The sequence below is a fragment of the Cyprinodon tularosa genome, unplaced genomic scaffold, assembly GCF_016077235.1.
Source record: "Cyprinodon tularosa strain WSP-4 unplaced genomic scaffold, ASM1607723v1 ctg120, whole genome shotgun sequence".
Taxonomy (NCBI): domain Eukaryota; kingdom Metazoa; phylum Chordata; class Actinopteri; order Cyprinodontiformes; family Cyprinodontidae; genus Cyprinodon; species Cyprinodon tularosa.
The window spans coordinates 2899705-2960652 of NW_024038004.1; the positions used below are offsets into that span (position 1 = coordinate 2899705).

Sequence of the window (60948 nt, forward strand, 5' to 3'; positions counted from 1 at the left end):
TCAAATTAGTCTTGGTGGACAATCAGCTTGAAAAAAGTGAATAAGAAATCTTTTTCTAGGCATATAATGTAAAACAAAACAAACTGTCTTAAGGGATGATTTTCATTAAGCTATGATGAGCAGGAAATGTTTGAAAGGCGATCAGAGCCTGGAGGATGAAACAGATCATCTAGGCCAGTCTGGAATAATGTGAGCTGGACTCTGCTAATAAATGTATGCTAAATATATTTTAAACTTACTTTTAATAAGTAATAATTAGAGCTGACCCACATAAATACATTATATGAAGTAAAATTTCAAAAAGGCTATTGAATTAATTCATAGTCTTACAAGTGTTAATTGATTTTCTTAAAATATTTTGTTAGAATAGTCACAAATGTTTTTGTACAGTATTTTACATACATTTAATGTGATAGACTAAAAATAAAAACAAGGTATAATAGTAAAATGGAAGAAAATGGGTTCAAACACTTAGTTTTTCAAAATAAAAGCTGAAGTCTCAAACACATTCGTACTCACACCCTTTTTTCCCCAGATAGTACTGAACAACGGCTAGTTCAACTGACCATCTTTATGATTTCCCTAAGTCCAGCTGTTCTGTAAATGAAACAGAAAACTCTGAGATTTAACGTCTGAAAAGAGCTCTGTTGAAGAAGTAACCTGAACTGTCAAGGAAAGCATCAATCAGGGAAGCAGCCAAGTGATCCTTGGTGACTCTGGAGGAGCTGCACATATTCTCAGCACAAAATGGAGAACCTGTCTACATTGTGACTTCAATTTATGCAGTATCTGGCTTCAGGGTGACAAAAGCCACCATTAAGTTATAAAAAAAAGTCTAGTTTTCAGCAATGCGTCATCCTGAGAACAATGCATGCATGCTGAAGGTCCTATGGTCAGGTAGGACTAAATTACACTTCTGCCCTTAATGCAAAAAGCCAAATGAGGCAGAAAATAAATACTAAACATCCCCTTGAACACACCGCTGCCCTGGTTGAATATGGTGGTGGCAGCATCATGCTGTGATGCTATTCTTTTTAGTTTCCAAATATGCTAACCCGATAGAGACATACACCAACACAGAAGTGACTAATGAGCACCGAATAAAACACAGCAAAAAATATTAAAAGTTTTAATTAGTAAACCACAACCTCTTTTTTTAAGCCTATCATATAAACCCCAATAGAACCTGCTGTGAAAAAAATGTGAAAAGGTTCAAAGCTCTGTGCGACTGGCATTCCCATTACCTTAAAGTCCATAGTCCTGTCCTTATACGTGACATGCAGCAGCAGGTCACACAGCATCTCTTGTTGTCTAAACTCATCGATGACCAAAAACGACCTAGAAGGGTGGTTCTCGACAGTGTAGTCAAGGTAGCCGGACCCGTGCATGGAGGGAACAACGATGGCGGAGAAATCGGAGTCACGTTTGGGACGTTTCTTCCTGATAGAGCAATGCATGCTGGAGAAGGTGAAGAAAGTTCTCCAGATTATGTTTCAGTGATGTCTGCCGAGGGTAGAGTCATATAGTCGTTATCAGTTCAAGTACTTTCAGTCTTTCTTCTTATATCACTGAGGCCAGATGTGCAACATTAGCACGGCTCCTTATGCGCTCCATTTTGGAAAGGAAAAATATAAAAAAATCTATTCAGTCAGTTTGCATTTCCTGAGAAGTAAAGGATGTAAACAGACTGACGGTCCTTCCTGTCAGCAGTCGAAGGCATAACCAAAAACAGTCCGAGGGTCTCAGAGGAAACTGGAGCTCATGTGTTCAGGCAAACCATGTAGAACCCCACAATGTGTCCTTATCCACACCTTTCCTCTCCGTCATGACTGACACCATGTGTGTCACAGTTCAGGCAGATGAATGAGTCAAACTATTTTTATCCAATTCTTCTCGGTCAAGACTTTACAGGTTTCAGGGAAACATCAGGATTAGGAAGAGCTTTGAAGACCGCAATCAGAAGAGGCTTGGCAGAGAGTCCTTTAAACTGCTCTGTTATAATGTTCAGTCTGTAAAAAGAAGAGAAATAAGAACAGTCAATGAAACTGAAATACTAGTATGAGTAGATAGCTAGAAAATTTTAATCTCTTGCAGAGGTCCTTTTTGTATGGTTAAGTCTTCAAGTTTCACTTCCTTTCAGTTAAAAATGCTGCTGTGTGCTCTGGCCTTTGCCCCATAAAAAGGTCCTTACGTCTTCAATTTCTGCACTTTTAGGGAACACGTTTCTGTCCTATAGATAATTTACAGTAAAACTGACCGTATCTATTTTTAAAACATTGACTCTGCTTGAACTTAATTAGCTTTTATAGTAACTCAAATATTACCTTAAAACATGACATTAGAATTTCATAAATAAAGTAAAGACATTTTCATAAAAAATCTGCTTCATATGCAATAAAAAATATTTTCTGTTTCGACCAAAACCATGATCTAAAATGACCTACTGTATGACGCTAAAATCTCCCTTTTACTTTCCACTTTGGTTCATAGGTTTAGACCAAACCTGGAGCATGTTTTTGCTGCTCTATTTAGCAAGAGGTAACACTTTTTATTTATTTTTTTTGTGCTTATTATTAGGCTTACAGAGAATAAAAATAAAGCTTGTGGTTTTCAGAAAATCAGAATAGGACCAAGGTTCAGTAAAAGTGACATCTTCACACAGAAGATTACTGAGCGCTCTCATTACCTAGTGGAAATTAGTTTAGCATGCGTTACTGCATGAATGTAGCATGACATGGAGGCTGTATGTCTGCAGACATGTAATGGAAGCTCGGGACTTTTCTTCTCACAACAAGTTGATCTGCTGGAAAATCCAATCAAAATCTTCATAAACTCATTAATCATCATCTAAGAGGAGCTCCTAAATATCCTGAAAATGTTTGCACTGACTTCAGACTTAAGAAAACACAAAATAAATTTATCATGATTCAACAAAGAAATGTATTTGTGTTTTTTTTTGTTTTTTACCAAGCAACAGCCTTATATTTATTCTGCTCAAGTATGATAACACAAATCAGTGGCTAACACTGCAACTTGCGCGTCTTCTCTGCAACAGGCTTTTTTCTTCCACCAAATTTTCCATTACATCTCTCTAAACAGCCAACTTTGACTGTCTGAGGCGCAAATCATCAAATTAAAGCATTTCTGCAAAAGAAAATGCTTCTTTTTATTCTTTCATTGGCTGTAAATGTAAAAAAAATACTTGAAGCAAACACCACCGCATTAGTAACTCATTGTTATGCATGCAGAAGTGAGAATACATAATTGTTATTGGGAGCATTTTACAGCAGTAATTACCAGCATGACAGATTATTTCAGCATTAAAAATAATTGTTTCTTTGCTATTTCAACGAAAGCAGTTCGTTCATGGTGTGCAGTTTATTTTCATTTCTTATTGATGCTTATCATACCTCTAGAATTTGAAACTGGCCAACAGCTACAGTACAGGTGACATGTCTTGTTTTGACTGGCTTGCATTATGTCATTTACAAGAGCAAATATTTTAAAGTCATTTACTAACATCATAAAAACACTGACTGAAAAACAAGGCGGTCATTTCAGATAACCATGGCAATGTTATCTAATCTAATCCAATCTTAATCAGTACGATAATGTGCCGTTTCTTCTCATGACAAAACTGATAATGTATCCAGTACATAAAGGCTTTAACTTCTGCATCAGTAACATGCAAACAAAGGCGGAGTCACAGGTCTGAAGTCCTGAACCTTCTCCACACAGCAGCCAATTGATTGCAAGCAAAGAAAGACCCGAATGCATATAGCATCGTTTGACGTTTATTCCCAGAATATTAAAAAAAGGTTTGGCAGGAAACCTGTCTGTAGGTAAAGGAAGCCAAACTAGTCCCTACGGGCAGAACAAACAGGTGTCCTCATTGAGCTCATCTCTAAGGCGACTCAACCAGTTCAACTTGTATATTGAATAAGTCAGTATAAATATAGAAGCACAGGAGTAGGACATTTATCTTATTCTGATAGTTAAAAGTAATATTAGTTGCTAAACTAATATTATTAAATCTCTATTTATTGAAAAAAAATGAAATATAGATACATACAACAGTTATAACAATAAATAATAACACTGTGAGGGACCAGTTGAATCAGAAATATTCTGTATTTGAATGCAGCCATTCACTGCTAGGTCACCCTATATTACATCACTGACTCTACATACAGAACCTCTCATGATCTTCACTACGTCTCATTTATAGGGTAAAACACCCCTATAAATGCCAACAGTCGTTACGACTCGCGCTCTTATCATTGATTTCTCCTCACTGCCCCGAGGTTCTTCACAGATCTGGGCAAAAACTTAATCCATTGCTGCCCCTTGATCAAGGAATAACATTGGAAGTTCTCTGAAGCTTCAGGATCATGTTCCACTGAGTGCCTTTAAATCTATTCTAATAGGGGCTTGATTGGAGAGTGTGAGTATTATTCTATAAGTTATTTTATCTGCGCATATATGATTTTATATGTAATGTTTCTGGTGCCTCTGGCTCAGGTCTCTCATGAAAAAGAGATTTTATGTAAAGGAACTTCCTGGTAAAATAAAGGTTGAATAAAAATACAAGTAAATAGATGAAATAATAACTGGCATAAAGCCAATAAACAGATAAAGAAAGTCAGCATTTATGAATGCATATGAATTCATGCATTACTCAAACTGCACGTTATATATAACAATGACTTAGGTACTGAACAATTGCTTAAAAAAAGCAGTTTTGTTTTCTTAAAAACAAAACCATAAACAGTTGACAGATCCAAAATACTAAAAAAGTTGCTGCATGATCCTGAAGTCAGTATAAAAGGATTCTGCACAAATAGGAATAGCAGGTTGAGGTCACATGAGATGGAGCTCATTTGTTGCCAGATGCTATTAGCTACTACCAGTAACTAATAGATACTGTGATAAATGGCTTCCATTTTTTCAGATTTACTGTAAGCCATTCCCAAAAAAAACAAATAAATAAAACAAAAAGCAAATGAGGATGAAGACGGGTCAAGCTTCTGAGTGCTGGTGCCAATAAATGGGCAAAGGGGCTGAGAAGGTAGGCAGAGGTTGCCCCTTTTCGTCTGAACTGGGATATATTTTTGGTTTGGTTAGCATTAGCATTAGCATTACCAGATCTGGCAACTGGCTGGCAAATAGTAACAAGAGTAGGTGAGCACAAGTTCCCCGCTAAGGAGGACCAAAACCAAAATATCGCTATTAAGAAGCTTTTAAAATTTAGACCCATCAGACAGGGCAGCATCAACCTACTGCTATGAGATTGACTCAGGAGCTGTTTGTGTTACCAAGCAGGCAAACAGTGATACCTAATAAAGAAACTATTGAGTGGTTGTTATAATTCTTGAAAAATAGAAAGTGTAAATAAATATAATACAATTATTGAGTGACTTAGTTATAGTCAGACAAACAAAAGAAGCACAAATAAATCAGACAGGGGTATAACTCAATTGTTCAAGAGCTAGAAAAATAAAAAAGATTCTGTTTTTTATGAATGATTTAAAAGTGATTCCCAGATTTTTCAACCTGTAAATGCATCAACCCAGATAGCAGACTCTGATACACATCAGATAAAAGTTAGGAAGATTGGCTGTCTTATGGAATAATTTCTTTCATTTCTAATTAAAACTGATCTCTTAATCAAAGCCCCTATGGTAGATTTTTGTGTGTTTTTTTTACAGTCAGTTACAAAAATAACGAAATAAAAATCAAACCTGAAAAATAGAAAATAGCAAAGTTGCTTCATTTGCAGTTGTAGTTGAAAATGAAAAAAAAAAAATCCTTGGAAAAAGCATCCTACTATTGAGAAATCCATGCATACCTTTGAATTTTTTGCACAACAACAGATTTCATCCCCACGTCGTGAATGTTTCACTGAAAGAAGCCAAAGGTGGTTCAGATAGAAGGAGAGCAGTTGTGCAATATCAATTCTGCATAACCTTTGACTTTCACCTGTACAGTATGTGGGTCATATGAACAGAGATAGAGGAAGGGGCACTATATGATGCATGCATATAGTGAAGCTGTGTAAATAGCTTTCCATAACATTTTCCAGTGCCTGGATGACTTTTTTTCTCCTTTAGTTGCAAAATATGCAACAGTGACAACATTTTGACACCAAACTGTCATCATTGTGACCAACTCCCTGATTTCAGCACCACATGCATCCAACAGTTCACAGTAAGCTGTTTAAATTAATCAATCAAGAAATTTCTTTTATTTTCAACTACAATTTTAATGCTGTTAGAGAAAAAAATATTGTAATGACTGCAGGAGTGCTTTAAAGCTTAAAGGTTGGACAAAGTAGATAAAATCAGATTTTCGCAAACAAATGAAACAGTTACTGTAACGCTTTGATTTTAATCCTAACTTATTTTGCCTCCCAAACGTGAAAACAGCAGAATTCAAAGTATGAAGTTGGCTGCACAAGCTCAGAGAAGGGGGAGTTAACTATTGACAGAATGGGTGTTCTGGCAGGTTGTGCTCAGCACACAGCAGAACAACAATCAGCTGACGCTGACCTGCGCAGTCAGCTTTAGGCTGAAGCGGCTGCACAAAGTAAAACATGAAAAGGAGCAGAACTCTGTATAAGGCAGCTTCTAAAGCTATATTCCTCAAAGTATGCATTTAGATACTGCTGAGCTGCAGTGACTAGACATTTTTCAAGCATTTTACAAAAGCCAAATTATCTTGCATATCTTCTTTTCAAAAAAGGCAGTGTGTAGCTAATGTTATTTATGCCTTGGGGGCTTTTCCGTCCTGCTCTTATCTGAGATTCAATTTATCATTTAGATTTCCTTTTCCACCAACCCACTCCATGGGGTTCCATAGCTCAGAGTGACATAATTTCATTACTTTTTGTTCTTAGATGATTAGCTACTTATAACTGATAAACTAGCTCAGTGTGTGACAACACCAGCTGCAAAGATTTAGTGAGTTTAAAATGTTATTTTTTGCTGAAACATTATAAATCATCTGGATGACTGAGCTAAAAGCTAGTTTTTTAAAGCAACATATCTCATATATGTTTTTATTATAAAACATATATAAAATCATAAAACATTTGATTGTTTGGACTTGGTAGGAAAAACAAAATCACAGATAAGATTTCTGGGCAGATCGCCCGGCCCTAGAAAGCATGCAAAGACAAATCATCTCACCTACCATCACAAAATCAAATGCTTTTGCTTATTGCTATTAGGCTTGTTAAGACTTCTCAGTCTGATCAGGTTAGATTTCATTTATCGTTTCCTCCCCAACTTTTGGCCTAAAAGCACCTTGTGTCAACTGTCAAGTAAGGCGGGGGATCTGTGATGATGCGGGCCTGCTTATGTTTCGAGAGGCTTTGTAGGAGAGCATGACATAAAAGATTTGGGGGAAACGTTATATAGTAAACTAAAAAGAGATTATCATTGGGTCTCACAGCTGAAAAAGCTTTAAAACTCTTTAACTGCCTCTAAAGGTCAGTCAGCATTTCATTCGCTAGTCTAGCTCTTGACTCCAGAACTTAATGATCTAAATACAGAGGTCTTCAACAGTGGGTCCGTGACCACTAAGGTGTCTGTGGAAGTACTGCATGGGGGTCACAAAAGGTTTAGTTCATTAGACTATTTCTTTTTTTTTTATATTCCCCTCTGCAATTTTTTCCTAACTGAAATGTCTTTAAATACACATTAACATGAATTCAACACACTGTAGTAAACAGATAAATTGAGGCAGAAGATGTCTTTCAGTCATCAATGCAGATCTGTGTTTCTGAGTAAAAATAAGTCAAATACCTGACAAAAGAGTGGAAATGAGAAGATATATATATATATAAAATGTGTCATTGTTGTTCCAATAAGTTTAATAGCTACGAACAGAAACATAGACTATATTTTTTAGTTCTTGAAAAATTCTGAGAAAGAATATTAAGATTTGAAGCATAAAATATCTAATCTTAAACTGTTTTTTTTTTTTTATCTTTTTGGAAATATGAATTAACACTATAACATTGTTTAAAATTCTAAAAACATGACTTATATTTTCAGATAATCTTAAACATAAATTAACCAGAGAAAAGAGGTCAAACAGCTATAGGACAGCTGTAACCTAAACCTTTTTTTATTGATTTTCCCTTCTGCATTTTTTTTCCCACTAATTGAAATGTCTTTAAATCCACTTTAAAATGAATTCAACACACTGTAGTAAACAGATAAATGAAGGCAAAAGATGTTTCATTCACAACACCTGTCCTTTACTTTAATAATCAAAGGGGAGAATTACTTTCGCTACATTACTCTATCTGTAATAGAGTGATTATAGGACCAGTAGATATCACATATAATTTTAACAATACATTTAATGAGGGGGGTCCCTGCTCCGTCTAGCCATCAGTTTGGGGGCCCTAAAAACACATTTGTTTAAGATTGCCTTTGACTGTTCTAGTCAAACAGTTCAACTGAAACATAATTAGTTTAACTTTTTTATTTTCTTTAGTCCAACTGTTTTTAATGTTCTTCTTTGTTTCTGCATTTTTTATTATAATTGTTTCCTACTTGCTTTGATTCTGTTTTATCTTCCTTTATTTTAATCATGTAAAGCACTTTGCATCGTCTTTGTACTGAATTGTGCTATACAAATAAATTTGCCCTGCCTTGCCTTGCCTTGCCTTGGCCTGGAAAACGATGAAGAACCCTGCTCTAATAAATTAAACTTAAACCACGTAAAATTGTTTAAAGCTACAGTGTGTAATAATTACAGGCATATAAATTCAGAAATTTAATATATTATACATAACTATGTTATTTATCATCACCTATGAGCTCAGCCTTTTAACCATAACATTTGCGTTGCCTTAGAATTCGTTATTTATAATTACATAAGAGCGGGTCTCGCAGCCATGGAGGCTGACATCTTTGCGCTACGGCAGCGCAGAGGCAACAAACTAGCGATTGCGAGATCTCCCATGACGCTCGAAAATAACTACGGCAAGTTGAGAGAGATGAACTGAGACGGTACTGAACAGTAGATGGCAGTATTATGCCTGAGAAGCGTTTAGTCTGCCTGAAACCAAAGAAGAAGAAGAAGCAGGTATACTGCGCCTCGGTAACAAGAAAGGTAAACAAGGCGGCAGGCGTGAGTGACTTTGCAAACTGTTTGGCACTGTGTGGCCAAACATCAGACGAATGGAGGATCATGTCTACTCTGTATCACAACGAAAAGCGGCGGACACCGAACCCCCGTCATCTAAGAAGCGGAAACACGACGAGAATAAACGCAAGAGTGACAAGAAACGACAAAAAACACGGATCAACATTGGCACGGCATTTACACGATGGAAGTCACTGATGGAGGAAAAAGGTTTTCAAAGTGACGCTCAAGTTGCCAGTTTTCTCTTGGACAGGTAATTAATCCTATACACACAATTGTCTAATATCACTGCAGTTTTTGGAGTACAGGATGCTCAGACCTGTCTAAAACAATAACATGCTGCGTGATGATGCTGTTACTCTCCAGTATACTTATTCAGCAACGTCCCTGACGTTTCACAGGTAATGATTCAGTAATTTTCTGTAAAATAATTTTCTGGATATATACCTCGGTTACTTCTCTCCGGCTCCTTTGGAGATCTTCAAGCCTTTCCTCCTCTGCTCTCACCCCGCTGGCTCCCCTCTCTCGCCTGGCCCCAGCTGCACGCTCACCCCGGCCTCTCTGCCCTCTTCCTTTCCCTCTTCCTTGCCTTGTAACCCCCGTGCCACAAACAAGACTTGGACTCTGTAAACGGGGAATATATATTCTTCCAGCGAACACAATCTCGCTGTTAAACTAATGACTACAATTACTTCGTCTGTTTATATCACCATGCAAAGCAGCTCACCAAAACGTCACAACGACGTAGAAAAAATAACGGGTATATTTATTATCTTAAGTCTACATGAAATCTATACCCTACACAGACTAATGAAATACTATCTGTAAAATTATCTATGTAAACAAACCTCATCACTTGAGAAGGTAGGTGATGCGGACGTCGTGGAAGACATTTTGTCCCGTAACGCTCGCCGTACTGTTGGGGGGGAGAAGCGGTGGGGGGGAGACGTTCATGTTGCTGCAGTCTGACCGCTAGATGTCGCTGAAAATTACACACTGTAGCTTTAATATACTCTTTAACTTAATAAAGGGATTTGCAAAGTATCAGACATCCCAAGTCTCCCGGAAGTTCCGGGAGTCTCCCTGATATAGATAGTTCTTCACGGATGCCCGCGAGTCTGATAAATTATCCCGGATTTTAGAATATGCAAGGTGGTGTTTTTAAATGCGACAGGCAATAATTCATGCATCTTGTGTGGATTAGAACTACTTTGATTGCACAGTAACAAACAAGAGAGGTGTGGGGAGGAGGTTGCTGGTGAAACCTGTGAAGCGCATCTGTCCAAAGCAATGTTCAACCAGCATTCCAGGCAACTGGTTGTCAGAGAGCTGATTGGTTCAGTCCGATAAGTTTCTCTGGGTTACTCTCTGGCAGTCACCTAGTTACCACTCAAAGCTGTGCATCCTTGGAAACGGCAGAGGTTGAATCCGCGAGTAAAAAACCGAAAATATAGGGCTTATTTTACACCAGAATATACTAAAGCATATCCACGTCTAGTGAAGGTGAGGAACAGTGGCGGATTTAGACCAAATGTACCAGGGGGCCAGTATGTTTTCATGGGGGAAACAGGAAATCATGAAATAAATAATCAGGGCAAGGGATTTATTATTATAAATATATTATGAGAGCTGCATGAAGTGAATTTTATTTTCAATTAGGTTCAATAAAAATTATATCACTTATTAGGTCAATATACATTTATAATTTAGGAATTGTAAATATTTTTTACTTAATTTAAGTTAAAACTACTGTGTTCTATAAAATTTTAATTAAAACTCAAGACTGTTAAATTCTTCTGTAAAAATGAGAGCATTTTTTTTATTTGTTGTGGGGGAAAAAAATAACATTTAGCAGATGAAAACTGGGATCCTATCTCAATCCCACTGAAGCTATCACCTTATTGTTTTTGAATAATTAGTAAAACAGAATTTGTAAAGAAAAAGAATGAAATAGATTCTAAGGACCTTTTAATAAACCATGTCTGTTCCAGCGCAGATCATCATTAGAATTTCTTTTAAGTATTATGTCTTCAGTTCACTTAAACATCTCCCTGAAATGAGTTTTTGGAACTTGGGATGTCTGAAGTATGAGCAGCAAGGATAGCAGTAATTAAACCAATAGTCAGTGATTAAAAATGTATTTTAACAGGGGATTATATTGCTAAATAGCTCATAATAACATGCTACTGCAACACAAGATGCATTTATTTCAAGGGGTTTCACAAATCGTGACATAGGATGCCAATGTAGATACACTTTAAACTGATCAGTCAACAGATAAAAGGTTAGGCTACATAAGTCTGGATAACGGAGCACTTATTTTAGTAAAGGCTGCTTTGCATTTTTAGGTTAAGGATTAGGCTACATTAATTAAAATATTTTTTTTTTCTATTATGTCATAGTAAAGATTTGTTTCTGTCAACAGACAGGACTGAGTAAAAGTTTCAATTCCTCTTTGGGACTTTGCCCGTTCAGGAAACAAGTTTACAATATATAAATAACTAAAACTAAAGTTAAAAACATTTCAAATATCTTTCAGGATTATTTAGGTTAATTGCAGTGACTGGTTATTTGAATCGCCAGTGCTTTTCTAATAACTAAGCTGTGATTGCTCGTTTTCCGGAGGGCGCGTCAAACGCAGCGAGGAAAAACTCACCAGCTGTCAAAGTGAGCGCTTCACAACAAAACAAGGCGGCTTGGAGCCAAACGGAAGCGGGCTTCGAGTGGCTGCCCAGCGTCTTTCTCTTCCCCTCGCTGTCGGTGTCCGTTGGAGGAAACTGTCCGCTCCGTGCTTCGTCAAAAAGCAGAAATGTGCGGAGTTCAAAGTGCGTCGTTCTGTATGCGGAGACGTCCTGCGGGATGCGTTAAAGGGCGGAGGGGAATTTCTGCGCCTACGTGACTCTGCAACTTTCTGTATTAAAAGCAGCAGCAGATAGCGCGCACCGCCCGGCCAGCATTCCTTAAAATGAAACTGAACCGCACACACTGAACACTTGCAGAGGAAAAACAACAATAACAACAAAATAAAACCTCGTGTCAATAATGCATGCAGTCAGTCTTCATGTTTTGTGAGGAAGGAAATGTAAATTTAAAATCTGACTGAAAGCTTTGGATATGTAGGAGTAGATTTTGATTTCAGAAGCAGGAGGACACAAGTATTTATTTAAATATAACTCTTATATATAAGTTCAGTGTTTTCTTGTATCCTCCACTTTCTCTTGCATCACTCTCCTGACAAAATACAAGGATGCCTGACATGAACAATTGGAGAACATGGGGTCAGGGGCGGAGCTAGATGGTGGGCCAGGGGTGGCCATGGCCACCCTTCTAAAAAATTTTTGGCTACACTTCTGCTTGGGGTACAACTTCACAGGAACGCGAGTACAGACTCTTGTTCTCACCTGTTCTTGAGAAGAACACAGGAAAGTATGCACTTTAGGAGAACGGGAGCATGCAGCATAAATCTGGGTCAATTGGAACAGAAACATGCTCCTGACGTAACCACATGCCCGGCTCATCTAGAGCTGCATTTCACCTCCTGTTATCAATAGTCTCTAGATAATGATAAATTACGACTTTTTTCATTTAGTGGGGGAATAATAATTAACATACGGCAATCTCACCTTAAATTGTTTTTTTTTTTTGTACGTGAATAAAGGGATACACGCCCTTTGAGGTAGTTTAAAGTCTATTTTTCATACAAAAGCAAAGGGATAATAGCAAATCTGATGTCTTGCGTCTTGACTATGGGTATGCTCATCTGACAGGGTATGCTCATCTGACAGAAGAATGTTGTGATAAACCTCTTTTGTTTGGTGCATAACGAACAATTGTCCTTTCAATGAGTTATACCAAGGCAGCTTCTCTAAAGATGCTTTGGTCCACTTGGATTCCTTGGATTAATACTTTCACCTTGTTTGCTAGTTGGACAGCCATGTTTTTAATTGTTTGTATTTGTGTCATCCCCTTTCTATGTTCAGACAGATTGATCAGGTGTTTAGAGCTAGAGATATCGTTTTACATCACTTAATCTCCTAAAAACTTTCCTTCTGGTATGTTTGTTAGTATCTGTAATTTAACCCTATGGGTTAAGCTTTTTGGATATTTTAGAACATCTTCCCCCTGACCAGCCACCCTGGGCTGGTCGGTGGAACAGTGGGTCGCACTGCTGCCTTGCAGCAAGAAGGTTCTGGGATCAAATCCCAGCACAGGGTCTCTGTGTTGCCCTGCAGCTTGAGATCCAGCTCCAGCACCCCTCGCGACCCTGCTTGGGATAAGTGTAATAAAAAAATGGAAGGATGGAGAGAACATCTTCCCACTACTACACACTCATGCCCCATTTTGTGTTGTTCTATCTCATAAAATCCAAATGAAACAGATTAATTTTTTTTTTGTGTGTTAATAATTCAAAGACGTTTATAGTGCCATAAATACTTTGATTGTTGGAGATCAAACTGCAGTTTGACTCACATGTCTCTTTAAACCCAAGCGATGGGAACAGTTCTGCAAACAATATAAGGGAACCCTTGTGCAGCAATTTCTCTTCCTCGGGATGAATTCAGTCTCTATGCCAACCAATCCTTTACGGTCTTCAAGTGTATCCATCTTCTCATAAACAGCCTCCCTGTAACTGCTAAAAAAGGCACCCCCACACTATCATGCAGCTGTCACCATGTTTCAAAGTGTCATTTTATGCCCTGTGTTAGTTAATGAGGTTTTCAACTCAGGTATGTTTACGTTTTTAGAAATTCAATAAAGTTTTTACTTTTATTTCACTTTGAAACCAAGCAAAGAGAAATGTAGAAAAAAGCTTAAACTTTATTTTAAACAACATATATGTAGATATGGTCCTCATTTGTCTTAATATTTAAACAGTAATACCTTTACTACTTTAATGTTTTCATGCTTGAGCAGCATAATGGCAGACGTGTGTCATTTGATCTTAGGCCCCCTTTTTATATGCTTTGGGTCAAGTTTTAAAATATTGGAAGGTGGGGCCCATCTTGAAGTGGAGAGAATTGAGCACAGATGACTTTAGCAGACAGAAAAAAAAAGATGCGTCACAAACAACAAAGATTAAAGAGACACAGTCAGGGAACTAAGATAAGTTTCTCTCCACAGCATGACATTTCTTTGTCCATGGTAATAATCTTCTGCAGCAACCTACAGCAGATAATAGGCAACAGTGCACAGAAATTAGGGCAGCAGGCTGTTATACATCTTTTAAAAAGTCTTGATAATAAAGCTTGAACAGATAAAACCGTTTAAAATCCCATAGAGGTTGCTAAGGTTTTTCATTCTGTTCTGTCAGCCAAACATTTTTCTTCACAGCTGATTTATGGACAAGCCATTTCAGTTTTATTTTTTGGACCTTCTGGAGCAGTTTTTAATCCTGCTTTGATCAGTTTGTGTAAACCATGTTTTTCACGAGTCGATATTAGATTGCGATTATTTCAGTGCTTCTTATTCTTATAAACCTTACGATTTGTCGCCCCTCTCCTCTGAAAAAAGACAACCTGTGGTGAAATATTTACATTGGACATGATTTGAGTCCCACCCCCAGACCAGTCATCAAGACGGTTGATGGTAACTATGGAGGCACTACAGAGCTCAGGTGGAAAAATCAACACTGCATTCTATAAATCTGGTGTTTATAACAGAGAATCAATGAGAGTCATAAAGTTCTGTTTCTCTTATGCAAGTAATGCAGAACACACATCCGGTCAGATTTGGTCAGATATGAATGGACTGATGGGAAGATGGAGCAGGAGATTGACATGTGGATTGGTGCGGCATCTGCTGTGAAGTGGGTCCTGTACCGGTCCAAGTGAGAGATGAGCTAAAAGGCAAAGCTCTCGATTTACCGGTCGATCTACGTTCCTACCTTCATCTATGGTGATGAGCTTTGGGTCATCAGCATACGAGTTCCCAAATACAAGCAGCCAAAACAAATGTTCTCTGTAGTTTGTCTGGGCTCTCCCTTAGAGATAGGGTGAGGAGCTCAGTCATCAAGGGAGGTCTAAGAGTAGAGCTGCTGCTCCTCCAAGACAAGAAGAGCCAGTTGAGGTGGCTCAGGCATCTGGTTAGGATGCCTCCTGGACGCCCCACTGGTCAGGTTTTCTGTGCACGTCCCACAGGGAGGAGACCCAGAGGGGGACTCAGGATTTTCTGGAGGGACTATGTTTGTCGGCTGGCCTGGGAACGCCTTGGGATTCCCCAGGAGGAGCTGGCCCAAATGGCTGGGGAGAGGGACGTCTGGGTCTCCCTACTGAAGCTGCTACCCGATGCAACCTGGGATGGATGGATGGATGGATGGATGGATGGATGGATGGATGGATGGATGGATGGATGGATGGATGGATGGATGGATGGATGGATGGATGGATGGATGGATGGAAACTTCCTTGTGTGTCAGGAAATCACAGGGAGGGATCACAGCACAGTATTTGAAACAGTGTCTCCACGGTGAAATATGGCAGCATCATGGTGTGGGAATGCTTCTTCTCCTGTAGAGACTAAGAAGCTGGTCTAAGTAAAGGGAGCAAATCCTGGAAGGAAACATGATAAAGTCTGCAAAAGAACTGAGACTGGGGAAAGGGTTCACCTTCTAGCAGATCTTAAACCGAAAGCAAGCTTGCTTTTAATGGCCTTCCACCTATTATTGCAATAGAATTAATTCAACATTGCAGTAGCAGCATGACAAAATGTATACTTTTACATGACACTTTAAATAGAATTGTACCAAAATGTTCACAGTAATATGCTGGCTTCAGCTAAATCTACTTTAAATATTCAAAACTTTTTAGCTTACTTTAAAGCCTTTACAAATAATAATTTTCTATCTGTTTCGACTTTCCCAACTTCCAACTGAGGCGGACAGAGAGAACAGAGCAAACAAGATTAATGGGCAAACAGAGATAGCTGATCGCAATAAATACAGCCTAAAACACAACACTTCCTTTGTAATCATAGCTCTGTTTAATCAGGGATTTAAACATTGATTCTCAGGGACAGAACAAACCTTGAAGTGCCTGTAAAACTTGCCAGGGCAAGTTTGAATTGTTTGGCTATACTTAGAGACACAGAGTTCCTAATAAACTAAGCTTTCAAAGCACAGGCAGGGCTTGAGGAAGTACAATGATATTTTGTTTGCAAAAGGTTCAAGGAAAAAAAAAAAAAAAACTCAAACCAGCTGTGATCATATCTTCTGCATCATGATTACATTTAACTGTTAATCCCTTAATGTCTTTGACTATAACCTGCTATTGTAACTGAAAAATGAAAAGAACAATGCACTTAGAGTCAGTCATAAGCAGTCATCACTGTGATGGAATATTTGAGCATGTGAGAAGATGTTTACACTAACACCTTCTTTTAGCTCCTTTTGAATGAAACACTAACTCATTCAAAGACATTTCCATAATCATAGTTTAGAGCAAAGAAATAAAATATATATTTGACATATTGAACTATTACAGCTCACTGGTGAGGATGGAGTGGCAGTCACGGTTGTTGATGCTGTGTTCTTCCAGACACTGGAGTGATTACCAGTGTCCTCTGGTAAGTGAAATGTCAAACGGCACAAGCAGTGGTAAGAATGTTGTTGCGTGACATAATTAAAAATGTAGGAGCTTGATGACTTGCAGATCTAGCAAATAAAACACCTTCCATACGGCTTCAGACACAACTTCCTCTGTAGAGGTTTTGCAGAATTCTCTGACTACCCCAGAAATTAAATAAATTCCAAACTTTTCTTATTAGATCAAACAAAAAAGGACAGTTTACATGAATATCTTGGTGTAATGCTAACAAGAGTCATGAACTTCATTTATAACAATAGGATTTAAATGCAAGGAAAATCATTCAAGTCTTTTTTAGCGTTTGTATTCATCTGAATAATTGCCTCCCTCTATTTTATATTGCAGCTCCTGTTGCAGACGCGCATGTTCTAACCCCCCATGTAGTTTGATTTCCATATTTAGACATACTTCCCCTTCTTTGTCTTCTTAGGTGAAACATTCCAATTTTTTTCACTTTCCATAGCTGCAGAAGCTCAGTCAGATTAGAGCATATGTAACAAACTCAAGGCCCATGGGCCGTATGCAGCCCGCCACAGTGCCTCAGAAGCCAAAAAGGTATATCATGTTACAAAGTAGAGACATGTGTGCTTTTTAAAGTGTAAAAGTGGCTACAACTGCAAAATAAATGTGAGGAAATTATGCTACCAGAAGAATAAATTAAATTATGAAATCAAAATTATCATTTAGCCCTTTCAGTGACTTAAAGATCATGTATTATTCTGCATTTGAAAATAAAAAATATTAACAATAAGGGCCCCAGAACATGTTTTTGTCATTTGTTCTGGGCAATTCCTCTCAGATTAGGCAGACAGCTGGTACCAAAACTCTCCTAATTCAGCCCTCATCTGGACAAGCTGTTTTGGCTTTTCGTGCCCCTGTCCTTGCACCCCCACAACCCACAACCATGACAACCAGTAAGTCTTTATAAAGATAGCCAAAAAACACAGAATAATGTATAAGATAAAGGCCATAGCTCTGACCAATGCACTCCTACATCCGGCTCTGGGCAGTTTATGTCCCCTAATGACGTCATAAAGGGAAGGCTTTTCAGACAGACGATTTTGAGCACACATTAACTAAGGCCCCGTCCACCCGAAGTCAAAATGAACACGAAACGCTGATATTTTCCAAAACGTTTGCCGTAAAGACGGAGACGTAAAATAAATGTGAGCGTCCACACGAATGCATGAAAACGCTGCAAAATGTATGCCAGGCCTGTAAGTGGCGCTGTGGTGCCAAAGCAAAAATAAGTGACAAAATGTTGGGCATGCGCACTAATATTTATACATGGTTGCCCTGCGGGTCCATTTTCGTGGTTAAGTCAAATTCAGGTGCTGAACTATGTCGTCGATATTGCTCTGTTCTTCCTGGAGATATTCCAGAAGAAGAAGATTCTAAGCCCGACAGCAGGGTGAGTAGCATGAGCAGCAACGGCGCCATTGTTGTTGTGATACTGTGTTGCGCATGCGTGTTTAGAGGCGACGCTATGACACATGCGTGTAAAAAAAAATATGCGGTTAGAGCGTAAAGATGGAAACGCGAAAACGGCGTTTCGAAATCTTCCCACTCTGAAGGCTGAATAAAAAAAAGATCATTTACAGACGCCCGAAACGCCGGCTTCGTGTGGATGAGAAGCTGGTTTGGGGAAAAATTTGTGCGTTTAGGCCAGGGTTCGTCTTCGTGTGGACGGGTCCTAAGAGGTTTTTGTTTTGCATTTGTGAACCTCATACACAGTCTTCAGGACACTGTTAGGAAATTTTTATAAAGCGAATTTTGTATAGTATGGGACCTTTAATAATGTTTAATAATGCTGAGATAAAAAAAAAATAGTTAGACATCCCTGGATCAGAGGGACAGTGTCTATGAAAAATATCCTTTAAGTCTTTGTAAAGCATCAAACTATGTCATTCTAACAAGTACACCTCCCCTGTTTTTCTCTAACTGCAATGCTTAGAGTTGTTGCCCAGGTGGAAGGTAAATTACTGCTTCAGTCTTAAACATTCCTCAGCATGATGCTGCCCTCGCCATACTTACCACTAAGAAAAACGTATTAAGAGTGAGAGATTTCTAAAATAAATGACAAAAAGATAACCAGTTTGATCAATTAGCAGATATAGACTACATGGTTTATTAAGAAGAACATCATTACAATATATAACATGTACAGTATATGAATCAAGTGAACTGATCGCTACTGTTACACTATATATACTAGATAGTATTTTTGCACACTGTGTTGAGACAAAATTTGTTAGAAATCTATCCTACTTTAATTGGAATGTAGAGAGTAGAATCTATGACATATCTATAAAATGGTAAATGGCCTCTACTTATATAGAGCTTTTACATTTAGTCATTCAGTCATTCAGCCATTCACGCAGCCACTCACACACTGACGGTGGTGAACAGATGTGTGAATGGATTACATTACAGAGTACAGTCTGTAATATAACTTGCTAAGCACCAAAACACATAGAGAATTGTCATCTTTATATTAATTTAGCTGTCCTCTAAGGCCTTCTGGGTCAAAACTACAGCATACCCAGAACCAGAACCAAACATGGAGAAGCAGCTTTTAGTTCTTATGCTTCACTAATCTTAACCCCCAGAAAAACGGTCAAAGCGCTGAACACCTAATTTGTTTTAAATTAAGATTAAACACATACTGGTTTAGAGGGGCTTTTGTATGTGCTATCTAAATATTATTAATGTTTTAAGTCAAACTTTGTTAATTATCTCAGAAATTATTTTAGCATATTATCATTTGATGTATCATTTCAATTATCCATTCTATTTTATTTAATTATTTGTGTTCATTCATTATAAATAAATAAAGAAAGGCCACTGCCACTAAATACATACAAACAATATCGATCTATTATTTATACAGTTGTGTTAATTTAGGAAAATACCTGCCTTCATCTTCAGCAAATAATCAGATTCAATGCAGATGGAAATATCTTTCTAATGTCAAATAGAACCCATCTAAACACAGAAATGCTAAAGTCCTAATCTAATTTTTTTTTTCCGGCATAGATAATTACTTCTGAACTACAAAGGACCAACCCTGTATTTGAACTGCAGCTTTGAGATCCAGTAAAACTAAAAAAGAGTGTTATCTCTTTTAATGTATAGATTTTTTACTGTTCATACAAACAAGGTTAAGTCTTTGTTTTAAAGTGAACTCTGTCTGCAAGTTATATTTTTTTCAACCTGCCCAGGTTGCTCTTTTCTAACAGGGACTCATTCTGTGACATCTGTTCCTGGAGTAGTTGAAAAAAATCCCTTGTAAACAATTCCACTAAACACTTGGTTTCACCTTGACTACAGCCGGGATCTTCCTGCATTAACGTTTCTGTTCCCCCTCATTGCACCACGCCCTGTGAGTCTACAGTATGTGCTAAGTTTTTCACCTTCAAGGCTCTGAAACAGGAGGCTTTATGTTCCTGCTGAATGGATCCTTTATATATTTCCTGTGTTGGTTTAAATGCACCAGGACAAGCCTGTTGTAACGAATACACAAACATCTCAGGCTAATTTAAGTTATCACTGCTCACCTGTTTAGATGCTGATGTTTTCCTATAAATACCTCACTGATGATGATCCACCTGTGATGAATCAGCCTGCTTATAATGAACAAACAATTCAAGGTGTGGCGCAGGGAATGCGTCTGTCTGCAGACACTCCTAAAAACTGAACTGCATAATATGCTGAGCTGGGAAAAAAAAAAATAATTGTAAGTATTCCTGCAGAGTAAGCACGTTTTACATGTAAATCTAGGATAGAAACTCTCAGCAAAATGCACCAGATGAATTAGACGCAATAAACCCATATACAGAAAAGTGTCTGATAGGCTGATGAATTGTTATCTAAGAGTGACACAGCAATTATGTTAATTGTTAAGGAACCATGCAAACACTAAATAAACCAACAACAAATAAAATGCACCAACTTGGACAAATAAAGACTTAAATTTTAATAAATAAAACTTTTATAACTTAGTCAACATTATTCCAACCAACAAGGCTTTCTGTTTTATTTAAGTATGATCATTTAGATTTATTTTTCCTATTTTTGACCAGCTGTTAGTTGGGTTTACTCTAAGGCAATACATAAACCCTACTTTACTGCAACAGGAAAGACAATGCAAAGTGCAACTACACAGTGACACAGCACTTTTTGCTTTTGACCTACGCAGAGAGAAACAGAGGGACAGTCAAAGAGAAAAGGCTATCTTTTCCTGTCACCTCTTCCAGCTTCATATCCCTCCCAGTCTGTGAGAATGTGCTGCCCTCTGCTGTTTTAACACAGAGATAAACATGTGGAGAACTCAGTAGATTAGAGGTCTGAAACCTTTAAAAGTTTTGCTCTGTGTAAAAGTAATTTAGAGCAACAAATATTATATAACATTTTCAGAAAACACAGCTTATTGTTTTTTTTTATACCAGATATAAGAAAGCTGTTGTCATTTCGAACAACCAGCAGTTTATTTGTATTTCAAAATCAGAAAATGAAAAAAAAAAAAAAAATGTCATTAAGAAGAAGCGTGGATTGTCTTCCATTGGTTTATGTTTGATGTAAAAAAAAAAAAAAAAAAACTGGACAAACAACAACAAGATAAGAAGATCTAAAACATGTTTCTGGTTCATTGAATGCCATTTTTTGTGAAGATTCAATCAAATAGTATTTAAAAGAAACCGCAAAAGCTTCTAAGAATGATATTTGTTATCATGCAATATTTGCTGCTTCTTAATATAATTTTTGGCATTATTAAAAACCATTGTAGAAAAAAGAGCAATCTGCAGCCCTGGAGCCGCAGGCTGCCAGTAGATCCTTTAAAAATGGACGAAACTATTAGCCTCCTTAAGATAAAACATGAGCAAAACAAGCACAAACCACAGTGATAAATATTGCTGTGTATAATTTTAGCAGTTTTTAAAATCATTTTTATGTTGTGATTACAGTATGACTGATGCATTCTACCTAATATATAATACAGAGATGTCATGCTGTATTTGTGAACATCCAAAAAGGCATAATTAATAAAAGATAATTTTTTTTAGGAGGTAGTTTTTAGCTCAACTGCAATAAATACCAGATGCTCTATATTTTACTTAGGTAATGTCTGTGCTTCAGTGCTTGATGCCTGTGAAACAGGAACTTAGTTTAGCTATAGTTTGGCAAAGGCTAGACCATTGGTAATATAGAGATACATTTTTATGCTAAATTAAGGAAATATTTACTCCACAGTGCATATTGAGAAAACCTGAATATTACTGCATTTTAAGTCATCTGTTATATATCAGACACACTAACAGAAATGTTTGCAACTAGACCTTACTTTAGTATGAGTTTAGATATTTGAAGATGTTAGTTATATGACTTTTATTATTAATAAGCTAATTTTGTTCAGACAGATACATAAAATGTACATATTTTTCATCAAATGAGTAAAACGTTTTGTAAATAAAGCTAAACAAAACCAAAGCATCAGCTTTAAAGTGAAGTAAAATATGCTGAAAAAAACATGGACTTATTTTATTATTGTATAAAGAACAGCAGATTATTATAATATTTATTTGATTTACTGCACATTTTTTGTAAATAATTTGTTAATTATTAATCTATGTATTCATCTATTCATGCACATTTTTGCAGAGCTTTTGTTTTCTATTTCCTTTAAAGTCTTCATACCTCTGCTATTGTCACTATGATGGTCCAGTGGACACAAAAACTGACAAACTTGTTACAGATTTAGCTAAGAGAATTACCTCAGAGGATTTATTTAACATTTGATCTGCTCTTTGCAGACTTTTTCTAACCAAGAGTGCACTGATGTCAATCGCAAAAACAAATAGAACAATAAAAGAAACACATTGGATCCAGATGAGAAGAGGCAGAAAACAAAGAGTAGAAGAAGAAGAAAGTCAGGCTAAGAGATGGACAAAGAGCAGGGTTGATGTACATCTGTCATGCATTATCGCAGCGAATGCCAGCACTGCTATATCCTGGCTTTAGAAAGTATGTGAGGAGGGGGTCGATGGGTCCGTCATAAACCCCCCTGTCTAATTCCTCCTCCTGTCTGCTGCTCCTTTTTAATGACTGCAGGCGAACAAGCAAGCCATCCGGCTTTTCTCTTCCACACTCACACAAATAAAAGACATCAGTGACTTTATACCCACACATATACACACTGGCTATCCCCCTATGAATTCCTCAGGAAGGAGCCAGCCCTCTTCATTCCTCTGGACACAACTTTTCCTTAACAAGGTACTGATGGTCTTGACCTCCTCTTCAAACAAACCCTTCCCTTCAATCAGCAAGGATTGTGGAGTTGGGGCTCAGCTGAGGCCTGTGGGTATTGCAAAGGAAACGTCTTGATTCTCCTTGATTACTGCCTCCTTCTTTCTTTCGCTCTTTATTCTCCGTCTTTCTGCCTCTAGTCTCTCAAACATCTCAGTATCAGGGACTGCCTGCATACTTCAGCTTCTGCTTGTATAACTTAGCCTTTAACTTTCTCAAGTGTCCTGTTATCTCTACTCTTTGGTTTCACATCCAAGCCTCTGTCCATCTTCCCAATTTTTCATGATGTCACTGCAATCTTTTGTTAGCAGAATGTACTCCACTTAAAAAGTCCTTCAAGTAAGATTAGATAAGAATTTGAAAAGTTGTTTTTTAAGCCTCATAATGTTTTCTGCTGTGTGAAATAATTTACATTTTTGTATGTTTTAATTTAGTGATTAATTGCTTTCCTTCCCCATTTTGCAAAGGTCTTCATTTCTCTTTATTTTTATTGTTCAACATTTTAAATGATCTGGTGAATATATATTTAATTTACAACTCACCTTGCCCCAATAAGTTATTTAAAAAATACATCATAAAGTTTTATTCAAAATCAAAATCATCCTATTTTCAAATTCAAATCTATTCTTACCCTTAATATTATGACTTATAATGCTATATATTTGCAAACTAGGAGCTAAGCACACCTGATGCAATCAATGAAAGGCTTAGTTTGGTGCATCTGCTCCACATCGAGCAACTCAGACACCTGGACAATTTATGATGATGTTTATTTCATGTTACATGTGGCTAAGTCAGGAAACAAATAAGAAGGTTATGTAAAGTTAGTAAGACTGTCACTAAGATGCAGCTTGATGCATAGGTTGAAGGTGTCAAGCTAAATAGACAATGTTTAAGCCACCTTGTGGTAAAAAAATAAAAAAAAAGTGCTGCAACCAAATTCCTCTGGAGGCAGATGATCAAAAAACCCTGATTGATAGCAAAAAGATCTGCATCAATGTTCGATTTAAGTCTACACAGGGAGGCTCATTCAACGCTGGAACACTCAAAGGCGTCCGTCACTGCTGACCCAAAAGCTCTACATTCAGGAACAATTTGCTAACAACTGTGTAAATAAACCAAAATGGTTTTTGGATTGTGTTTCGTTGGAGTGATGAACCAAAACTTGAGCCTGTCATGTCCTGAGGAAGTGGGATAAAGCATATGCCCTCTGCAGGGCAGGGCTGTGGACCAGTAAAGCCCTGGACCTGCTTTTCTTCCTGTGGTAAAGAAACCTGTAGCAGTGGAAGAGAAAAATAGATTTAATTACATTTCAGGAAATCTGCAGAGAAAATTTCCTAGTGGCTTTAATGTAGCCATATCTTGGGTTTCACCAAACCTTCCAACAGCACAATGATCCCAAGAAAATCTCAATTAGGAGTGTTTTCAGAGGAGGTTCTGAGAAATATTGTGGCCATATAAGTCACCTGACTAACATTTTACTATCATTATATGTCAGGAGTTGAAAAAAGGCAGTTGCAACCTATGAAACAAACATATTATTGAACTGGAAGTCATTATTCTCAGGAGCAATGAACTGAAATTCTTCTGTCAGAAAGGGCTGTCTGGCTTAAATCATAGTTCTAGTGGGTCATTAAAACAAAAGCCTTTTCATTTGGATTTAAATCCTTTTAAAATGCTGGTAGTCAAATTCCCTTCTAATTTAATTAGTGTTGAACCATTGAAACTTTTCTTGTCTGGTAAATATTTAGCTAATTAACCTATTTTGGAATATATTTTGAAGTTTAGTCAAAGAAACCCTCCTTTTAAACAGAATTGCCTTTCTAACCTTCAGTTCAGTTACCATTCTTTGCATTTGATGCAAGAGAAAACCATAGTAAATGTTATAATAAATAATATAATAAAGCTATTTAATTCCCAATAATTTAAAAGAGTAATTTACAAATATATTGTGCAATCGTATATTTTCATTATATCACAAATTTGTAATTTATACTGGTTTTATTATGTGAAATATTTTTCTATTTGAGATTTCAATCTGAACAAAGTGATTGATGGAGAGCTTTTACTTGTTACTAAATATGCAAAATAATTATAAAAAAAACAGTATTGTTTATTAGAAAGAAAAGTTCAATAAAGACTGTTAGGAAATCTGTGGAAAAGAACCTCATAATTATCCATTCTGTTCTTACTGTAGGTCATTGGGTCTAATGCTGGCCGACCATCTTAATCTCACTTAATGAAAGAGCTTAAATGCAAGTAAGAAACTAAGTTCACCAACACATACAATATTTGGAGCTTTGGTGACAAAAAAGAAATTCATTTTACTTTGTATGATAGATCAATTGTTTATTTTGAATGAGGGGTTGTCATATTGTCTCTCTGATGCATCTCACATGCTGTATCAACTTCTTAAAGAGCAGCTTTGATGTCAAATCAAGCACAAAGTAAAACTTAACTAACTCATGTCAGTTATTTTTTGAAGTGTAACAGTGGGACCTACAACAAAAAGCAAAGCCAAAATAAAAAAAAGGTCCTGATATTGATATTGCCTCTTGTACTTCACATCCCCTTTCCCTTAAAATGAAACAATGACCCTGAAGGCAAAACACTAGAAATGTTAGTTTCCAGGTCCAAAAAGTAAAAATTCTGTACAGATATTAGTTTCGACAATTTGCATTTTCAGCCCCAGAAGAGACTGAAGGCTAATCATCTGGGGGAGTGAACAGGATGAAGAAAAACAAGGCAGGGTTTTTACTTTCTGGACCTGGATTATCCACTTCTGGACTTGTCTTTGTGAAACTGTGAGCCTTTTATTGTAAAGATACAGGAAAAGATTTGTAGAGAGAAGAAAGACATTTAGCTTAGCTCTTCTTGGCCTCCTCTGATGGGTTGAACACTCTCCTCCTGCACCACAGTTCACCACTGCACCCGCTGAGTACAGTAGTAAACTGCAATCTGTTTTTTTTATGCTAATCCTGGAGAAATTACTTTCTTCTACAGTAATTTGGATTCATCTCTCTAGGCATAAACTCCTACAGGAATAAGCAAGACAATGCTTAGATGGAAAAAAGAAAACATTTATTTTCACCTATCAAAAAGTCTGCACTGAAATAATTTATCATAGTTGCTAATTGTTGCAAATATTACATTTTAATCCAACAGAAATCTCAAACTCATAATGTGAAAATTAAGATTAATATATATTTATTGATTATATCTCTATGTACAGAGATATATATGCATAAATCTATTATCAGGGGTCACTAGGCCAAACTCACAAACTTTAATCCAACAAAGTCCAAGTCGTTTGTCCACTCTGGAAAAGTGAACGGAGTAAAGAAAATTTACATCTGCATTAAACCAGAGGAAGCCTCTTTCAGTTCCAATAAGCTTTTGATTGTCTCCACTACATCTAGTCTTGCTCGGGGCGATCTGTAAACATACATCCAAACATTTCATCATTGTTACATCAAGTGATGGCGATGGCTAATCAGAACCTCCGCATTTGGTTTTCTTGTTTTGTCTTTAATGTTTCTCGCATGTGGATAAAGGCCATATATAGAAATACAACTGTTTTTTTTTAAGTATGATGTGAAGTAACAGTTGACTTGCTCCAAAATCTAAAAATTTAGGCCCTGTGGCAACTTGATGAAGTTATCTTTGATGTGCACTGCTGTATTTTTATTCACAATTTTACACTTTGTTGCAACATAGCAACAAACCTCAGAATGTTTAATGGAAATTTTATGTGACAGACCAGTGCAAAGTAATGTTGAGCAGAATGGTAAGTTCTGGTTGCTTGTTGTACCCAGCCCCCACCTCCACACCACTTACTCCATTGCAGCTTAATAGTGGATGCTGCTACTGCTGAGCTTAGTTATTACTGCTGAGGGATTTATTTTTTGACTGGATTTGAGTCTCACTATAGGTCATTTCAGTTGTTTTATTATAGTGTATAGAATACAGATTGAAATAAGTAAAACAATAGCATTTTTCAAATAGCTTTGCTTAGAAGGCATTATTTCATGTTTGCATTTCATCAAGGTGGTGTGAAAAGAACACTATCATCTGGAACAAATAGTCTTATAATGACAAAATAGAAAAAAAAACACCCACATAAAGTGAAATAAATATATTTTTGCCTTCAGTAAGAGGCTTTGTAAACAAACCACAAAGAACAGGGATGGAGCTGAGGACTCACCAGCTCTCTACAGGGAGCCTATATTTCAGACACTCTCAAGTTGTCTATGCAGAGCACTGTCTTTTTATAACAACAGAAAAGACCTGAACATCTTTAACACTCACTCACTGTTTGCCACTCATTTTCTTGCCTTTCAACACTTTGTTCTCCCCAGCGTAGGTGTGATAATCTGAATTAGTGTATTTAATATGAACCTTTGCTGGTATATTTGCACCTTCTATGGCAAACTATGCACTCTGGACAAGGCTTAGCATGAAAAAAAAATTCATATTGGCAACATGTGTTTTCTTAGGTTCATTGTGATATAGAAACAATAAATAATCCATGAACTGAAGAGAAAAAAAAAAAATATTTGGAAATGTTCTACAAATAAAAACAGACAAAGTGCAGCAGGCATGTAGTTAGTCCTCCTTGGTCCTATCACCACTGCATGACACTGCCACCACCATGTTTTACTGAGAACTGTGTTCATTTTCTACAACACAAAAGATTTTTGCATTAATGTCAAAGGATGAAATTGCAACCATGTCTTATCTAAAGACAATTCCGCAGCATGATGCTGCCACCACCATATTTCACTGAGGGAATGATATGTGAAGCTAAATCATTATCAAGTTTGATCTCTTCTGACGACAGCCTTCACTTTTTGCATTTTTATTACTTTTCTCAATTATTACTTTCTTGTTACCACGCTTCCATAAATGTTAGATTTTTGATTGTTATGATGGTGGCTTTTCATCAAAGTAGCCTGGACAGAACAGCTGTTCAGTCCTCATAGGTTAAAAAACACCTTTTTTTTTTTTTTAAATCGCAAGATGTGATTTTAAAAACAGATCTGTATTTTAATGATGTGGGTGGACATACATGTAGAACAATAGCTGAGACAGAGACAGAATGAGATGATGAGAAATGCTCATGAATCTGCTGTTCTTTGTACAGAACTGGGAACAGGGTGAAACAGACGGATAACGGGAAAGTGACAAAAGACCCAAGGCGGCATAAAAAAAATACATCTTTTTTTCACATTTACTGTAGGATAGCAGCAGGAAGGAAGAGTGGGAACTGCTTCCCCAACAAGAGTGTTCTTTGATTGAGGAGAAATGGGGACATTGTGGGCCTGGACCTAAAGGTCACCACGGATGTCAGCTCCAACGCACTGCCTGGACCCCTGCTGACTCACTGCTGCCTTAGATGACAGAGGATGACCAGGACTAATTTGGGTTTGGGTGAACTTGTACTTTAGTCAAATATTAGTCACAGCACCCAACTGGATGAAGAAGACAAAAAGAGTTTCCGTTGTTCGGACACATTCTGGTTTCCCAGTGAAACCTGACATGATTTTTCCTCCCCTTCCTGCTGGGCCGGCTTGTTCACTGCTCGTCTGTCAGGACTCCCGCAGAGATCCTGACCTGTTTCACTTAAGAAAACTTTTCTTCATCTGACATGAGGAAAAAATTGTGAAAACAAAAGCTGCTTTTGAATTGATTTGCAAAAGAATTTTTAAATTGGACAGAATTGTTTAATAGCAGTTATTTCATGGAGACAAAAAAAAACTCATTTCTGAAATTATGTTTAGACCTAAACAATTAAATGTATTTCATTAGGATTTCATGCAAGAAATTAACTAACAAAAATAAATATAAGTGGAAGGATAAGAACATATACTTATAAAAACTTTGTATTAAACCAGTAAAGAGAAGAGAAGGTTAAGGTTGATAAACTCCCTGTTTTGTTTAGTTATTTTTGTTTATATATATATATATATATATATATATATATATATATATATATATATATATATATATATATATATATATATATATATATATATACATCCGATGGTACATTTTCAGTTCCATGGCTATAAAAAATAAATAGAATTAAAGGCGTGAAAACACATTTATTAATATATATATATATATATATATATATATATATATATATATATATATATATATATATATATATATATATGTATATATAAAAATAAAAATAAATACATTTCAAAATGGAAAATGCTTTCACAACAGAATTAGAGATTCTAGTAGTCAAATTAGTGTGCAAATAAATGCAAACTAAATAAACAAAAATATAGCTAAATTTGACAATGTGTTAGTTCAGTTTAAGTTTATTCAGACACACAAAAAAAGAGAGAGACATGTTTTAACATAATCAGCATTACAACTGAAAAGCTTCGGCTGAAGCAAAACCTTATGAATGCCTGCCTTATCACAACTAAATTTTAAAGTTGTTATAGCTATTCTCCTTTTAATGTGAAAAACAATCTATAAATTAAAAAATTAACAGAAGAAATCTGCAAATAACACTTGGATTTATTAATAATACCATGTCAAGTTAGTATTGAGACAGACTATCTATCTATCTATCTATCTATCTATCTATCTATCTATCTATCTATCTATCTATCTATCTATCTATCTATCTATCTATCTATCTATCTATCTATCTATCTATCTATCTATCTATCTATCTATCTATCTATCTATCTATCTATCTATCTATCTATCTGTTTGTCTGTCTATCTTTTCAATAATAAACTGTTTATTTTTGGTCCTAAATATACATGTACATATATTATGTACATATTTATACATATGTATATATACATATATAACTATAAATGTATATATATCTATTTATATATATATATATATATGTATATAAATAGATATATAGTTATATTCCTTTATAATTTGGCTGTGTGACTCAGCCACCTCTCATTGTGAAAATGTGGAAAAAGCACAGATTAGTAACCCAAAGGCTGGGAAAGGATCACAGACAGTCAGTGATTCAGTGAAAGTGAATAGCTGTGACTCCTACCCATCACTATAGTGGGAAGGGAGGCTGGAAAAAGGGCAAGGAGAGGAGGAGAAGAATGAGGGAATGACTAGTGTCGGTGAAAGAGTGGAGAGAGGGAGAGGGAAAGAAGGAGGGGCTTAGAAAGTATGAACTTGTGTCTGATTTAGCTGCAGGAAGCATTAAGAAGGAAAAACAGTGCAAACAGGACGCTCAGCTTTCTCTCTCCCAGCCTGTGGACTGATTCCCTTCCCACTCCACTGAGCTGGACTTTTCCCACCGGCTCACTCTGCTCTTCTTTATTTATTGACTTTTTTCAGCTGTGCTGTGTCTCTTTGAAGACTTGTCTCTCTGTTACAGTCCGGACTTTTTACTGTAGAGGCTCGAGAAAAGAAGAAGGCGACAGCACAACAACAGGAGGACGCGGAATCGCTTTGGGAATAACCGCCTGGAGTTCATATCCCTCATAATGAAAGCTGCCTTGGAGTTCTGCTTGCTGTTCCTCACGCTGCAGTCTCCCGGCGTGCTGTCCCTGTCCACACGTAAGTTGCACACAGATGTCCATCGTCCTGCAGCGGGGGGACAGCCTCTGCTGTGAGGCTGCCTCCCAGAGACCAGCTGTGGGCACAAGTTCTGTTTGCAATCCGATTTAAAAACTAAACCTGCTGCAGAACTGCTTTACTATCTTATTGCATCACTTTTTAAATCGGGTTCAGTCTGGAAACATTAAATCTAATGCATTAAACTGATTTAAAATATAATGTAATGGAGGAATGTATTTAAAAAAATATATATTAAAATGTATTTTTATAATAAAGTTTTAGATTATAAATTCTCCAATTTGTATAATAAAAATTTAAACATTTAAAAAATTGCAACATGATCTAAGAGATTTTATCTAAAGCAGGAAAGAGTAAAATTACACAAATTACACAAATACATCCTAGTCTGGAATAAGGTTTGCAGCAGTTTAGATCTCCTTTAGATACAGGTGGAACAATACATCTAAGTTGGACTAGACCATACATGATACTGGGTTAATCAAGCGAGACCAAATGTGAGAAATCCCTGTTATTTGTTCACTCCAGCAGAATCTCTGAGTGCTGTCCCTAAATTCAACCCAGTTTGAAGTTCTACAGATGGGCTTGTTTTCAGTCTGCAAGCAGAAAAAGTGCTGGTTTGTGTTCTGAGAAAGAGGATCAAGGAAAAAATCTGTTCACTGCAGAATTATCCACTTAGATTTAGATAGACCGATACATTGGTCAGCCAATATTTTGTGCTGAACCCTGGCGTTTATTTCCTGTATCGGCCTATGTGCATTCAGCAGCCATGACTTGAGATCACATAAAGTGCATTGCTCTTGCCTTCAGCTGTTACTGTTCTGTGTAATAAATGCTTCACATATCGAGATCAGATATTTGCATTCCTTAAAAAAGCTGTTGATCTCTGATTTAAACTATAAGGGATCCAATGCAGTCATTTCTGCATGTTTAATATATTATTGATACAACTTAAAGCAGATGCTGTAGATTAGGGGTGAGTATTGGCATGGGTGTTGCAATACGTTACGTGTCACGATACTTGTTATACGATATAGCGATTAATATTGCAATTTCGCCATATATTGCGATATTTTTCCTGCTATCAAAATTAAATGAATAGATAAAAAAGCAACCTCTGTATCAGATGATATTGATCGTTCAGTTATTTTGGTATCTGTTGCTTGGGGGTTTGAGTCAGTCCACGTCTTCTACTGTGACACTTTTTTCCACACCCCTACTGTAGATCAGGCTGTTATGATGAGCAGCTCATCAATTAAAACCATTAAGATGTTAATGATCTGTTGGACCTACGAAAATTCAAATTCAGGTTTCATGTTTATTATTGCCCGCAGGATCTGTGCAAGGAAATAATGATTAGGGTGATGTCTAGAAGACTTTTAACAGGAGAGCCTTGGAACTCATCGCATAGAATAACTGACATGAAAAAGTGGAAAAAATTAAATCTGCAAATTAAAGAACGGTTGAGTGGTTCAAAGCTATAAAAATTTTGTAAATAATTATAGACATTTGCATTTTTTTTTTATAAAACGTAAATATAAACACTGAAAAATATTCTTGATTGATCCTTCTTTCACATTTTGGCTTTTATTATCCTTTCAGATTTATTCGTCTGGAGGAATAGAATAGAGAGAGTCAAATCAAAGTGATTAAAAATCTAAATCAGGCCAGCGTATGAAGAACTATTCTTATGTGTTTGTGATTAAAAACTGTTAGTCATGATATTTCGGAGTTTTAGTGTTATTGAAAACTGGACTGGAAGTTGGGTTTTTATTTTTTGATTTATTTTAGAAACAAGTAAACCTGTAAATCTGAAGCACGTTTTTCGATTATCTTAACCAGAAATCACATTGTGTTTTTTTTTTTTTATATATGGAGGCATTAAGATTAGGCCTCGTTTGAAGAGGATCTGCAGTTTTCAGGTTTGCATCACTCCGGTTTTTTTCAGGGAGATTAAAAGAACAAAAAAATCTTATGGCAGCAGGTGGAGCAACTGTTTTTTTTTCTATTGTTGCTTAGGTAATATAACAATTACTGTAATTATATGATGTTTTCTTCTTTTTATCGTGATGCAAGTCCATATTTCACACCAAAACAATTTGCAGTCAAATGTATTTGCAAACAGGGTTGTTGCCTTCTTTTTCAGCCAACTGGTCAGCAGTGTGCAGCAATTGGCGCTGATTTACTCCAGCATCTGTACAGCTGGAGAGACACTTTCCCTTTGTGTCCTACTAAACAATTGAACTTTAAACAAAGACAGAAAATGTCAGATAATAACTTTTTACAATCTTGATCAAACCTTTGATAACAATTACAACCCAGGCCTACTTGCGCCCCCTCTGACATGGACTTGTGGGTACATTTGTGTGGGGACAGAAGGGGACAAATGCAATTTCTCTGTCTGACTGCCCAGATTATTTATGTTCTCCTGCTGCAGTTGCATTTCTTGTGTCCCATGCGGAGCGAGAGCTCCCCTCCAGGGAGGCCGGATTTCAACAAGTCAGGCCATAATTCGTTTAACACATGCTAAGCATGGGGGCTTTACGGACCGCAACAAAGCGGTGACATCACTTGCTCTGGATTTAGGGGAACGCAGCAGCGCCAGCTTAATGCACAATAATGTAAATAAATCATAGTTATGTCCGGTTCAGCTGCTAAGAGGCTGGATTAGTTTTAATGGTGAGCTCACCCGCATACGGCAGCTCTTCAGCCCCCGGCCCGTTTTTAAAAGGGATAATAAAAGAAAGTCTGGATTGAGGGCTTTAAAGGGAACAACAAGCCTTTCCTTCTGCCTATTATACAACATAAATGGTCGTTAGTGTTTGACTTACCTTTATCATGGGCAATGAAACTCTTCCAAACAATCTGCTACCAAAATCAAGCTGTTTAAATGTAGATTTCGTTTTATTGCATCCCAAAGAACAAATAATTAAATAATTGCCTTAAAAAGTGTTCACTGTTAGTTATTCAACTCCCTGGATTAATGCCTCTAATATAACTGCTTTTGGGGGATGTCTTTGTCAGTTAAGCGGTTTTCTTGACTTATTACTCGCAAGTGACTGAAGTTCATGTAGAATAACCACAGATTCCAGTTAGATTTTTTTCTAGACTTTGACTGGACCATTCTAATTCACATTTGGGTTTAGATCTCCAATGTTCCGTTGAGCTCTGGCTCTATGTTGTTGCCCTCCAAAAAGTTAAACCTAAACCCCTGTCTAAAGTCTTTTCTATAATTTTTTCTGACCGACTTACCCCACAGAATGATACTGCCACCGTCAAGTTTTACATTAGAGATAAAGTATTAGGGAGGCATGGGATGTTATTTTAACACCCAGTCCAGCTCTGTCTGCTGTGTTCCCCAGTCTCCATCATGCTGGTGATGATATAGTTATTTTATCTCCTGCTGTACAAAATTGCATTACTGTGTATTAGGTTTGCATATAAACTTCTAGGGAAGCAAATATAAGCCTCAAAGTGTTCATTTAACCCCCCCATTTGTTAATTTTAAAGTTAGAAATGACATTTTCTTTCCTGTAAGAGGAAGTTAGTCAAGAAGAAATCAGATCGACTGCCTCTTTATCCTCCACATAGGCAACGTTGCATGGCTCATTGTCACCAAATGTTGCGTGACTTCCTCCAAAATCTCCAAAGGGCTCATGTGCATTGGTTGTTAAAGAGCCCAGAAGAAAGCTCTCTTTCAGCTGTTGTAAAGATGAGTGCAGCATAAAGGCTTTGGTGGTGGGAACAGTGGATGGGACGTACCTTTGAAGACCACCGCAGACTAGATTTCAGCCGCTGGAGACTTGTAATGTAGTCTTGAAACAAAAGCAAAGGCCTTTTCTCATGTCTCAGCCTGGATTCCATCGTCCATTATCACGATGTTGGACTCATCCTCAGGCGTGATGAGAACTTCCGTCTCTCCAAACAAATCATTTTTTTTTACAAGCCATTTCCTTCAGTGAACGTGTTAGGGAGAGACAATAAACAGCAGTAATTGTGTCTCGCTTTGCAGTGTTTGAACTGTGAAGTAATGGGCGTTAGCGGGCTTCACCCCCCGCTCCAGGGCAATGTCCCGTCCTCAGCGCCTGGAATACATAAACACCGATTGTTATTCAGCTGGAGCAGGGTATTACTGGCTAATCATGGCCGCCTTTAGTCCACTGTATCCAGTGACAAAGACAAACAGCCCCTTTGCATGGGTTTGTTTGTGTTCCTACGAGCATGCATGTGTGAAACTGTCGTGTCGAAGGCCTTAAGAGGCGGCGGTGATATTAACAGAGGAGTGGAGTTACTGATGAGCTGGTGTCTTCAAAGACGGCGCCGCCATAAAAGACCACACAATGTCTGTCAGCGTAAGGTGGCTGGCTGCTGAATAGACGTGGCCTCGGGCACAGATTTTGTAGTGGTCTGACAATGTTGACACTCTCACTTGCAAACTGCTCATTCATTTCCTCATAGAAACCCTCTTAGATGTGTTCATATTGCTTTCTACATTGTGATTAACCTTTTTTTTCGGTTAGAGCTTTGCAGCCTTTAGTAAATTAAATCCTTTCTTCACATCTTTTCTCCTGGATCACACCTCCTATTGCTTGGTTCACCTTTGAGATCAAAAGCTTCATTTTTTTTATTTTTGCAACTATAATAATATGGGATTGCCAATTTTGCTGTCTATTCCTTTAAAATGTATTCCTGTACTGAAAAATCAGAAACAAAAAAGGAATTAAACTTTCTATTTTCATTTTTCTTTGGTGCATCTCAGGTTTTCTTTTTCTTAGCTCCTCATGTGATTCACCTTTTTTAAATTTTGGAATTCACCTGTACTAAATTTTAGAAAATAAATGCATTGTGCATTAATTACAACTACATTTTTTTTATATACCAAAGCTGTTATGCCCAATTCTGTCTCTTCTGTAAGCTTTTTGACAGAAGTGAGAGAAATTTAATATATCCAAATATTTCCCCAACTGATGAAATTCCTTTATAAATATGTTATAAGCATAGTTTCTCTGTTTTGATTGGACGTGTTGATGAATAGGCTAGTGAGATCTTTTGGTGCCTTTTCTGTTAATCGTGAGCAGAAAAGACTTTAACAAACATGTTTTTGCTTCTAAAAATTTTTTATTTGTGTTGCAAGAAGTAAAATTTAAATGACTAGTGTTTAAAGTCTCTTGCACACTGGTAGGGACCAGTGTACACTGCAGATCAGGTGCAACGGGAAACTGCAGCAGCAAGTTTGAAGACTCTTTAAAGGGTGAAAACAAAAACATAAGTTGTATATTGTACAGAAAATGCCAATTCTTCAGTTTAAATTAAATGAATTAATTGTGTACCAGTTGTATGATATTCTGTGCCATTAGGGCAACCGTCTAAATTGGGGTCGGACATGAAATCACAGACAGGATTGTAAAGAGGTGGAGACTTTACAGTGAATTTGCTATTTATTTTAGTTTTTAACTTACCTTGAGAGGTTGAGCTTGTGAAGAGCTTTTAGAAAGATTTAAATTTGGAAATGTATCATTGAAATGATGGGAGTTAATAGGAGTTAGTCAACCAAACTATATCCTCTGAGCATCTATATGAACAAAATTTTGTGTTATACAGGTGTGATATCAAACATATTTAACAATATAACAAGGAACATTCTGCTTAATGTAGTTTATAGGTTCAGATATTTTTCTTTATTTGTTTTATGCACTGAAATTATGGGTATGTAACCCTTGGTTCTAGAAATGCACTGAAAAAATTGCGAAATGATGTAGGCATCTTGGCCTGAAACAAACCAGATGCATGTGTATGCCGTTTGCATGGATGCACTGAGGTGCACCTTGACAAAAATAGAATGTACACTAGTTTATGGTAAAATACAGTCTCCCCAGTTATATTTGAAATTCCTATTATTGCTCAATCTTTTATTTATTTTTTAGGTTTCAGGTTGGTTTTTATTGATTTTCATCCATTTTTGAAAATTCTCAAAGGTGTCTTTTTGTTAAAAGGGCAGTTTAAACACTTTTCAACCTTCCAAAAGGTCTTCATTTTGCAAGCTTGCAGACAGTAGATTGGCAAGAAATGTCAGAACTTGAGCTTGGTCATGGGGTCCTTGATCGATCATTTAAAAATGACACCAAGTAGATAATCAGGTATAAAAAAGATTGTTTTATGTAATTCAATTTAAATTATGCACGGTGTTCATCTGGAAGCCTCTTGTACAAAATGTTCGCAAATGGAAGGGACAATCTTCGAGCTTATTCAGTACCAGCCTTTTTTAGCCAATCACAGCCGCAGTAGCAGCTGTGATGTATCACATTCATGATTTGCTTTACAGCTGGGGGGTTAACTGATAAATCAAACTCTTACCAAATCCAGTCAGGAGGAACATGCAAACATCTTCCCATTGACAAAGGCTCAAATTTTGCTCATTTTATGAAAAGAAATGGAGGGTATTCCAGCCAAAAACCGTGCAGCCATCTTATTTTTACTTCATCCTATCCCCTCTTTTTCACACCGTGACGTCACACACATCACTGCATTTCATTAGTCCGAAACATTTCTGCATCGAGGCTAACAAATCTGGTGGCCGCTGACTGGCTGGCATGATATATTTTTGTGAGTTTGTCAATTCACAAAGCTCTTGCTTACAGGGGTTACCAAGCAGATACAACATCCAAATGTGGTTTTATGGTTCTTTTTGCCATATTTATTTATTTTTTAAATTATACTGGCAAGCACCAAGTTATGTCAAAGTCTGATTTATTTTGGTCTAGATGCACATTTGGTAGTAGTAGTGAAATGTTTACTATAGAAAAGAGGATATATTTTTTCTTTTGCTTACAGATCTGACAAAAAATAATGATGTTCACTTTTACAAATTAGACAATAATGAGCCCAAACACAAAAAGATTTAGAGTTTTTTTAGAGACATGGTGCATTTCCATGGTTGATTCCCAGGGAACAGTGGGACATTCTTTAATTGTCATTTAGCTTGAAGTTAGTCGACGTGTCCAAACTTGAGAAGTGTGGACAAGGTGTTAATGGTATTTCAGGCGACTGTGTAAACTCTCTCTGCAGACCAGGCTTATCTACATTCAACATGAGGGGAAAAACACGAACAGAACCTTAAAACAGAGGACCAGAATTCATTAAGATTAGGATTTGTTTGTGTATCTCTGACAGCAGAATCTCCCAGTCTTTCCAGATCCCTCTCAAAAAATACATTTTAGACGTTAGTCAGGTTTTATCTGCTTAAATAAGGGTTATTATTAATATAAGGCGCCCTGGCTTGAGTTTAGTGAGTGCATTCCTGTAGACCGTCCAGGATATGTGGACAACAGTCAGAATATATTTTCTATTAGTAGGCTTGTAATCGCAGTCCAGATCTTTCTGTGGTTTAGGGCCTCGGCTCCTGCTGGTATTTGTGGCCAAACTTGGTTGTAAAACTAAAACGTGCTTATAAGACAATGCTAGGCTTTACAAAACAGACAAGGCCTTGCATTTCCATTCCTGCATAAAATGTTCAGCAGAGTAAGACTAAAATTTACTTTTTGTATCCACATGCTGCACACAAGATTCAGATTAATGTTCACCTTAATCAGACCAAACCAGCAGACTTAACCCTTAATATTAGATCACTGAAGTCAGGCTAACAACAAAAAGCAAACTACGTTGTACTATGCATGTTCTGACCAGAAAAACACTTTAATGAAAAAAGCAATAAGTAATTTTAAAGCCATGCCCAACTACCAGCCTCCTTCTCAGAACACCACACTGGGGGCATATTTCCTTTATCAGAGCCATGAACTTGCTGCCTGCTCAGCATTTCGACCTGATCCTTTATAACATTGCAGCAGGTAAGAATAGCAACCCTTAAGTCACTGAACCTACAAACCATGAAGCCGTCTTCCTGGTTCAGCTTTACAAGATTTAAGAAACCCATTTCACTGATACAGGAGTAAAGATGGGATTTAAGGTGGAATCATAGGATGCAGGTGTGAAAATGAAATGCGGCCACCTACCGTTTCTCTAAAAAAAAAAAAAAAAAGGGTTAAAGCAGAAAACTTTCACATAATATTGATCTCACATTGGAGAAATGTATGTGCTGCCATTGTGCGGCGCACGGGGAGCAGTATAGGGTTAAGGGTCTCGCTCAGGAACCCAGAGTGCAGGTTATGGCGATCGAACCGGGTACTTGCAAGCTTCCCAGAGCCACAATGAACTGCTTTAACCCACTCACCCACTACTCCCCTGTGGCTTAGTGGATTACTATAATATCAACAGCGAATGATCCAACATCTCGTAGCTTTGCTACTAGTCCTATTGGTGAGTGTATAATGGATCAGTTTGTGCACTGTTTTAAAGTCTAGGCACAAAGCCACCAATTGTAAAGGTTAATCGTGCACTATAGAGATAAAACAATCATGAAAGGAAGTTATATGAGCGTTTAGACAATATGCCTCATCACTTTAATTTGTGGATTTGCTTTAAGCAGGGTAAACCCCTAGTTATGCTACTTTTAACTTTGAGGACAAGGACTTTCAATGGGTATTAATAACTGTGTCAACGAAGGAATTAACAATTTAAGTAAAACAATATGGCATCGTCTTCTGTTGTTTCTCCTAATTAACATTCCCTTGTGAGCAGAATCTATTTCCATGTCTACCTGTGGGTTAATAATGGCCTGAAAGGTTGAATTTATAGAATTAGAGTTTAAACAATCATCAGCTTCTAGGCTAACTAGAGGCAAACTAAAAGAGCCCGAAAATCATTTCCCAGCACTTTCTCTGATTGAAAGGATGTTATAAGAAATTGACTGTATGGAAGTAATTTTTGTATATAAATGGTTATTCGTTCCTTCGTTTTCACCCTCACCTACAGTTTATATCACCCACTCTTGGGTCCAAACCTGTTATCCTCCTAGCATATACCAAAGCCATTAAATGGCCTCTGTCTTCCAGATGTAGCAGTTGTTTACCCCCAGGACCCTGTGCTTCGCATGGGGTCCAACCTGACCGCCAGCTGCTGGGTCCACCCTGACCTCGGGGTCCACGCCAACTCTCTTTTCTGGACGCTGAACGGTCATCAGCTTCCAAGCTCCCTCTACAAGGTGCTCAGCCCGTCCAATCTGAGCGTGACGCTGGTTGGGCTAAACGCCTCCAGGCAAACCTCCGGCGACAACCTGGTCTGCCACAACCATAAAGGGCACATACTGGCCGGCTCCTGTCTGTATGTTGGGAGTAAGTTAAAGCTTTAAAACATTCAACTTTTCGATACTTCTGCAGATGTATTTCTTTTTAAATGTTTGTTAGATAAAATAAATAGGCAATTACTGTTTGGAGGAATACACAGAAGAAAAGGGGGGGGGAAAAGGAAATGGGAATTAAGGGAGAGCAAGGAAGTGGTGGGTAGATTTTTAAGTGTCCCTGCACAGTTGAAGTTGTATTTTATCCATTTTATTACCACCTTCAGACCCCATAAGAGGCCTCAGTGATGCTTTGACCATCTGTGTGGTCCTTGGCTATTGCTGTAGAGGCTTGACACTTTACACGCAGGGAATAAAAGCATTTCTACTTTGAAATCTTGTGAGGAAGCATTTTATAGCTTTTTTTTCTCCCTGTACTTCACCTCAATTTTCTAAGAAATATGTTTTAAGAGGTCTAACATTGAATGAATACCCCGTCAATATCTTGGCATTAAAAGCACAGGATGATGGAAGTAGTAGCCAGCTTCGAGAAGCAACATATATGTCATTTTTATTACAAAAATTAGATGAGAAAAATAATCAATTACAAGATTTGGTTGGAAAAAAATCCCAGATTAGATTTTTAAGCTGCACTACCGAGCCCTGCCTCATAGTGACATTAATAATGATAAATAGTTATATACTTGTAAGAAATTAAAAGTACCCACTTGTTCCAGATCCATAGTTGAGGGAATATTATACAGTTTAATTGCAGTTCTTATTTTTAAAAAACAATTCATCCCTTTGCTATTTATCTTCTCCTTTTAAATCCACATGTGGTCCTCCCCTGCTAACACTCTGTATCTTTGAACAAACCTTTGATGGAGCCATATTTTGGATATAATCTTGACCTTTAAATAATTGTAATTCTGTCCCTCATCTACCCTAAGAATAACTCTGCCCACCCTCCTACTGGTGTTTGAAATCCTCATGTAGCCACATTTCCTGACCAAAAATGTTCAAACTATCAATTCGATAGTTTTGCATTTTGCGACGGGGAACAAGGTTTTCTATTTGATTTTTGACAATATAGCAATAGTCTACAGTAAAGAAATGTTCCGTTATTTTTAGTTTTTGTGCTCCTATATGTCCCTCCAACAGGAAGGTGCAACATAAAGTCATCTTTTCTTTGCCTTGAAAAGCAAGAAACTGACAAATGCTTTAAATGCATGGTTGCAAATTGTATATTTTATGTTTTCATGACTAAAATATTTAAATAAGTTTTTGATTGTTTTCAATTTATGTAAAAATTCAGGTTGTAATGAGCTTCTTTTCTAAGTGAAACCTAAGGACATTGATTGTATTTCCTTTTAAATAAATGCACCTGGATTACCTCTTCTTAGAGGTCTCCTCATTGATATTTATAGTGGACAGTTCAATTCAGTTTATTTATACTGCGCCAATTCGAAAGATATTTCATCTCAAGGCATTTACAGTTCACCAAATCATACAGTCAAATTGATTCAAAGTTTTCTATCTAAGGAAAAAAAGGTTGATTGCATCGACTTATTGACTCAAACGCAATCCCTCACAGTAAGCTTGCTTGTAGCGACAGTGGAGAGGAAAAACTCCCTTTTAACAGGAAGAAACCTCCAGCAGAGCTAGGCTCAGTGTGAGCAGCCATCTGCAGAGGCCGACTGGGGTTCAAGGAGACAGAAGCAGAGATACAAAAAGCAACTGTAAAAGGAGGTCCGGTCCAGGAAACACACAGCCAGGCAGACGAGCTCCGAGCCAGCTCCCATGTCAGAGGATGAAGAGAGCACATCCAGCCAGTCACAGTCAGAGAAACAGGACTACACTGAAAAACAGGCCAATCTCCAACATCTATAAACAAAGGTGTTGATGGCAGAAGCACAGCGGATATTTCTCTCCAGGGTGGTGTCACAGCCAAACAGGAACAGACGAGGCAAAGCTACTATGAGAAAAAGAAGAGAGAGCATAACGTTAGAGATTGAACTAACATTTTCTGCAGAGTGGGAGAACAGAGAGAGAATGATGACAAAGAGGTCCCTATGTCTGAAAACTGATACTTGGTTTCACAGGAGAGGAGCCTGATAACAAAAAGATCTTCCTCCTATTCTACTTTTAGACCTGCAGATTGAGAGTGAAGTGCTCTGTTAGGGACATAAGGAACAATCAGATCTCTGATATAAGATGGAGCTTGGTCATTTAAGGCTTTATATGTGAGGAGGAGGATTTTAAATTCTATTCAATATTGTGGATATATTTTCACCACTGTAGTCAGTGGTTGTTTTCCTCAGAGGGGCGGGGATCACACAACTAAAACCACAAAGAGGTATCTGCTGGCATTTTCCATCACATTTACTGTGTCAGTGAAACTGGTTCTGAGGAAGTCTCCGTGTTCTTCAGAGAAACAGACCATAAATATGACCTGGGTGCTGCACACATATCCACACATAGGAGAAAGAAGACAAAACCTTTTATTTCTGTTATTCAGTAAAAGTTTAAAAAACAATCCAGTGGACTTGGTTTCCAAGATTTGAAGACGTTTTGCTTCCCCTCCAGGAAGCTTTCTCAATTTCTTTTCTCAATTCTTTTATTTCTGATGTTTAGTCGTAGGAATGACAGGAGTTAAATTTCCCTTCTCACTGATGTTTTCAGATCTTGATTCCTTTGTTTCATCCCTTGTTTATAACTCAACGTGTCCCGCTGTTTTCCTGTTTCCTTTCTCGCTTTTTTCCCAGTGCCTCCAGAGAAACCAGTCAATCTGACCTGCTGGTCCCGGAACACCAAAGACCTGACATGCAGCTGGAGCCCTGGTGGAAAAGGAGAGACTAATATCAGCACACAGTACAAGCTTAAGTACAAACTCAGGTGCAAAGACATCCACACAATGATTTGACGCTAGGAGAAAACTGTCAAAAATGATTTAACTTGAAAGCTGCAAACCAAATGTAGCTAAAGTCCATTTGGGTCGACCTGGCTCTCCCCTCAGGTGGTACGGAACCGAGAAGGAGTGTAAGGATTACAGCCACACCCAGCCGTACTCCTGCAGCATCACCCAGGACCTGCACCTCTTCACTCCGTATGAGATCTGGGTGGAGGCCTCCAACCAGCTGGGCCGGGCCACCTCTGATGTCATCATCCTTGACATCCTAGATGTGGGTGAGTGGGAGAAGAGACATTGGCTCCTTCAGCTTAAAACCTGGTTCTTTTTTGATCTTTTGATTTACAGGAATTACATTTTTAATTAGTGGGTAAATCTTAATTAATTTAGGGGGATTATGACGGTTAATTGTCTCACTGAAAGTAGCCTCTTAGCCTTAGGAGAGTAATACGCACTAAAGTGCTTTATGGCTCCAAGCAATCCTAAATCTCCTGTTAACACCTGCCGCATTTTTTAAAATCATTAAAAAACCCACTTTAATGGTTTATTACTTGTACTGAACAGATCCTAATTAGCCTGCAGAGCTTGTATGCAGCCAGTTTGACAGTTTCCCCTCCCTAACCTTGCCCAAGCAGCACAGCGGCTCCCTTTTTTTTTAAAGCCGAGAAATAAAACATGGTTTTTAACTAATGCGCCTCTTCACATAATTGTTGAAGTGAAAGATGTGTGATGATGAAATTTGCCTAAAGCACTTTTTTCTCCATCAGACTTTCAGTGGAATATGAACAAGTGCTCTCATTTGACATTTAACTGCCTGAAAAGCTAACAGCATGTCTGCTCTACGTTAATCCAGACTCTCATCAATGAAGCCTTTTAGGATAAAAAAATAACGTCTCTTACGATGTGGTTGCTGACAGAGCTAAGTTAAAGCTTATTTTTGTTCTCAAAGGGTGTCCATGCCTGTTGAAGTGGTGGGACGGTGTTGGCCCAAAGCTTTTAGTTATGTTTAGTCACTCACACTGGGGTTGAACCGATTGTAGTTTTCTGAACAATAAGAGATCTTCAAAAAGCCTGATCTGCAGATTCCAGTTTTCTTTGACATCTGACACTGTCAGGTGTTATTGGGTCAAAATACACCTTTTATATTCGAGTTTTATACCATTGAAAAAGATAGAGATATACCCGGAAAACAAGCTTCTATTAGCGGCACATGAGGCAGTTCTCCTAGCTGTAAATGAAAAGTCAAGAGAAATGACAGTGGCTGATTTTCAGACCTTTGTAGAGTGGTGCATAAAATCAGTTTTAAATGTATCAGCTTATTGCTCTTGGTCCAGAATTAAAGGAAATTGATAAGGAAACTAATTCGAGAGTTGGAAAAATCACAGATTCATAGCTAACAACCTTTACTTAAACTGGGTCTTGAGCATTTAGATTAGGGCTGAAACAATTGATCTGATTAATTGTGATTAATGGCTTATTTAAATAATCTAATTTATTAATTGATTAATCGTTAACTGGAGTATAGAGACTGTAAAATATGCCTTTAACTGACACAGTGACCCACTGAGAGCAGTAATTATATTAAAATTGTAAAAAAAAAAAAAAGAAATATTTTGCATTTAAGATGAAAAAATATTTTTTGTCTGTCAATATGCTCTATCCAGAACTCCTAAAGTGGAATCGTTTTAGTTTCACCTGGTTTAATTTCATACGAAATGTTCTTTTAGGAACTTTTGGCTATCTAATTGTTAATTGATAATAAGAAAAAAAATAGATAAATGGATTTGTTAAAGAATAATTAGTTGCAGCCCAAATTTAGATCAATTGCAGTCATTTTATTTTTTTTTGTTTAATGCCATATTTGTAAGACATGCTAATCCCCCCCCCCACGCACACACACACACACACACACACACACAAAACAAGAACTTCAAAGATAATCACCACGTCTTTATCAAAGTATGTATTTCTAACTTTTATGTGAACTCAGATAATGTGGTTAACGTAACTGCTGCTGGTTGATGCATTTATGGACTGAAAAAGATGGGAGTTTTTAGTTTTCATAGATTTAAAAATAGTAAAAAAACGATTACTGCTAAGAGCAATATGCTGGTAAAGATTCCCAGCAATCCAGGTCATAGTCAATCCAAAGAAAGTTTAAAAAATCAATGAACTAGAGTTTGTTTCCAAGTTTGAAAAAAGGTTTCACTTCCCATCAAGGAAGCTTTATTAATAAAAAACAACAAAAAAAGGAAAATTAAAATGATTTGAAAAAGCTTCAGGAGTGATGAGGAGTGTCTCCTTACAGGAGTGTCTTTCTCATTATGAACAGAAACTTGGAGAATCTTTCCTTTGGGTCAGGTCGGATTTATAACTCAGAAGGCTTACAACTAAAAGTCTCTCAGAGATATTGGTTAGGAGTGGTCACATCCACCTCATTTCTAACATTGTCAAGTTAAAATATGCACCTTTTTAGTTTTTGGTGTGGAATTATGCTAAAGCTATTTCTTTTAAACCTCTTAAGTTCTAATAATTGTGAGGGCATAATTTATATGTATTAATTTATATTTCATCAACTCTTCTTTAATATAAAAAAGAAAGGTAAAAAAGTGCAAATAAATTCAGTTGCTCAAATTTGAGCCAAACCAGCAACATGTTGGGGAGCATTCATTTACATCACCTCTTGATCTGATTTCGTGCTTGAAAAAGCCTTCCAAAAGCAGGCCATTAAACGCATCTCCATGGCTGCAGCATGGCAAAGACTTTCTCTAAGTATTCATCTGACTTCATACTGATAGGAACTGATTGGAATTACCTTTTAAAGCTATGTTCTGGGGTCCGTTGCTCAGCTTAAAGGAGTTAAGGAGCGCGTAATGAGATCAAATGCTCTCACTGTGCCAGACATACACTCCGACCTGGACATTCATACTGTTGCTTTGACTCTCGGGTTCATCCTCATTGTAAAGCGCCCTAAGATGACTTTTGTTGTGTGCTGGCTTTGAACTCAATTCAAAGCAGCTTCTCTTCTGACAAGCTCATTTTCTCTTTACTCATGCTTAGTGGACATAAACACAGAGAAACACTCACGCACCCACTCACACACAGAGAGACTGATGGAATGTTCCATGCTGATCCTCGAACCTAATCCTGTCTCCAAGGCAGCTGCAGACCCCGAGGCCCGAGCAACCCGGCCTTTGAGGCTTTAAGACTTGGACCTGAAATAATACAAGCTGATAAGCTTGGAATTCCTCACCTTGTTGGCTTCTGGAACGCTCTGAACTCTTCTGGGAAAATGTCCTGGAAGAATACAGAGTTTCTGGGCTGGATATGCCAGAGGCAGGAAGCAAGCGTCCATCATACTTTAATCCTATTGTTTTTATTAATGTATGCAGGCACACACCTGTTTGCATGCCTCAAGGGCAGGGCAGGGCCTTGCCTACAAAAAAAAACAGAGGGGCATCCGGGGAGTGGGCGTTTTTCAGTTTTTTTTCTCAATTCATGTGAGTAGGTGGTGTGTTTGGGGCTTTTTCTCGTGTCTCCCTCACCCAGCCTTTGCTTTCATTCAAGTGTCTTCCACAACAGAAAGCGGGTCATAAAGAAGCCACACCTGTGCCGAGGTGGGATGAGTCACTCACACCTACAGTCGGGTCCAATCAGTCCTGAAGGCGAGGTGGAAACTCCTACGGGTTTCCCGCATTCCTCAGCCGAAGGGAGATCGAGAATCACGGAGGAGGCTAGAGGAAACTTGTAGACGTATGACTTGGAGATGATGACGTTTTGCGGGGTGACACAACATATACAAACACTGATTCATCACCAGTGTGTCATGTCTTAAGTATCTGCATTTACACTGAAATCTGTGAAGTTTAGCTTTTCTGCTTTTGATGGCTGTGCGTTACCATGCTACGGCAAACATACGTAGATTTTACGGTTTCGATTTTAAAATGAGCTTTAAGAAATCGTTATGTTCATGTCTCACGTCATGGAAGCTGTAATTATTGGTTCTTATGAGCCTCCGTCATCCAGAAACAGCTCCAGTTTAAAAAACACCAGAGCAGTTTTTATGAACAAAATTCATTAATCTGCTAACAATTTTCCTTTTACATTAAGCAGTTTTTTCGGTCACTGATTAACGACACAAGAAAATGAGGTTGGAGGCTGTGCGCTGCCATTAATGATCCTCCAGAAAGAAGCTAAATGTCTGATTTTTAATTTAAGGAGATGGACTAAAAAATATCTATGGTGGTAGATAAAGTAAAAACTTTAGTTGCTTTTAAACTACCCTAAATACATTTATATTAAGGAGATCTCTGGCTGATAAGACTTAACTGATGTCTGTGTTTCACATAGGAAGATTATTGGTGGTGCACCACATGTTGACTCTTTCTCTCAGGTTGGTCAACATTTATAAATCGAACAGTTTTTTTTAAATTATTTCTATTCATTTTAAACAAACAAAAATCTTCCACTATTTTTTTTTTTTGGTCCATAAATGCATCAACTAGCAGCTTGAACTTGGGGTTCCATAAATAAGAGACATTGGTCTGAAACTCACAGTCCTGGGAAAAATTTAGAAAACCTCATGAAAGTGAGCGTTTTTGTCATCTTGAAAAATAAGTTCCACATATGGATATTAAAATAATCATAAGAATAAAAAAAAGTGTAATATAAATAAATCATAAAAGGTGTTGAAAAACTGAATTAGGACACCCCTTCATTTACTAAACCTACACATAGGTGAATCACATCAGCTTCCCATGATGTAAGTAACATTATTCTGCCCTCTGAAACAGGCTCTGTTTATACCTGAGACAATTGTTTGTTTGTGCTCCAAGTGAGAGTGGGCAGCAGGGAGATATAAACGGGTCTCTGAGGTCCATAGAGAAAAAGTCATAGTAGCTCCTGCATCTGGAAAAAGTTTAAACCCTTAAAAGCCTTGACTATGAATTTATTTTCACAAAATTCCACTTTTTTAAACTAAAGCTGTCATTTAAGTTTCTAACAAAAGAAAAAAGATGCTATAAATTAAATTACATTATATAATTTATATGATTATAATTTGTAATACAATGCAAATTTCTGTATAATCTTGTATAGATTTGCAAGATTTTTATAGATTTGTTCACTATATGTTCCTGAATGTTTAAGTCGGGGCGTTCAAGAACAAAACAATCACGCTGACAGTGCAGAGGTTACAAAAACTAATATAACAACAAATATGATGCACTTGGTTTTAAAGGGTTAACCTAGGCTAAAAAGAGCTAAAATAAAAAAACTCTTAATTTCTACTGTATTAAAAACATGTCTACAAATTGCAATAAAAAAACTCCCTATTGCAGACTGAAAGATTCTGGAAAAAAATGTCAGCTAAGGATCCATACCAGGTAAGGCTCTAGTCAAAGTGTGCAGACTGCACAAATTTAACTTTCATTGAAGGTGTTCAATATGAAAAATGAAGGTCAGAATAAAGTTGCTCATAGAGGACATAATCAAAGACCAGACTCATCTGGTTACAGAAATGTGTGGCGATAACTAAATACAACATTCCAGGAAAAGAACCTCATCAAATATTAAGCGTAGAGCCGGTAGGGTGTCGTGGTTCGGGAATGCCTCGCATTTTAGCCAGCAGAACTTTGCCAGCTTACTTTTGGTCATTGAGGTAAAACTCAATCAGTTTTTGTTTTGTGAAAGGGATAAATAATTAGATATTAAGATGCAATCATTTTCATTCAGTGAGGATTTAAAAAAAAACTATTTCTTATGACTTTGAACGTGGATTATCTTGCAAAACATTGACTTTCTGTGGATTAAAAACCACTTTGTCTTTTAGTTGACTTACAGCACATTTGTTTGCTTAGAAAAAATTATTGGTGAAAATGGAAATGGTCAGGTTGGAGTTCATACAAACCTTTTGCATCATCTTTATTGATAACTATTTAACACAACCTTACTTTAAAGAAAATACAGTTGAATTTCGACATTTGGTACAAAGATGCAGCTCCAATTATCTGCCATTTCCACAAAGGAGGAATACATTTTTTTTTATTTAGAAACACACGTGTGCAGCATTAAATTGCATAAGATCAAGCTTGACAAAAGCTCTGCAAAGCTTCATTCTGTTCTTTTTTCTTTAAAAAAAAACACTGACAGCAAATCTCACTGTCGGAACTGTTGGGGTTTGTTTACTTGTAGGGAATGACATCCTAAAAGAGAACCGATCTTCATATTAAAACAAGCTCTAAGGCCCAAACCTAAATAGTGGGCTGTCACTGAGTGCTTATTTTTCAAAGAGATAATTACTGTCAGATGATAAAAAGTCTCACACAAGTCATCGGAAACTAGAAGACAACCAGAGAGGGTAAGATTTTGTGCTGCATTACATAAAAACACGACTCTTACACATTTAAACTTTGACTGAAAATTACAAGGGGTGAAACTCTGAGGATTTACAGCAGTTTTATCTCGATAATTGATTTCAGTTCATTCAGAAAATAGAGGAAGGTTCCTGCATCGGCTGCTACGCTAAAACTGAACACATTTAAGATGCGTGCAAGGCGTATGCCCTGACTTTGAGAAAATTCTTGCATGCTTAAGGCTATCCAGTTGTTAAGAACATATGTCTGTGGAAAAAAACATTCAAAGTGAAAAGTGACTGACTATATTTTTGTCTTAAAATTAAATTTTGGAGATAGAAAAAGGTTCCCATGAAACACAATGCATATATATATATATATATATATATATATATATATATATATATATATATATATATATATATATATATATATATATATATATATATATATATATATATATATATATATATAAAATTAGTGTAGTTGAGGGGTTTGTTGTTGGAACTGTGTCTGGTTTGGAAAATCCCACTTCCATTGTCTCAATGAAATGTGTCCAAAAGCATATTTTCTAAATTCACACAAACTGGGATTAATATAATAAATATTTGTGTTATTTCACTGTTAAGCTGAGATATAGTTTCTGTGATTCATCAGATTTAGGTAAAACTGATTGAATCAATAAACTGTATAAATAAAGACATAAAATCATCCGATTTTCATGGATCAGCTTGAGCACTCTACTGGTTCTGCCTTTATTGTCGTGGTTCAGTTTAATTTGGTTCAGCCTGTCGAAGTCAATCAATAGCCTGTTGCTGCAGCCGTTTAAAAACATATACTGGAGAGAGGAAATGAAATAACCACTGACCCAATGAGCTCCCCTCAGTGTCTTCTTCAGGGCTTTTTGGGCTGTGACTCTGCAGGATTTTTCCTCATTTTAGGTGAAATAAAGAAATATTTTAAATAATCCTTCTTCTTCTCCCCTGGCAGTGACCACAGACCCTCCGTCAGGCGTCACCGTCAGCCGTGTTGGTCAGTTGGAGGACCAGCTCAGTGTTCGCTGGGAGGCGCCGCCAGCTCTCAAAGACTTCCTGTTCAAGGCAAAATACCAGATCCGCTACAGGCTGGAGGAGAGTCAAGACTGGAAGGTAGATGTTATGTTGCTTTGTGTAATAAAGAAAAGTTTTTTTTTACAATAGACACCAATACAAAGGTTTACAGTGTTTACAGCACAGAAATGTAAATATGAAGTTTTATTTTAAAATAAGTATATTTTTCCTTAAGTGAACAGGTGAGATACTTTCTCAATGGATGTTTAGGATAAAAAAACAAAGAATTTCTTTATCTTATTTCAAGTAGAGATGCACCAATCGTGATTTTGGGAGCCGATCACCAAAATCGGTATCGGCCGATCCCAATATTGCTGATCACCAATCAATACATTCTTTAAAAGAGATTTCATTATTAAGAATAAAGATTAGGAGATAAGAAAGTATCATGAATTTAAAACTTTTTTAAGTGAAGGAGGCTGTAGAGACAAGCTTTTTTAATCAAAATGGAAGACAGAAAATGATGAATGAATTCAGAGAATGGGCTGCTCAATGGCGCTGTGGGTAGCACTGCTGCCTTGCAGCAAAAAGGTTTCTGGGTTTGAATCCCGGCCCAGGGTCTTTCTGCATGGAGTTTGCATGTTCTCCCTTAGCATGCTTGGGTTCTCTCCGGGTACTCCGGCTTCCTCCCACAGTCCAAAAACATGACTGGCGACCTGTGCAAGGTGTACCCCACCTCTTGCCCATTCACTGCTGGAGATAGGCACCAGCACCCCTCGCGACCCCTATTGGGACAAGCGTGTCAGATAATGGATGGATGGATGACTTCAGAGAATACTCTAAAGAAGTTTTTCGTGGCTTTTGAGGAGCCTTTTTAATTTTAGCCCTAGAAGGACTGTTTCATCATCCTACATCCAGTGCATACATTGGCCAGTCACGCCTCTCCTGCACTCTGGTGCTCTGTCTACCCAGTGGGCTTCTCCCTATACTGCTGTGCTCCTCTGATCTGCCCCTGTGGTTCCTTAGCTCCGGGGGGGCATCCTGGTCCTGGTTCTCTCTCTGTCGGTGCTTTGTCACCAATTTCCTGCTGCTACTGTTGTCCGGGTAATTCATCTGAATCATCTGAATCGCAGAACGCCAGGACCCTGAACCAAGACACAGGTGGTGGTATTCTTCATATAGGTTCCAAGGTACCTTTGGTGTACCTACCTTTTTTCCCATCACATAAAAGACTGATTAACACAAGCAACTATTATGATGAAAAACGTTAGTGTTCTCTCTACCTTAAAACCCTTTATATGTTAAATGTTTTAGATTTTTAATTTGGGGTTTTTAGTAATGCTGTTCCATTTTCTCCTTTCCTACTTCCATTTCGTTCATGTAAACGCATCATTCCATGCTAACATAGCCAAACACTGGTGAATCCACTGTTTATTGCAGTATTTAAGGATTTACATTAATTATTATTTATGTAAATAGTTTTTTAAAATACTCATGTATACTTTTATTCCTGTAAACTAATAATTTAGGCACTTATAAAAAAAATTTCATAGCAGCAAATTGATGCTGAAACTAGAACAGTATAAAAATAAAGGAAAATGTTCACATAATATTTATTTGATGAACTTAATCCCCAAAATCCTAAACCTTTGGGTTTCTCTGTGCAGAAACATCTTGAATGTAATTAACATGATTCATAATATATTCATGTGCATCTGGAGTAGAAGTAAATACTCTAATATTTATCTTTCTGTATGCCAAAAAATAATCAGATTAAAGAGAAATTTCCACACATACTGAATAAACTAAAGGATGTCTTCTTTTTAAGGTGAGGCAACAGTGTGAGCTGCACACATTTTTGTGCCCCAACTGCAGAATTTTTAATACTAAAAAAAATGGATGTAAACAGGCCTTCTATGTGACGGTAATACAGCTTCAAAAAGTCTGTCATGCAGATGGTTTTTCAGAGAAATCATTTTCCTGAGGATAGAGGGGAAGATTCTCCTGTAATTAGGGAGGAATTACACCGCTGTAATATGATCAAGTCCATACTTGCAAAGTGGAAATGTTCAAAAAGACGACGAGAAGGAGGAGTGGAAAGGTGCGGCGCAATGCGGCGGCGGGGGGGGGGGGGGGGGGGGGGGGATACCGTAGGAGAGAGGAGAGAGGAGAGGCCTCAATCCAAGTGGCTTGAAGGGTCGACGGTGGAAACAAAGCGCCTCTGAAGCGCCCCTAATCATGAGGTCATGCTGCGGAGTGTGTATGTGTGTGTGTGGGGGATACATCTCAGCTGTTAATCTGTTCAATATGGCTGCAGAGACGCTCAGCTGTAACTTCTGCCTAGTTGGCTGCCTGTGCATCACATCATTAGCTCTGTGATGCCTGTAATTTACATGTTCTGCTTTCTGTTGGAGTTCTCCTTAACAAGTGTTTACAGACAGGATGCCAGAGAGAAAGTGGGGGATTATTAGAGCAGATTATTAACTGCAGTGTGTGTGAATGTGTGTGTGCTTCATTCTCCTCTGTTTTGAACAGTTTCGCTGTTTTCAGGTCTTGTCTGTGAAAGTACCTGTTTCTCTGAATGTGTGTGTGTGTTTTAGTGTATTTGAATCTGTAATAAATAATAGGGAACAGATTTTAGCCAGCAGGCACAGCTACGTTAAAATACTTCCATAAACATGCTGATCAGGAGCCACTAAACAATGTGGTGCACATGCATGTTTTGGTCTTTACATGGTTTGCGGTTCTTTTTAGTTTATGCCCATTGGTATTTAATACTGTGGTCGGACCTCCGGCGCTCAGCCTTTCTGTGTTTGTGCCTTTTCTTTGCTGCCTAGGTGATGAATGATGTCGGGAATCAGACGTCGTGCAGACTGGCGGGGCTGAGAGCCGGAACGGTGTATTTTGTCCAGGTATGGCGACCTTGCAGCTAAGTGTCAATGAACTGGGCGCCAAAAGGCTACTCATCATCTATGTAAAAAAAAAAAAAAAAAAGACTAAACAAATTGATACAGTGATGAATGATTTCTGAACTTTCCCGGTCATTGTAATGTATATCCTGTATAATTTAACTAAAGAGTGTTTGAGGGGAGGAAGACTTCAGTCTATATGGTAGAATCTCTCTTCATGAGGTAATATTTGCCTGCTTCTATTTGCTCTATGAGTTATAAACAGCCCTATCCAAATGGCCCCACATCTGTCCTGTCAGATTTAATTCTAGGTTGAGACAGTCAGAATATTGTGATCTGCTTCTTTCTTTGTTGATGTGGATGAGCGCTCAGAATCACTGTGTTGCTAAGTAAATAAACCCCTCTTCTTCTTCAGGTTTGCAGCAGACATCTAAACAATTTGGCTTAATACATGCTGCCGTTTGAAGGTGTCTATAATTTTGTTTAACCTGACTTAAAAACGAAAAGTGAAAGCATGCATTATTTTTTGAAACGCTTTTAAAGCTTTTGTTTCACATCCATGATCTATAGTCTATGTAAAGCACAAGCAGTACGGCATCACTTTTGGGTTCTTAGCAGTGATTCTGACCATTTATAGATTTTTTGGGAAGTTTAATTTAGTGGTGAGACTTGAATTAATTACAAGGTCTATAAATAATTCATTTGAATTAATCACATTTAAATCAAAAATCATATCGACTAAATAAACCAACTATCAATCCAAAAATGTATTTGCTCCTCAGTTATTGAATAGATAATCACATGAACACAGCAGCACGTTTTTTGTATTTAATAGATTATTTAGGTTATTCAAGAATCTGATGGTTGAAAGTTATATTTTAGCTTTTAGCAGAAATTCCTGATATTTTTTGCAAAGTCTATGCAACTACTTTTATACAAGTGTGAAAAGACCATGAATATTCATTGTAACACCATTTCTTCAACTAACTGTCCTAAAAAAATATCTAGCAACAATGCAAACAATATTTCCTGTAAGAGTTTTTGTTGTTGTTGTTGCTGTAAACAGAAGATAAGGTTTCATTTCTGATCCTGACAGAACTTTGAAAGTTCAGCTCTGCAAAAAGCATTGCTTAACATTTAAAATGTAATATGGAGCATTTAGTGCATTTTAAATATTTTCCACTGAGGCAACTGTTTCTATCGCAAACAATCCATGTTCCTGGTCCCTGCTCCTTCCTGACTACCAGCACCATTTAGAAAGCAATTATTATGGTGACCGTGGAAGAACTTCCACTGTAGCTCTGATATGAGCCATGGTTTCTAAGCTTGAATATCCCCAGTGAACCAACGGCTGTGATGCTGGTTATGTGTCAGATTTTCAGGTGTACAAGAAACAATGTGTATAAAGGTTCCTGCTTGGGATTTTAGTATGTAAAATTTATGCACTATTTTTGCACGCCACGTATCACTTGGCGTATCACTTTACTTGGATTTATCACTTTACTTGGATTTCCACTTTACTTGGATTTAGTTTTTACATATGCATATATATACATACATAGATATAAATACAGAAGAGCTATATGTGTATATATTTTATCTCTTTTTTATTTTTATTTTTGTCTTTATTATCTTGTGTTGTTGGATGTGTGTATATATATATAAAACTGTAACTGGAGCGTGTAACAAAAGTAATTTCCCTCTGGGATTATAAAAGTATTTCTGATTCTGATTCTAATATATAAGGAAATGCAGTTAATTCTGTTAATATTTTTTTTAAAATGCATTAAAATTATTCTAATTAATTACTCAAAATTAAAATTAATCCATTAAAGTCCCAGCCCGTAAAGCCCATATCATACATCTCATAATTGTAAAGTAGTTTGAAAAAGGCTGGAAAATTCTTGTTTGGCTGAACTTAAAATGTTGCAATATTTATGTGGAAATTGAATTAGTTTTCTAGAGCAGCAAATTTAAAAAACAAAAACAAATAAATGCATTTAGAGAAATTATATGGCAACCCCTAAATGTTAAAAATAGCAGAATATGGTAGCAGGAATAGAACATAAGCAAGATAAACAGAATAGAAACAACAATCGAACAGCCACAGATGAAGACATTTATCTGTTGTTCCGATTATTTAATCAACCTTCAGACATCCAGTCCAATAAAAGCCACCAAACATCAGTCAGTTGTTGTGTTTCCATTAACCATCAAATCAGTCTGAAAATAAATTTGATTAATGAAAACACTAAAACTAAGAAAGTCTTTTGCTACATTTTTTAAAGATTTGAATAGATTTATTATTATTATTATTTTATTTGATCAAAATTCTCATATTTTGAAAAAAAAAAAACTTTTTGGGCATCATGCGAGACACGTGATGTGCAGCTGCACCTTCCTGGCTTGTAAAAAGATGAAGAAAAAGACCAGAAGTAGTTGGAGGATGACGGCGCCCTCTAGAGCCATGGCTGAAATATGACTAGATTTCATGCCTTTACATCCAGTTGATCAGATTCCGTTTAATCAAAGAAAGGATTAATTGAATATAATCTTTTCATGCTTCCCTCTTAACCAGTTTGTTGATTTTCCATTTTTCCATCCAAACTTTAGAGAAGACATATCTTGGTTTTATCCTTTTAGTTAAAAAAAAACAGCAGTACGCTTTAGAAAGCCACTGTGTATCTAGTGTTCAGCCTCTGTTCATTGGTGTCTGATTTTTGGGCAGGTTCGCTGTAACCCCGTGGGCATCTACGGCTCTCGCAAAGCTGGGATATGGAGCGAGTGGAGCCACCCCACAGCTGCTTCCACACCCCACAGTGGTGAGCATGGTCACACACACAGTTTTACACAGACAGACTCACAGTCTGAGGTCTTATCATAAGAGCTTCTTCTCTCTTGATCTCAGGGTTTAGATTCACTTTAGTCCAAAAAGAAGCTATTTTCTGATACCACAGTGTACCGTGTGCCCAGCTGCTCTCAGCAGCAGCTTCACAGCAAAGGCAACATAATAGCGCCTTCAATCTTCCACTCTGTTTTCTTTTGATTAAGTTGCCATATCTATTTATCTAATATCATTTCAGTAAGTCAAATTCCACAAAAACAGACCTATTTAATTATATTTATGCAGCAAAAGCATTCACTGTCTGGCAGAAAGGAGATAAAAACTGTCAGAAAAGTATAAGTGTGGTACTGGTGTTTTGCCTTCCTGGATTCAGTTAGACTGCTTCAGACTCAGAAGTACAGTAACTGCTGTATAAAATGTTATCATAATCTGGCCACAAAAAAGACCGCAGTTATGAAAACAAAACTCGGTTCATAAAAACTCAAATTTTTCTGCAAGGGTTTTTCTACAGTGAAAGGCTCAAAAAGTATTTGTTACAACCAGGACTGACAGACATACAGAAATAAGTTCTACTTTACTCCTTTTCTCTTTTTATTTTATTGATTTTGTTGGTATTGATGCTCACTTTTCATCCAACTCGATTTATTCACTTGTTTAGCTTTCAAAACACCTGATGAGTTCAGTATTGTTTGCATTTCAAAACTCATCTGAAGTCAGAAGATGCAGAATTGGATGTACTAAAGCTGAGCAATCATGTTTTTATTTCCTTTTTTTTAAGCTTAAATGATGTGATTTTTAGTTCCAATAGCTGAGAAGAAGAAGCACCTTGTTGGGAGCAGACCCTAAATACCCATAAGTGAAAAACGACAGAAAAACATGAAACTAAATAAAAAATTAACCAGTAACAACGAGGTGTTTGACTTGCAGGAGGATCTGACTAGAACTGATGGAAACCAAGGAGTATATAGTATCAGGGAGGGTGATTATTAGGGGTGTAAATCACATCCATCATGGCGATTCGATTCAGTATCGATTTCCTGACCCAACGATTCGATTATTTTCGATACTCAAGAGTACACCACGATTTGATTCGATTAATATTTTTTTTATTTCTTTTTTTACACCTTACAGGATAAACAAAGTTTCAAGTTTGAAATAAATCAATGAAAGCTGTAATATCGTTATGCATTTTTTTTAGAAACAACAGCAAATAACAGAAGTAGAAAAGTTGCATCAAAAAATATTGCACAAATACTGCACAAAATCAGTGCAATGAGTGCAATTCAATACCTCGGCTCCAGACGTCCCGCCCCCTTGAGAGACGCTCCGCTGCACCTCTCCCAAATTGTAGCTGACCGCAGACAGTGCCGCAGACAGGAGGCCGGCTTGTTTTGTTTTTATGACCGAAATTGCGGAAAACAACTCGTGAAGTTTGACCCGCTAGAAGAGCGAGGTGCACGAGAACGCTGGGACCCTTTTTCAACCTCGATCTCCGCCCTTTTTGGCCCTCATGTCCCTCCGTTGTCGGACTAAACTCGCCCCCACTTCCTCGCCGCCTCGGCCGTATCTAGACCCACAGTGTGTAGCTCAGACCACGCTTCAATATTGAGCATAATTTAAAAATGTCTGTGTCAAGCTTACTCCAACACACTGCTGTAAGAGTATAACCAGGAAGCGAGGTAGGAGGGCAAAATAGGTTTAGCGCCACCGCAGCACGGGAGGGAGAATTACGCCCAGGAGCAAATGGATAAAAATAGACCGGAGGAAAAAAAAAACATGAATCGATTATCTTGCAGACGTGTCGATGCATCGAATCGTCGGCTGTTGGATCGATCTATTGATACAAAACGATTTTTATTTACACCCCTAGTGTTTATATGAAAGGGAATTGGGTGTGCTCATCACCTGCTGAGACAAAGCTGTGAGGATAACAGGAGAGAGAGATCATTATTCAAAATACAACAGGATAACTTTCTTATAGTAGCAAAGTTGTTTGCATAGGAATTAGCTTGCTGGTCGAAACTCTGGGAACAGTTTATCGTGTTGGTAGCCTGGTCATGGATTATTGCTATTAATTCATTTTAATAGCGTTGCTTTATTGCAGTAATGCAATGGGCAGGTCAGGCTTATTTATTCCTACCAAATCATGTATGTTTGATTTATCTATAAAAGGGTGTATTGAACCACTTGTCCTTAAACGAGGGACATCTATTGTCTAAACTTGAGCTACAGGCCTTAAATACCATGTTTCACAATAGTATCATCATGGCATACAGAGATGTGGAGGATGCCTTTTGTTTGGTGATAATGCAAATAAAAGGCAAGGTAAGTTTATTTATTCGGCACATTTTAGTGGCAAGGCACTTCAACATGCTGAACAGGAGAAAAGAGGAAAAGAAAAAAGAGAAGCAAAAAGAAAAACTAAATATATATATATATGATGAAAATGATTTGTAAACAATATAAATAGATTTAATGGTTAAGAAAATGAAATTAAAACAAAAGTAGAAATTAAATGTACTACAGGATTGTTTCAGGCATTCTTTTACATTTACAAAAACAGCATTACTACTCTGTTTTTGTCTATCACTGAGTTTGAAGCTGGAATCAAATCTTCTATTTGTCGCCCTAATCTACCATTAGCAAAAGCAAAATATCCAGTGGTAATCCTAGCATGGTGGGCTGATATTTGATGCATCTGTTATAAAACTCCCAGCATTCAAACTAAAATCTAAAGCATAGAAGTATGAATAGATGGAGAATACTCTGGTCCCTGATGGTTTCAAAATGTTTGACACTAATAATCAGCTCCTTTCATCGTCTCCTTTCCTCACCCCCCCTCAGAACGACTGATGTCCTGTGACTCGAAGTCCAGCGGAGACTCCAACTCCACCCTGCGGCGAGAGCTGAAGCAGTTTCTCGGCTGGGTGAAGAAGCACGCCTATGGCTGCAGCAGTATGTCCATGAAGTTGTACGACCAGTGGAGGGTGGATATGCAGAAGTCGCCAAAAACTCGCAACCAGGTAGGTAAGCATCGCTAATGCCGAGAAGAAAGCATACGCAAATACGCACGTCTTCCATGTAACCGCAAACAGGCGTGCACTCATGCCCTGTGTACACAAACACAAACAAACTGGAAATGATTTTTGCAAAAGCTGATTCGTAACAGATTTGTGTCTTTCATTTAGGTTCTCCAAGGGGATAAGTCGTAGCACATGCTGGCTCTGCAAGGGGAAAAGAACTGAATGAATGCAGTTTAGTTTCTTTTTCTTCTTTTTTATCCATACGTGTGAATGAGAAGAAAGAAAAACGACTGCATTCCTCTAATAGAAATGTAAAAGACACTTTGCTCCGGAAGAAGTCCAAAGGAAAAAAAATAGTGGGGATATACTTCCTTTCTGCTTCCTTTCCACTCGATATGAGCACGTTTATATGACGGAGCTGCTTTACTCATCATGGATATTGCGAGACAGAAAGAACGTGGATGCAAACCACATTGTAGCATGAAGATGTTGGACTGCAGTAAAGACATTTCACATGCATTTGACCTGATTGTGCACGGAGGAGATCAAATCCAATCTGAATTTACCTGAAATGTTGGCTAAAGCAGCTAAAAGTGACACCAGTGGCTTTAGGAGATTCTTGTCAATACAAGGCGCCATCTAGTGGCTGCTGAGTATCCATGAATTCCCCAAACCCTCCCTCCTCTGAGATCCTAATGTAAAAAGAAATATGAACAGATTATGATTCAGTATTTTAACGAGTGCTTTGCTATATAGGTGGATAGTGTGCCAAACTGGTTCACCCAGGATGTGACTGATGGTGTCTGTGTTGGCTATGGAAAGCCTTTATTTTTGTACTAAACTGTACCAGCATATTTAAAGTATAAAGCTATGTTTTATAATTCTTAAGTTAAATTTAGTCAGTAAAGACTGTACAATGACTGAAGTTGTTATCAATTTTTAACTGTGTTCTATAAAAATGTTGCCAGAAAACCTGAGGTTTGATTCCTTTTTGTGTGTTCACATTTGTGTGTCAGCTCAACCTTTAAGATTATCTCTTTTTTAAATTTCCTCATGCTTATCCCCATTTAAATGGGTTGACATTAGAATATATTTATATGCATCATATTACAATAAGAATAGCGTTATTCCTCACTGTCCTGTTTTAGGTCAGTAAGGGTTACTAAACCATTTCCTTTCGAAAACTATTGGAGTATTATGTGAGATACGAATTTATAGTTTATTCTGTATTACTTCCTTCGAAAGAAACTATTTGAGAAAAGCTTAATGAGGGGTTTTGAAACGGCCTATGCAACATACAGCTTCTTATAAGACACCTTGGAAAATGAATGAATAAAAATTTTGCCTAAAGGTGAGTGGAGGATTTTTGCGAATTTTGAAAAGACGCGCAAATGCACATGCACAACCCCATAGTCGCTCCGGAGAGGCCGTGCGAGAGCGTGCACCAGCCCATTTGAGCTTGTTAATGCTCTGTTTAAAAGTTGCTGTTTGCATCGCTCATACAAGCTTACTTTGCAAAAGAAGATTTGCAATTTTTCCACTATGTCAGACTCAACACCGGTATGTGAAAATGGGGACGCCCACGTAGGACGGCTTTACATTAACGTATGACCAGAATGATTAACAATTAGTAGGACCACTTATTTTGATGGTCCACCTGGAAAAATCATCCTCCACTATACCTTTAATTATCAGCAAGAGATTTCTGGACCTGAACTTTGCCTACAGTTTAGAGAAAGTATTCATAGGGCTGGACGATACATTGATTGTATTGATCATGAAAATTTTTTGTTTAGGAAGATTTAATAAAAAAAACTAAAAAAAAATCTGGATTGTTTTTTTCAAACTAATCCTCTTCTTGGGCTTCCATATCTCAGGGTGACCTCTGTTCATCACTTTTTGTTTTTAGATGTCTCATAACTGATAAACTAGCTCTCTCTGTGATAACATCAGCTGAATTTATTTATCTCTTCAAATTAAGGGCACCTTCCAGAAGGGATGATTGAAAACAAAGCTAGTTTTTAAAGAAATTGATATTATTTATCTTTTTTTTTTTATTATGGAAA

At 37.3% G+C, this 60948-nt stretch overlaps 2 protein-coding genes across 3 annotated transcripts in view; one reads left to right on the forward strand and one right to left on the reverse strand.

The window, feature by feature from the left end:
* The window catches only part of keap1a (kelch-like ECH-associated protein 1a), an 18858-nt gene extending 16922 nt beyond the window's left edge, over positions 1 to 1936 (reverse strand). Inside the window, exon 1 of the mRNA XM_038273581.1 lies at positions 1245 to 1936. Coding sequence (XP_038129509.1) covers positions 1245 to 1457 — 213 coding nt within the window. The 5' untranslated portion in view covers positions 1458 to 1936. The remainder of the gene's footprint in view (positions 1 to 1244) is intronic.
* A 28279-nt stretch (positions 1937 to 30215) lies between these two features.
* Positions 30216 to 59854, forward strand: crlf1a (cytokine receptor-like factor 1a). Of its 2 annotated transcripts, none has more exons than XM_038273595.1 (9): positions 30216 to 30605; positions 39572 to 39850; positions 42561 to 42690; positions 42812 to 42981; positions 50047 to 50204; positions 52943 to 53017; positions 55743 to 55836; positions 58704 to 58886; positions 59048 to 59854. In XM_038273595.1, exons 1-9 carry the CDS (start codon positions 30533 to 30535, stop codon positions 59062 to 59064), a joined length of 1179 nt encoding a protein of 392 aa, XP_038129523.1. In that variant the 5' UTR covers positions 30216 to 30532; the 3' UTR covers positions 59065 to 59854. The 2 variants fall into 2 exon arrangements, with proteins under 2 accessions (XP_038129523.1, XP_038129517.1); XM_038273589.1 differs by having other exon boundaries at positions 30217 to 30605; positions 58704 to 58882.
* The last annotated feature ends 1094 nt before the right edge of the window (positions 59855 to 60948 follow it).

Bases quoted from the DNA above. Each gene is read 5' to 3' on its own strand.
- crlf1a (XM_038273589.1), top strand. From the start codon at position 30,533: ATGAAAGCTGCCTTGGAGTTCTGCTTGCTGTTCCTCACGCTGCAGTCT. The intron at 53,018-55,742 runs GTATGGCGACCT...ATTTTTGGGCAG, and splicing joins GAACGGTGTATTTTGTCCAG to GTTCGCTGTAACCCCGTGGG. The intron at 58,883-59,047 runs GTAGGTAAGCAT...TCTTTCATTTAG, and splicing joins CGCCAAAAACTCGCAACCAG to GTTCTCCAAGGGGATAAGTC.